The 71,156-nt window shown below is 44.3% G+C and overlaps 2 protein-coding genes and 2 long non-coding RNA genes across 14 annotated transcripts; 3 read left to right on the forward strand and 1 right to left on the reverse strand.

Moving 5' to 3' along the window:
- Window positions 1-2,758: 2,758 nt before the first annotated feature.
- LOC147651087 (uncharacterized) lies at window positions 2,759-5,812 on the forward strand. 3 transcript variants are annotated; one of them, XM_086846321.1, is made up of 3 exons: window positions 2,759-4,767; window positions 4,912-4,968; window positions 5,016-5,812. In XM_086846321.1, exon 1 carries the CDS (start codon window positions 2,845-2,847, stop codon window positions 4,036-4,038), a length of 1,194 nt encoding a protein of 397 aa, XP_086702447.1. In that variant the 5' UTR covers window positions 2,759-2,844; the 3' UTR covers window positions 4,039-4,767; window positions 4,912-4,968; window positions 5,016-5,812. The 3 variants fall into 3 exon arrangements, with proteins under 3 accessions (XP_086702447.1, XP_086702449.1, XP_086702448.1); XM_086846323.1 differs by having other exon boundaries at window positions 3,336-4,767; window positions 4,859-4,968; window positions 5,074-5,812; XM_086846322.1 differs by having other exon boundaries at window positions 3,336-4,968; window positions 5,074-5,812.
- On the reverse strand, window positions 5,775-54,378 carry FAM120A (family with sequence similarity 120 member A). Of its 9 annotated transcripts, none has more exons than XM_086846319.1 (19): window positions 53,396-54,210; window positions 47,956-47,988; window positions 47,742-47,866; window positions 42,999-43,081; window positions 35,216-35,344; window positions 34,638-34,734; window positions 33,431-33,531; window positions 32,860-33,143; window positions 32,099-32,186; window positions 28,589-28,813; window positions 26,072-26,246; window positions 20,192-20,441; window positions 19,368-19,482; window positions 17,613-17,822; window positions 16,572-16,755; window positions 15,564-15,701; window positions 14,018-14,159; window positions 10,186-10,282; window positions 5,775-7,690 (listed from the first exon to the last, which is right to left on the reverse strand). In XM_086846319.1, exons 3-19 carry the CDS (start codon window positions 47,806-47,808, stop codon window positions 7,379-7,381), a joined length of 2,697 nt encoding a protein of 898 aa, XP_086702445.1. In that variant the 5' UTR covers window positions 47,809-47,866; window positions 47,956-47,988; window positions 53,396-54,210; the 3' UTR covers window positions 5,775-7,378. The 9 variants fall into 9 exon arrangements, with proteins under 9 accessions (XP_086702445.1, XP_086702446.1, XP_086702437.1 ...); XM_086846320.1 differs by having other exon boundaries at window positions 33,431-33,528; window positions 53,396-53,559; XM_086846311.1 differs by having other exon boundaries at window positions 47,742-47,988; window positions 53,396-54,378.
- Window positions 54,379-54,700: 322 nt separating this feature from the next.
- On the forward strand, window positions 54,701-56,641 carry LOC147651088 (uncharacterized). The gene is made up of 2 exons (XR_015275059.1): window positions 54,701-54,782; window positions 56,484-56,641. It is a non-coding gene; the product is annotated as an uncharacterized LOC147651088 (long non-coding RNA).
- A 7,499-nt stretch (window positions 56,642-64,140) lies between these two features.
- On the forward strand, window positions 64,141-70,879 carry LOC111935257 (uncharacterized). Its single transcript, XR_015275058.1, has 3 exons — window positions 64,141-64,227; window positions 66,545-66,763; window positions 70,687-70,879. It is a non-coding gene; the product is annotated as an uncharacterized LOC111935257 (long non-coding RNA).
- The last annotated feature ends 277 nt before the right edge of the window (window positions 70,880-71,156 follow it).

A 71,156-nucleotide genomic window follows, 5' to 3' on the forward strand; every position in this document is an offset into this window, starting at 1 on the left:
CGTCTGGGTGTGCGGGTGGGGGCAACACCGCGGCCGGTTCACAGCTAAAGAACCCAAAAGAACGAGCTTCTTTTAATTCAGTAACGTGATCTTAGAGGGGGTTTAACCACCTGAGGGGTTTACTGGGGGTTGGAACTGGATGGTCTTTAAGGTCATCTCCATCTCAAAGCACCCTGTGGTTCTCTATTTGTATGATTTCTGCTTTTAAAGTCACCACCTCTGCTCACAGCAGCCCCTTTCCCTGCTGTGACACCAGGGGGATGGTAATAAATACCGTGTGCCCACCAAGAAGCGGACCACAGCAGCATATGGGGTGTGGGGGGACACTGAGGCACTGACTGACCATGTACCCCAACACTGCACAGCCCCACCGACCTTCTCCCACACGGGGGCCAAAGAGCAGCTGTGGAGTGCGAGCCGGGGCTGAGGAGGCAGAACCTTGCTTCCCTGCCACGCCAAGACTCTGACAGGGCTTAAACAGACGGGCTGGGGGCTTTTGGAATGACCTCTATCCCCAGAGTGTTCAAAGGCCAGTGGCACCTTTCCCTGAGGAACCAGAGCTTCTTACAGAGTGCTCACAAAGGGCCTCCCAACTCAGGTGGGATTTTAATTCTGTTATGATGGATTCAGGATTTTGAATTCATTACATTTGGTGGTGTGGCAGGGAATTTGAGCAAAAAACTAAAACTGACATTTCTCAGATTTTTTTTCACCTGTCTGCAAAAATCCTCAGAATCTCCTGTGGAGGACAAGGGCAATTTATGAAGCCAAAAAAATTAAGTTTCAAGTTCCTCTACACAGAGGCAGCTGTGGCTGAAGAGGAGCTGTCAGGATCATCAGTATCCTGCCTACTGCAGGTATATGCCACAGGCAGGACTGTCAGCTCAGGGCTGTGAGTGACACACTCAGCCCTGCCACAGGTGGCCTCTGACACAGCTGGAAAGTGCAGGGACACAGTGGGAGGCCCCAGGCCTGTGTCCTGAACTGTCACTCGGTGCTTCTGAGTGTCTCAAAGTGTACCAAGGGACCTGTTTCCTTCATCACAATGCACCATGTGAGAATCTGCCCCCTAAAACCAGCCCACTTTAAGTTTAAATCTATTGATCATAGCTTCAGTGGTTCAGAATTTCAGCCAGAAAGTAGAAGAGGAAGTCCTGGGAGTAAGGCAGGATGGGGCAGAACGGCTTGGGAGCCATCACAGAGCTGCATGAGCTGTCTGGATGCTAAGGACATCTCCCAGCACCACTCAGCTCAGGGTTTAAATGGAGACAGGGACGTCCTTTGGTACGGGATACTCACGAGGACACAGGGCTTTGTGCCTCTGCCCACCCCACACACCAGCAGCTGCGACCTCAAGGGCCTCCCTCCCTTCCTGAAACCCGTCTTGTCATGTTATGGAGCATGGAAGCAGCAGCTGGATCTTGGAGGCCTCTTCCAAACAAAATTATTATTCCCTGAATAATCAGCTCCTCCACACCACTTTCTGCGCCCAGGTTCCCTCTCCCAGTTGTTTATGGGCTTTGCTCACCCAGCCCTTATCAGCTGTGAAGAATTTTTCCCATCCCCTTTCCTCAGTCCCATGAGCATCTCCATGCAAACAGATTTATTTCCAAGGCACCACCTGAATTCCAGTGTTCTCATATCCCAGCTGCTGCAGTGGGTGAGCCAACCCTCTGAATGCCCTGGGGGTTTGTGCTCACTCCAAAGGGCAGCAGGGCTGGAATCATGTCCAGCTCTCCCCATCCATCGCTGGCCCTCAGGTGATGCCATACCAAGAGGCAGAGTGGTGAGTCTGTGGTTTTACTGCTGTTTTTACAGTGTCCATGTTTTTATGGATACTGCCAAGTGCCATAGTCAGCTGGGCCGTCTGTAGTTGTGCTGGAGGATGCTGGAGCTGACACTGCATGGAAATGTTGAGGCTCTGTTCTGGCAGCTCAGACATCTCACTTATCATTTCAACAGGGATTAGTGGATTAAGAAATTCACGGGTGAGGTTGTCCCACTGTCCCGAGCTCTCCACGAGCATTTCAATCCAGAAGGTACCTGCTTGCCCTTGGGAGGGGAGGGTGAGCAGTGGATCTGTGCCCAGGCACCTCAGCAAAACATCATTTGAACACAGAGTTCACTGTCTGAAACCTTGAAGTGAGTTTTAATATGTATTTTTAAACTGATTGGAAAAAAGCAGCTCAGGCCCAAACAGAGGCCAGAGCCCCTCACAGTGTTGCTGTGCAGGGGCACGAGTGTTGTCGAGCCCAAAATGCCACAGAAGAGGGAGACACACAAGCCCATTGCTGCCTCCAGCTGATCCCCACTTACTTCATCTCTCACTAGGGATCAGGACACTTCCTGAGACACCAGAATGTTAATTTTTCCCAAATTCAAAGCATCCAGGAATTTCCCAGGTAAAAGGGATTTTCCAAGTGTTTAGAACTTTTTCTATTTGCTGAGAGGTGTTAAGAATCAGAAACTGGAGTAAGATAACAGAGGAATCAGTATTAGAGGAGCCCTCTTCTCCCATCCCATCCCATCCCATCCCATCCCATCCCATCCCATCCCATCCCATCCCATCCCATCCCATCCCATCCCATCCCATCCCATCCCATCCCATCCCATGCAGTCCATTCTTTCAGATTTCTGGAGATGGGTCAGAGGGCTTTGAGGGACATGGGTGTTTTTGATCACCTCCTACAGCCCATGTTCACTCCTCAGCCTCACTCCTGTGCCTGCACTGTGTTGTGTTTATCTCCAGAGCCCGGAACAAGGATGTTTGTCCCAGAAAAGTGCTTCCCTCCCCCTACATGACCCCTTCTCCATCCACATCTTGTTCTTTTCCGGTGGGGTGTTATGACCAGCAATCCTTGGCTGGCTCCACAGCTATCCAGCTATCAGTGTTTGGCACACACATTATTAACCCCTTATCTGCCGGGCTCCTGCACTGTCCCGCTCATCCCATTTCTGTGCTGGGACCTGCCTGTACTCGGCGGCTCAGTGCCAAAGGACTGCGTTCACTTTCCGGGCTCTGGGCGCGATCCGGAGGATCCCCCAGGCTCCCAGCAGCAGCGGCACCATGGGCTGGGTGTCTGCGGGGCCCTCGGTGCTCCCGGGCCTCACTCCGCTCCCGTCCCAGCGCACAGCCACGGCCGCACGCCCCGTTCGTTCCCCACGGCCCTTGTGGCTGCACCAGGCTGCTCACCGAGGGACTCAGCGGCCTCAGCCTCGGGCAGGGCCTCTCACAGCCCGCTGAAACCCACCGGGAGCCCCGGGAGCTGCGGCTCCAACCGGGAACACCGAGCGGCGGCGGCGCCCCCGGCCCGGCCCGGCCCGGCCCCGCCTCCCCGGGCAGGCCCGGCAGGAAGGGGCGGGCCGGGGACGGTGATGGCGGTGGTGATGGCGGTGGTGATGGCGGTGGTGATGGCGGTGGTGATGGCGGTGGTGATGGCGGTGGTGATGGCGGTGGTGGTGCCGGTGGTGATGGCGGTGGTGATGGCGGTGGTGATGGCGGTGGTGATGGCGGTGGTGGTGCCGGTGGTGATGGCGGTGGTGATGGCGGTGGTGATGGCGGTGGTGGTGCCGGTGGTGATGGCGGTGGTGATGGCGGTGGTGATGGCGGTGGTGGTGGCGGTGGTGGTGGCGGTGGTGATGGCGGTGGTGGTGCCGGTGGTGATGGCGGTGGTGATGCCGGTGGTGGTGCCGGTGGTGATGCCGGTGGTGGTGCCGGTGGTGGTGCCGGTGGTGATGGCGGTGGTGGTGCCGGTGGTGGTGCCGGTGGCGAGGCTTTCCTGGCCCGGGGCCGCCCCGCTGCCCGGACACGGCCGAGCAGGCGGCAGCCGAGAACAAAACGGCGCCGGGACTCCTGCACTTGGCTTCTCCCCGGGAGAAAGGGTCCCCGCGGGCTGCCGGGCCCTGCCCCGCGGGGAGCCCAGCACCGCCGCTCCCGGCACAGACAATCGGCGGGGGAGGAGCCCCGGCGCTGCCGCTGAGGGCACAGAACGGACAGCGGCCCCACGGCCGCCCAGAGAGAGCATTCTCCCGGTTTAACTCTTGTCTCGGAGCTGGCTAGTGAATGTTGGGCACACCAGGGCTATCCTTACCGAGAGGGTGGTCAGACCCTGGATCAGAGTCCCGGAGAGTGGAGTCGGTGCCCCAAACTGTCAGTGTTCAAGGGGTATTTGAATAATATCCTTAATAATGAGCTTAAATTTTTGGTCAGCCTTGAAGGGATCAGGCAATTCGACTTACGGGTCACTTCCGACTGAAATATCCCATCCTATCCCATCCTATCCCATCCTATCCCATCCTATCCCATCCCATCCCATCCCATCCCAGTATTCTATTCCTATTCCTAATCCTCTTCCTATTCTATTCATAAATTCAGGTGTCAAAGATGTTCTTCAGGAGCAAGCCTGTCATTCCATAGGATCACCGTTCCCGGAGTCAGTTTAGCTCTGTAAGAGGACTGTGGCAGTGCAGGGAGCCTCTGGCAGCCCAGCCCCAGCGGGACTGGCCCTGCCTCACCGGACCGCTCCCGATGCCTTGGCTTTGGCTGCTTGTTCCGTGCCAGCTCCCAGGCTGGGCTCCAAAAGGAGAACTGCGGAGCGATGGGACGAGGGCTGCCCTGCAGCTGCATGAGAGCAGGGACGGGAACGCTGTCAGAGCAGCCAAGTGCTGGCATGGGGAGCCACAGTGCACGGAGCAGGGACAGAGCAGTGATCACTGTCCAAAACAGCCGGGCTGTGCAGGGATCTCTCTCACCCGGGACAGAGAGCAGTGATCGCTGTCCAAAACAGCCGGGCTGTGCAGGGATCTCTCTCACCCGGGACAGAGAGCAGTGATCGCTGTCCCGGGCTGTGCAAAGCAGTGATGGCTGTCCCAGGCTGTGCAGAGCAGTGATCACTGTCCCGGGCTGTGCAGTGATCGCTGTCCCGGGCTGTGCAGAGCAGTGATGGCTGTCCCGGGCTGTGCAGAGCAGTGATCGCTGTCCCGGGCTGTGCAGGGATCTCTCTCGGGCTGTGCAGGGATCTCTCTCACCCGGGACAGAGAGCAGTGATGGCTGTCCCGGGCTGTGCAGAGCAGGGATCGCTGTCCCGGGCTGTGCAGGGATCTCTCTCACCCGGGACAGAGAGCAGTGATCGCTCACATCCATCACAGAGGAGCCCTGCTCACGGCTCACAGCCAGCGAGGCTGCGGGCAGTGAGCGGACAGGCACGGCAGGGGAGACAGCTCCCCAGTTCACACCAAGGTGTCCATCTGCAGCCCCTCGTGTTCTGTCAGCTGGATCTTGTGTAACACTCATTGCTCGGCAGAGGCACTGCCCACCCCCTTCAATCTCTGTGAGCACACACAGTTGTCTTTTTCTTTGAACAACTGCCCCCGTTATTTCTGCCTTATTTGCATCTCTTCAGCCATCTGACATTTAAAGGTGACATCTAAAAGAGCTACAGGCAAAGCCAGGGCATGGCTCCAGCCAGGTGCGGTGTCCTCCAGCAGTGAGTGAATCCCAGAATGGTTTGGGTTGGAAGAGATCTGAGAGCTGTCACCCCCTGCCATGGCAGGGACACTTTCCACTGTCCCAGGCTGCTCCAAGCCCTGCTCAACCTGGCCCAGGACACTTCCAGGGATCCAGGGGCAGCCACAACCAAAGGCTCTGCTTCCTTACTCTGCCTTTCAGGAGGACACTACAGACCCTGGCAACTCAACCAACTTGACTTGAGCATAGGAAAAACTTTTATTTACATGTAAATTAAAAAAATACTTGACAAAAAAGGCATACAGTATTTTATACTAAAAGAATAAAGATTTTTATTAAGCACTGTAAGTTGCATTCAATAGCCTTCAAAGACACCACACCACAATCCATCTACAACCAGCCAAACCCAACAGTAGTTCATTCTTGCACAATCCATGAGTTGGGGCAGAACTCCCTTCAACTTACATTAAGATACCTACTTAGCTCTGGCGGGCAGGGAATGGGGAATTACACCTCATTTCTGATCACTAATGTGTGATGAAGAGCATCAGGAGAATTATATGAAAACGAATATAAAGAAATGATTCTGATTTTGAAGTACATTAAGTTTGGAAACACTAACAAAAACATCAAAATGATACAGGTATATTTGCTTATACTAAATTCTTGATGGGAAAGTTCTCAAGAACAAGCCATTTGTTTCCTGCTACAGAAGGGGGGTACTTTTTTTTTTTTTGAAGATCAAAGCATTTTTTTTTTGTTTTTCACAGAATTTCATATTTGCTAATATGAAGGCATAAAACAGCAACAGAGAACAATAATGCATACAGCAATGAGTACACCAGGGTAACGTTGATATTCAAAACGGCTAGATAATTTTTTTTTTTTAAAGTTTTAGAATAAATGCAACAGAGGTCAATAATCACAAAATTTTAAGGTTAGAGCAAGATCAGTCAATGACTAAACATAGTTAACATCTTTTATAGGACTATTACTGATTATTAGCTTTTTTTGTTTTGCAAATGGGCACAGTACTTGTAAGAATGGAAGAAAGAGGACAATAACATGCATAATATTAACTACACACTTTAAAAATCATGAACCATGCAGAAGTTTAGCTCAAATAGTAGTACTAATGGTCTACGTCTGATTCAAAACCACATAGTTCATTGATCACGGATGCATGGTATTAGTCACAAAAAGTTTCCCAACACATTGTGTTTGTTTTAAAAGGTCGTTTGCATCTTCTATGATTTCAAGTTTATCTCCGTTTAACTCGCTCGTAACATATGTATGATGTCTATTGAACTCAGCAGAACTGCAGTGTTACTGAGAATTGGTAGTTTCGAGAGTTTGCACATTTTTAACACAAAAGAACCACGGCAACGGTGATGAGATTTCAGAAAGAAAAAACTGTGGTTGTGCCTTTTTCCCCCCATAATCATGAAATCAAAGCCTTAAAGAAAGCTTTATTGTGACACAGTAATGCAAAATCAAATATAATGGCATACATATGGTGCCAAGTACTAAAAATTATAGTTTTAAGCTATATATACTTAAAGACTGCCAAAATTTGTTTTCTTTATATTTCAAAAAACAAAACTACAAGCTTTTGTCATAACCAGTTTAAACTTTATGTATACTTCATTTTAAGTGCGGGAGTCAAATGCTCTTCATTCTCTTTTTTTTTGTTTTTTTTTTGTTTTATTGTAGCATTTTGACTACAACTGGTTAAAACTAAAAAAATGTGTTGTTTAAATCTCTGACATCAAAGAGGGATCCGAATTTCCAAAGTCCTCATTTTTCTCTTACGGAAAGGAAAAAATGTACATAACTGTAGGCTCTCTTTCTTTCCAGATATTCCTAATCCTGACCCTTCCCAACATCCTTCACCCTCTATAAAAAATAAGTTTACTCTTCTTTTTTTAAGACAGTGGCCTCAAGAGCATCATCTTTATGGCAAACACTGTCTGCATTTAGTGCATTTAAGTGAGGATTCGTATTGCACATTTTAGAGTCATTACTCAAGGCACTTTCAGACTGATTGGAAGCCCTGATGTCTCCTGTATTCCCATTCATCTGGGAAGCTGGTTTTTCCTCAGTCACAACTCCATTTTCAGCCAGGGATCCATCTGAAGACACAAGTGAGGATTTAGATTCCTCGGATTTTGACTTAAGTTCTTTGGCTACTTCTTCTGCTGAAGCAGCATAAGGAGGTTTGCCCTAGTTGTTAAAAAAAGAAGAGAATTACTGAAGAACCAGTGCTAAAAATGTATATAAATGTACAGTCTGATATAAGGACACTACAACAGGCAGCATGCAGGGCACAGGGTCGTGAGTGAACACCAAATATTAGGCATTGCTGAAAGAAGTGGCCCACAAGATACACGGAGAGGATTTTCGGTGTTCCCCAGAGCCTTCTGATGCCCCCAGGGCAAATGCTTTAGTTTTAAACTTCGATGTTGCCCTCCTTTCACAACATCAGAGCTACATAAATGTCTGAAACACCAAAAGGGAGAACCAATGTACAGCTGCACTTTGCTCCTTGGTTTGTGTGTGCTGGGATTCACGTTACTCAAACACAAACCCGACTGTTTCCAGCCAGGCTTTGGAGCAGTGCAGAGGCACCATGCACTGTTCCCTGCACCAAGCTATATGCTTCCAAGATTAGGAAAGGCTTGCATAAAAAAGCATATAGTAAAATCTTACAAGACTGAGTACAGCCATAAAAACCAGACTGATGCAGCATACAATTAGTTTTTAAGTATTTATAATTAATCTTAGCCTTCCAGAAACACAATAGGCTTTAATCAAACCAAAATAAGCAGATTAGGCTGCTAAGCAGCACACTGGTCTGTCACACTGTTCACAAAGTCAAGTGCTAAGAAATGGCTTAAGACAGGGACACCTCAGCAGCAAACAGCTCTGCAGTATAAAAACCTCCATTGTTACCCACTAGAACACCTGCAGTAGGATTTTGCTGAAGGGTTTTACAGAAGGACTTTGCAGGTGAGTCAGAACTGCTGTTCTGATCTATCTCATTATCCAGATAATCACAATTCTCAGTCCCATTGCACAGGTATGGGACTGCACATGAGGACACTGATCATTGTCCTCGTGCCTCTTTACCGACATCCTTAAGTTCAGCTTTCAAGACAAGCTTTAGTTTTGTTCCAGAACAAGAATGAAAGGTCTCATCTTGGAACAAAACAGACCAATCTGGTGTGCTGGATAAATCCAAAGAGCTCGTTTTGGTCAGATTCCCAAGCTGAGGGGAGGAAGTGCCCCAGGCTGAGCCTGGCCCCACACTGAGGCAGAGGGGCCACTGGCACCTCCCAGCCTAACCTGGCCCTCACAACCCACTCACTGCGCGGGAACTTTCCCAAGATCTCCCTGCCATGTGCATTCTAAATCACCTTTTTTCTCTTCCTGTACAAGGAACATCCTATATGGCCTTGATGACCACAAAATGCAATGAGCTCAGGTCCATAGAAAATGCCATTTATCGTTCTTCTCCAGGCACAGTTTTACACACAGGACCTTGTGATCACAAGTATTTACCATGTAAATTACATATCATTAATAAAAATGCAAATACCCAACCTTGATGGCACTTGTCAAGACACCTGCACCTACCACCTGAACTACACTCCCATATGTACACCTGTAGTAAGCCTGGAGTATTTGGGAGCTCGTTTTCAGGATTTCCTTAATTTCAAAGCTTAAGGTACTCAAAAATTAGATGCTCTATTATTTACACAGTGGTTTATCTTCTATTTAAAGATGTAAAGTTTCAGATCCACAGGTACATTTGTAGACATATAGTCTGTGTACACAGCAATTTATAAAGAGAAGTATTTGAATTTTCACACCTGTAAAACAATTAAGTTTTACTGGAAGTTAAACTTAATTTACTGGAAGTTAAATGAAGTTGCTTCATTATCTACTGGAGAATATGCTCTCTTTTACTCTCTGACACCTGAAAACACACCCCTACTCTCAGGTCTCCCTGACAAATGGCATGTCCATATGACATATTTATTGTGGAAGTTTTTCCAACTATTCACTACTCATTCATCCAAACTGCATAGCAGCCAGAACCATGGAAAAGGGAGGAAAACAGAACTCTGAAAGCAAGTGGCATGTCATACAGATCAGCAGTCTGCCTTAGTTATATTTGAAGGCTCCATGGAACAGACAGAAGTCATGATCCATGGACGCTTTGCAGAGTGGCACCAGAAAGGAACCTGCATGCTCGGGGGAAAGGCTGCTCTGCTATTCCCAAGAAGTTTAGAGTGACCTCTTGGATCTGGAGCATGGCAGCAGCAAAGATCCTTCACTGCTACAAACTTTCCTTCACGAGGTTGGACCATGGTCCCAGAAAAGAAATTGGGGAAGAGTGGGGGCAGGAAGAGAACTGCTAATTTGTTTCAGCTTTGTATTTCTCCCATTTTCTAAATTTTCTTCTACTCCCATGGCTGGTTAGAGCTGTGTAGGCACAAGATTCATGTCAAAATACATTCTTCCACGTCTGTCTTTAGAAGCAAAGTTTGCTTTAAGTGAGCTGTGGCACCAGCATTTCCTGTCACCGCTGTGCAGCTCACAGCTTCCACGGGTCGCCAGAAACACTTGTAGCTGTTAAAGTGGTGCTGGTCTGGAGTCCAGCCCAGCCCAGCCCATCACAGAGCGTGCTGCAGTCAGGCACATGGCTTCATTACCTGAATTGCTCCCTGGCTTTTATAACCTCGCCCATAGTACCTTCCACCTCTTCCAAAAGTTCTTATCACCGGAGTGGAGATAACTCCTCTAGGACGCCTGCAGGGGTGGGGCAAGGGGAGAAAATAAAACACATATCAGTTTTGTTTACAACTGCTTTACACTTAGTTTTGCTGGAGCATTATTTCCCTAGCTTTACTGTCCAGTACCTATTATCAACACATCCTTAAAGAGGCATGATGCCTAATTCTGAATTGCAGGGTTCTACTGCTTGCAGTTGTATCAAACCCAGCAAACCTTTTGGGTCTGGAGCAATAAAACATCTTTTTCTAGATTTCCCTTCTAAATAAACAATAAATTATACTTTCAAGCTTTGAAGAAACATTTTCCAAGTGTCAAATTATCCTCATGGCACTTAAAAACCAGAGCTCAAAATACTTTCACCTTACAAAAATAGCAATTTGAACTACACAGGAAGCCATTTCCCCTATTAAGTAACAGTTCCCAATGTAAACACATGAGACAGGTTCTGATAAAAGAAAATGAGGCAGAAATTAAAAATTGTGCAGGTACAAAATTATCTAAAAAACTGAGGGAATAAAGGAGTTTCACCTGAATCTGGCATGTGACAATAAGTTGGGATGCTTTCCAATGGAGACTCCCAGCTTAAGACACATCAGGGGCTGTTTTTTGGTGTGATTCAGTACAGAGCACATCAGATGAAACCAAACTTTCTCACCTTGGTCTCAAGTTGTGCCTGGGGAGGTGGTTTAGATTAGATGTATTTGGAAAAAAATTGTTCATAGAAAGGGCTGTCAAGCCCTGGCACAGGCTGCCCAGGGCAGTGCTGGAGTCACCATTCTGGAACTGTTCACAAAACATGTGCATGTGGCACTTGGGGATGAGATTTAGGGGTGAGCATAGTGGTGGGTACTGGGTTGACAGCTGGACTTGATGATCTTAGAGGTCTTTTACGACCTCAGTAATTTCAGGATTCAGCTACAACTGCTTTAATTCCATCAGCTGCAGAGAATGAACTTCCCAGTAATTATGTCAAGAACACCGTTCTCCTAGAAATTCCTTGTTTTCTCTACTAGGAATACTGGATTGCTCTAGAAGCCTGGGAGTGCCCTATTTGCTCTGGATGTGCTGGGGTGACACCTGACCCCACTGGGGCTGGCTGGAGTAGCCAGGTGCTGCTCAGGTCATGGAGCTGAGGGAGGCTGCCCTGCCCAGGGGAACAGCACTGTGCCCCCAGTCTCCTCTCACACGCTCTGAATTCCCACACTGGGCAGTAAGAAATCAATTTCTGGGGTTTAGAAGCAGCAGCAGAGAATGAAGAGAGGAGCTGTGGTTTGCATGGGAGTCCCTCTTGCTGTGTTCCCTCCCTGCCAACCCCACTGGCTCTCCTTTTACAAGGTCAAAGCGTGTCCTTCGAGGAGCTGAGAAAAACTTTTCCCCCTCAGAAAATCACACTAAATACACTGATGGATCCAGGCCAATACAAAGCAGATGGTGGAATTTTACACAATAAGAACAACATCTGAGCTCAGTGTTGCAGAGACATGAGGCAATGGGGTGAACAAGCTTGATTCAATCCCCTCTGCTGAAAGAGATAAAAATGGAATACAAGTGTGCAAAACTGGGCCATGAACTGAGGCAACCTGCTGTGCTGTTTCCTAGTTGTGACCTTTGGTAGGAAATAACCTCTGCCAACATGAACTTGTTGTTAAAGCACTGGAGATCAGGGAAAGGTTCTGCCCCAGAGGGTGCTGGCACTGCCCAGGCTCCCCAGGGAATGGGCACAGCCCCAAGGCTGCCAGAGCTCCAGGAGAGCTCGGACAGCGCTGCCAGGGATGCCCAGGGTGGGGTTGTTGGGGTGTCTGGGCAGGGACAGGGGCTGGACTCCATGATCCTTGTGGCTCCAATTCAAAATATATTCTTATGGTTCTGTGACTGTCTTTAGGCAGAACCCTTAACATCAGCATGTTTTCCTATTGGTTCTACTTAAGTATCAACAAACAGGTTAAGCTGCCTGCAGTCATTTTCCCTCTGGCCTATTCTATTAACATTTCATGTGACTAATGCCTTCTCAGTGCTGATCTGATGGAAGATCTGGCATTGACAGTTTTCCTGTGCCTTTGGGGTGACAATCTGTACCCAAACATTACTGCCTTAAGACAGCATCCCAACTCCAAAAAGAAGCCTCAGGCATTTTATCTCAAATCGTGTTTCTCTGTCATAAAGGTACTGGCAGGAGCAGCAACACCCTTTCAGTGATCTGTTCGCTTCCCAGATAAGGTGGGTTCTCAGTTCCCAGATACTGATGTTCTGTGTGAATTCAGGTATTTTCCACTTCAGGAGATGGAGGAACTGCTGTCCTGTGTGGATGTAACCCAGCTCTGAGCCCCAGGGTGCCCACAGACCTTGCTCAGGGTGCTCTGGCAGGACACCAGCCAGCACCAGCAGCACCTCCCCACACAGAGTGCAGGTGACTGGGAGAAGCAACCTACTTCTGTTCATGTATCCTCATGAAATACAGAACTAATGATCATCCAAGAACCTCACTTCAATGGTGAAAAGGGTTATTTTGTCCCCTGGTACCCAAGCACACCTCATACCTCCCCCACCTTTGTTCACTCCCACTGTCTCCAGATGCTGCTCTGGAGAGCACAGGGCTCCCAAACCTCCCCCCACCACACCTGCACAGGTGTCTGAAACCTAAAACAACACTCAGTGCTTCTGTTTTGGCAGCTGGATCTCATTCTAGAGAATTGGGCAGTCCTAGCTAAATGGGGTCTTCTCAAAGGGTCAGCTCTGCTGCCACTCAACCTGTTCACATTTGTTCCCACTGCTCCTGCCTCTCCCTGGCCTCACAGCAGCTCCCATTCTCCCAGGGTTTCAGATTAACCCAGCTCCTTGCTCAGCCCAACATGACAGGCATTCCAACAGCCCTGGCTGACTCCAGCATGAAGCTTCATAGTGCACACTGGAGTAAATTAACAGATAGATGAAATTCATGCAGTGCAGTCTTTCACACTGCTGCTCCCTAGCTCAAGGTGGCAATAAATCCATCAGCTTTATTCCACTCCTAATACAGACACAATACATAAATCATGTTACTTTAGGATTGTCTCCTGTAATAGAAACAATCTTAATGAAAGATAAAGAGAGCTCTTTCTGTAAGGCAAAGAACCAGCAAGCCTATGGAAAAAATATAATCTTAAAAGTAAAAAACTAGGTATTTTTGTAGCAAAGTACTTGGTTTTCAGACACATTGTGCACCTGTAACTTCAGCTGTAGTTAAATGAAGTGGAAGAGCTGAAGAAATTAACATTCTTTGAAGCACACTTCCATCATGACTTTAACAGAGAACTATTAAACCCAGAAATGTCCTTCAGGTGTTTTCTGCTTCACAGGATTACATAATGTAGTTATTAAAACTGTTACTATGCTTCTTAATAAATGTCCTTCCACAAAAAAAGAAAGGAATTGAATGTAATGTATCTATTGGTTTCATGGAAAAGTCCTGAAGTCAGCTCCTCATGCAAAACCAACCTCTGTGTGTGTATACATATACACCCATATATATCTATATACATACCAGATTGAGTACACGTTTTATTTGCATATAAAAATGCTTTTACCTATACAAATAACTGGTGAAAAGCACCTTAAAAGGAATGCCAACGTTTTTCTTGGATATTCAGTGGGTATAACTGACCCTGTGGGTCCTAATGCGTGTCATATGCAGCATCTATTGTCTCCAACTTTTCCCTGGGTTCCTCAATCATTAAATCCCACATGAGAAGCAATTCCCAGGCTGGCACTTACCCTCTGGCTGGTCCTCCCACGGACACCACCTGCAGAGGAAATGGCCCTCTCCCCCCTCGTCCACGTCTGCTTCCAGCCCAATGGCCGACTACAGTGCCGGCAATTTCAAGTTTCCCTCCCTGAGAAGGAATAGGTTGGACTCCTGCACATAAAAGCAAAACCAAACTTTGATCTTCACAATCATCACAGTAAAGTTTCAAATGATTGGAAAGCTGATCTGCCCAGATTTCACCACATAACCCATTTCCTCTACAGATATTGTGAAGTTATTGCTCATTTTGCAGTATTCCAGAGGTGCTGGAACTCCAAGAGCCTGCTTCCCCCCACCCCTTTTTAAAAATAGATACGAATTATGAAAAGAAAAATGATCTGACATGAGTGCTTCAGTTTCAGTAATTAAAAATATACTTGAGGTAAGCCCCAAGAAACCAGGGGGATTTTACAAGCTGGCTGAAGATTGCTTTTTTCCTGCATTCCTAAAGAAGAAGGAATTCTTGCAGGTTCAAGGCACTTTTTAGCCAACAGCAAGTATCAGCATAGACCATACAAATTATATTGGCAATAAAGAACTTACTAGGCTGGATAAGCTGTACTAACACCAAGTTGCTATAAAAACGTAGCATTCGAACAGATCTGGTTTAAAAGGTGAATTTATCAGCCCCCCTCAAAGAAATTACAGCTTCTAAGATGCAGAATAGCCTCTGTTCAAGTTGCTCATGTCTTTATTTATACTAAATCACCTCTGGTGCACAACATGTATCTCAAGAAATCCAGGTATGTGAACTGAGCAAGATGTTACTGGAAAGACCATCAGCACCAAAAGGGTTACAAACCACAGCGTTTACGCAGCCATAATTAGTCTCCAAATGTTAACAGGCTGGGAACTACACTACTGATTACATACAGAAGGTTCCTACTTCCCTGTGCAAGTCCTTCAGCTCCAAATGCAGATGGTTTGAAGGGCCAGAGTTATTCACACATGAAGCATTAGGAGTATGCTTGCTCTTAGGATAAAAGCTCGGAGGCCAGAAGGAACAGCTAAATATGTGGGAAAAAATTACCCTGAACAAGTTTCCATCATCCCACATCATACAGGAAGTGAGTGATGGGCACACAGGTAGGGAAGTAAATCCCACTCCTGGTTCCACAGCAGCACTGATGCCAGCAAAGGGCTCAGCAGTAAAACTACAGTCAGTTGTTTCTACGCTGGGTCTTTGCAAAAAGCTCAGCTGTCCCCAGAGTTTGGAAAATCCCTGTTAATACAGAGGCAGAGGCCAGTGGGTTACAGATGCCCTCTTTGCCTGTGGGACAGAGGAGACAGCCTGTCCTGCTGGATTTGGGGCTCTCCTGTGTTTGGAGGAGGTTTCTGGCGCTGGGGGCTTGCGGCAGGGACGGGAGCAGAGCAGACAGCAGCCGGGCAGGCTCTAGAGAGGGAAACTGAGACAGTTAGGGAGACAGGGAGTCAGTAGGAAAGCCTCAGACCGACCCGTACAGTGGAGGAAGCTGTTGCCAGAAGCTCTAAGAAAAGGGTTTTGGGTATAATTACCGCCCTGAAACTTGCTAGTCCTGTTGCTGTCATTGCCAGAGAAGGCTCCGGAGTGTCCTGCCGCTGCCGCCACCCGGAAGGCCCGGTAAGCGCCTGTGGCTACTGTTTCCCCATAAGGGCCTCCGAAGCCATAGACTCCTGTTAGACCCAGGGTAAAGAGAGACAGGGGAAAAGCTGTGAGGGGGCCAGGCAACCAGGAAGGCCCCAGCAGAGAGGCTGCTGGCTCCTTCCACCCTTGCAGAGCCAGGCGGGAGGGCTGCGCTCCCACGGGCCGGGCTCCTGTGGGCGATGCTGCAGCACCGCCGAGGGAGCCCTGGCCAAAGGTGTCCTGCTGCCTCAGCCAGCAGGGAGCCCCTGATCCAAAGGGCAGGCCTTGGGGCTTGGAATGGGATCCCAGCTTCTGGGGCATTGCAAAGGCTTGTGACAATTTTCTGGCAGTGAGCTCTGGTGGCTACAGTCACGGCACCCCTGGAATGCCTGTGTCCGGGATCCATACACCTATGGGCTTTGGTACAGAGAGGTTTTGAGGAAGGGAGCAATTCTAGGAAGAGCCTGGAATGGTTATGTCAGTATTTACACTTGAGGGTGCCAATGGTTATATGACTGTAGCAAAACACACAGGAGTGAGGTGGGGGAAAGGTTGTCTTCAGCCCTGACAGTTAAACGGTGTCTGTTGATTTATAAGTGTTTTGAACCAATTTCCAGTGCAAATCAGTAATTCATACCACCCAGTGTCAATCCATTCCTCTTTTTTTCTAATTCTACAATAACAGTAAAAATATTTTGATCTGGCACAATTACTAAAATCCTGATGAAAATACGCAGCGATACGGCACATTCTGTATCACTGGGCTGATAAAAGCAACCCCAAAATAGAGTGACTGGCACATGCCAACACAAGCTGACCACTTCCTTTTCCTGTAATTTCCCTATGAAGTTGACCAGGGTTGGTAGTTTTGGGAATGTGCAAGGTAAGGGAATGTGTGGCACCGCTGTCCCATCACTTACCAGCAAAGCCTCTCCCCCTGCCCTGAGGTGGTGGGACTGGCCCAAAGTGTCGAGGATACATAGAAGCTGGATAGAAAGGCATGGCAGGTGGAGGTGGGAAAGGGAGAGGATGGTTCTGCCTGGAGAAATTTAATCCTTCTAGGATGCTCTGACGCATCTTTTCAACCTTGGCTGCCTGCTCAGCCTAGGAATAAAGAGAAGGTCACAGTGGGACATTAAAATTCTCATTTCAATTGTATAAAGCTACATTTACACAACCAATTCAAAGGAAAATGCAAAAAAATAGAGGAGTAGAGACAGAATCATCATCCTAAACCTGGACTGCAAACCAGAGTCTGTGCCTACAGGCTGAAACATGCCTGGAGGGTTACAGGCCTGAGAGGGACCACAGCCCCATCAGTAGCAAAGCTAGGATCAGCTTCCCTCAAGTCACAAAAATGAAGGGATACAATTTCATACTTTTCAAAAAGTTAAAAACAAAAAAGTTTGGGTTATTCAGTACTCTTTTATCGGTTTCCTGGTTTTACAGGCAGATAGTAACTTTGCATGATTTGGATAACACAAAAAACTCCTTCATTCATATTTTAAGAAGGTTGTAAGAAATGTGAAAAGATTTTGAGCTGAGGACCCCAAGAATGACTTCACAGTCTGTGAAGTCTAACTGTATAATCAGTTAGAAATCACCAATTTCTTTCACTACAAACCCAGTGCAGCTTAGTCCTTTGGACAGTCTGACCCAAAAAGGTGGGACTTGAACAAATGAGCAGTTTCCAACTTGGCTATTCATCATATCAGTGTTTCCATTTCCACAGAGAAAAAAAAAAAATCAAATTCAAGTTGATGCCTCTTCTTTCAAATCTACCCAAATGCCATCCTACTCATCAAGAAATAAGGAACTAAACAGCAAAACCCACCCATTAGTCATTCCCCTCACATTTGCCTTCAAAAGCAGAGGTGCCACATGAGGTGAATGATGACAACCCACGCCACGGATCCCTTGTGGGCACACAGCACTCTCCATCACCCTGCACAGCTACACACCTGACCATCACAGAGGTCAATGAGCGGAACTTTCTCCCGGCTTGCTTTGATGAGCTTGGTCTGGAATAATTTCCCATCAAAATACATCCAGGGACAGCAGTGCTCCCATGGAATCGGCTGTCCGCAGGCGTCGTTGGCAAAAAGAGCCATGTCCACACCGCTCATAAAGAGAGCAGACAGCTGGATTCCGCGGGGATCCAGATTCTCAATCTGTTCAAAAATGGAGCAAATACAGTGAGATTGCAATGACATGTAATTCAAAGTTATTCCAATATACATTCTTTTCAAAACTCCTGCAAAGAGAGGGATTTTAAAGTCTGGATGACTTCCAGAGGTTTGAGCAGAGGAATGCACCAGAACCTCTCACTTGTGCATGCAGAGTTGCCCTTTTCAGAAAAGCTGTGGTCCCATCCACCTGCTCTGGAGACCAGAGATAAACACAAACCCCTGCTTTCTCAACATAAAGCACAACATAAACTACTTCTTCAGGCATTTACAGGAAATTAGCAGCAGAAAACTTCATTACAAATTTTATTCCAAAGAACTATGTGCTTCTGAGATATGTGGCAGAACATCTCAGGAACGAGCTCAATGCAAAATTCCATTTTTCTTTCCATGTAACACATTTTCTTCTGAACTCCTTTATAATGGATTTTCTATTAGCTTGACTCCAGATTTTGCTCTAAGAACACATCTCTTAGTAACAAAGTAGTGTGTATGCATACCACAGCTTTATTTAGGATGCAGGATAGAGACACTAAGGTAGAATTAAACAGTGAATTAATTGCTAGTGGTCAAAGCAAAAAGGATTTGCTTGCAACAAGTGTATTTTTAGCACTGGCATAAGAAAATATCACTACTGGTGTTCTCTGAAATACTTCTCAAAATATCAGCCTTTGCTTGGGAAGATTTTCAAGACCTGGGTATTAAATTTTAACATTAAACTGCATTACCACCTTCCTTACACATAAGCAACCTTTAAGAGCTCAAAGACTCTCCTGCTCATTTTGGAGATACATGGCTGGGTTCAAATTCACCTGCTCTTTCTGTCTGACTTCACAAGCTGCTTCCTGTGAAGACAGTAACAACCCTGAGGGAATTACTGCATCTTCCAGCTAACCAACATATCTTATGGAGGTAATCTGCATTACTTTATGTATGACTGAAAAATAAAACAATTACTATTAAACCAAAATATTATCTGCTATCAGTGGCATTTTGTTTTGTGTTGGAATGGAAAGAATGTTTTCTCTGGGAATTCCTTTCTTAGGTCTCTAAGAACAGTGATTTTCACAGTGGAATTTCTTCCTCTTTGCATCAGATCTTGAGAAGCAAGACTTTGATGACTCTATAATAGATAACTTTGCCAAAATCTCTACTCCAAGATGTCATTTAATCTGTGGGCTCACCATCTCTGGAAGTGTTCCAGGCCAGCTTGGACAGGGCTTGGAGCAACTTGGGATAGCAGAAGATACCCCTGCCCATGGCAGGGAGTGGAATGAGATGGGCTTTCAGGTCCTTCCCAACCCAACCCAACCCAGTCTGTGATTTTGATTTATTGTGTTGAGTTTAGAAAATGGACATGGTAGACCATTGCAGCCATCTCTGCAACACTTTAAGCCACTAAGAGTAATATTTTGGAAAGTATAGGTGATTGTGCAAGGCTTTTAGTGAGACAGATCAGCCACAACAGTTAACTCCCAGATCAGCTGCAAACAAATCTCTTGAATTACATAAGTTCTAGTTAAGAATTACCTTGAGTTCCTGAAGCTGGTCAGGTTCATAGAGCTTTGGAGACAGTGCTTGGGCAAGGAAAGCATCGAGTTCCTGGCGCCGCAGTATGCGCACCCCCGGCCACTGTACCATATACCTGCCAGGGAAGCACAGCCTCGGTCAGGGCTTTTATGGCTGAGTCAGAAATCACCAACACTGACACAGGACATGTGACAGGAGAGAAACATGCTGTGCCAGTGAAAAGAGGAGCTTCAAGATATCACTTTTTTTGCATATTAACTAGCCTATAAGGAGAAACGGTGTTTTAGTGCTCAAAAGGCAAGAAAAAGTTCAATGAGAACAAAGACAAATTTACATTTATCATTCTCAAAAATGGCTTAAATGTATAAGATGTTAACCTTGGCTTCTGAAAGAATTACAAGCTAGTTGTCTTAAATAATCACCCCAAATGTAAGCACCTCTCAATTCCTCTGTCAATTTTCAATCTGAAAATTAAACAGTTCAGGATTTTGACCTTTGTGACTTTTGCTTTGGAAAGCTGAAAACTTTTGCTGTGTAACTTTACCCACAGAAGCCTCTGAGGCCCCAAAAGTTGTTTTTTTACTGAGCTGAAGCCTTGAGTACACTAAGGGAAAACTAATTCAAATGATACAACCTCTTTGCAACACAAGATTTTTTTATTTTCCCATCAACCCTTTAGAGACTGAAGAGAACCACACACACGTTTTTCTACAACCAAACCAAACCCCCTCTCCCAGTGAGGCTGCAAACACGAATGAACACTTTCTACAGACCCCAGAGTAAATTTTTCCCTCGGTTCTGATGTCCCTGGAGGTGATACTAACCTCAGCACACAGCAGAGCACCATAAGATGAGTGGGCACATTAGTTGGGTTGAGCATTGCTGGTGTGTCTGATCGCATACAGGCCAGGAACGCCCTCATCCGTCGGTTCTTGTCTTCCACGGCTTTGCCCAGCCACAGCTTCTTCAGGTTTGGGCAGGTCCACTCCCTGAAGGCAAGGGCTTCCACCAGTTCAGGGGTCTGAGGAGATTTGCCTTTGTAAGCAGCCCACTCCTTAATTATCACCGGTGAAACTGCAGAATGGCGACAGCAGAACATCAGCCTGACTTAGTATTTCATATTCCAGCGCTTATTTCAAATTTCACGTGCAACAGATTTTGATTCAAAAAAGCATCACTTTACTGCAATAGTGTGTTGGATTACATTGCCAAACTGGTAACTCAAACCCTGCATGAAGTATCTTTTAATTGTGATCACTTACAAGTTAGGTGTATACAGACATGCATACACTAGGAATGTCATGCTAATATTTTCAAATGAATATACGACATAGAGGAAATACACATATTTTTCTAAAACAAAAAGCACAACTTCCCCTGGAAGTTTTCAATGCCAGGGTGGACAGGGCTTGGAGGAACCTGGTCTACTGGAATGTGCTCCTGCCCATGGCAGGGGATTGGAAATGCATGGTATTTAAGGTCCCTTCCAATCTAAACCATTCTGTGATTTTAACTTAAAAGTGCAGTTTTCCCCTTAAATATCTGTGTCATATCTGTGTGTGATCATACTGTCATAACTGACAATACTTGTGTGGGATCAGAAACCTGCAGCAATAAATAAAAATAGCACATAAACACAAGCATATTCCATAGGTGGTCTTTTAAGAACAATATGATCCTAGTGATTTTATTTGATTCCCACTTAAACCTGGTATTATTATACTTGTCTTAGCTGTTCAGCTACTGCAATGGAATGAGATCTCAAATACAGGGAGGTGTGGAGTTCTTCTCCCCAAGGATTTTACAAAACATTACTTTACATAAGCCTTCCCATTTATTGCACTGCTTTCTATGAAGAGGTTAGTGGCTTCATGCCTAAGCTCCCTTTTATCCACATCAGCACAAAGACACTTCACTCTACATTGCTGCTAAATCATCTCCCTTCTGTTTGAAGATAACCAGAACAGAACACAAGTTCAAGTCAAGGCTGAGACATGATACCCTTGGCTGTGGAGCAACAACCCCCAGCCTGACACAGTTCACAGCGTGCCTGTACCCTTCTAACTCTGAGCCAGTTATGCAGTGTGGAAAGGTTCAAGGAACTTGTTAGTGCAGGTTCAGGTTACAGCCCAGGGAGATTCCCTGAGGGAGCCCAGACCTGCTCTTTCTGCTGGAAATCCACTGGACACAGCCTGGGGAATGTGTCCCATTGGTGCCAGCACACGCCTGATGGCTACAAAGCCTCCTTCAGCAATGGGGCAGCAGCCTAATGTGTGATCTATAGCCAGGGAAAGGCAAACCACAGCAGAGGTGATGGCCAGGATTAAAGAGAAAAACTCCAGAACAACCCAAAGAGCTCTCCTGCTTTTTGGGAATAAACCCAGCCTAGCATTTCAGTTACTCTTCAGAGGGCTCAGGGCAGTTTTACAAAGATCACATGCAGCAATGCAAATAAACATTCTGATATATTTAGTTGGTCGCCTCACTATAAAATCATGTTCTATTTTGGTTCCTCCCAAAATTTTATACACCACTGTACTCTAAAGATGGGCTCTAACAGCCAGCAGAGCTACCCTGCCCTGGTGCACATCTCTCATCTCTTTGGGTTACTCTGCTTGCTTAGGCCCAGAACAGCAAAATAAATGTATTTTATTTGCGCTTTCAAATCCTTCTGTAAGTGCTTTAGATATCAGAAGCAAAGCTGTACACACCATCAGTGTTTCCCTGATGTTTCTTTCCATTACACTGAACAAATAAAGACCTTAAGCTTAGAAAAAGGGAATGTTTTCTGTCTATGTTTTCTACCTTATGTTTCAACATTCAAATATGGTTCAAAGCTTTTAATCTGTGGATGAGAACTTCCATAGCCCTGTGACATGAAGGCCACAGGAAGAATACCTCAGCCTGTCCTTCAGACACATGCTACAAAGGTCACATTAGGGATAAACACTGCCTTCTATGTTGTGCTAATAGTGATATACAAGACCCCTAGAATGGCTGAAGTGGAAACAGACCTTAAAGCCCATCTTGTTCCATTCCCTGCTGGGCCCTCACCATTCTCACAAGGAAGAATTTCTTCCCAGTATTTCATGCTTGCCCACTGGAAGCAATTCCCCTTGTCCTGCCACTCCAGGCTGCTGCCCAAAATCCATCTACAGCTCTTCTGGAGTCCCTTTAGGTACTGGAAATGGCTCTAATTTGCCCTGAAGCCTTGTCTTCCAAAGGCTAAAGAATCCTTTCTGTGTCTCCACAGAAATGTTCCAGCCCTCAGAACATCTTCAGGGCCTTCTCTGGACTTGCTCCTGCAAGCCCTGTGCTGAGGAGCCACAGCTGGGTGCAGGTAACCACGCTTCTTGTGGAAAGGTTTAACACAAAGGTCAGTCCAGTGGGCTGGAATACAGTTCCTCCTCTGAGGGATGGGGATGAGGAATTGCAGCTGAATCCATTCACAAGCAACTCTAGCACCGTCCACCCAAAATGAGCATTTAACCTGATAGATGAATACAGGACCTGTCCATATCCACTTATTTCTCCAGGGTATTTCTTAAACCTCTGAAAAATCTCTGCTGAGACTGCTGTCAAACTCACTGCATCCTCAGCTGCCAGAATCACAGGACTTAGGGCATTTCCTCCCATGACTTCCACTGAGAAATGAGCAGTGCCTACCCTGAAAACGGCATTGACTCCGACTAGGATCAGCATGTTCAGCCCCATTGCCATGGCGATTATACTGTTTTCATCCCAAACCTCATCCTACTGCTCATCAGCACATTTGAATGCTCACAGAGGCCTGAGGCACCACACAATCTATGGACCTCTGCTTTCAACAGTGCCCTCACCACATGCTAAGGTTAATCCAAGCAAAGAGGGTCAGCATCAACCTGCATGACAGGAACCTCCTTGATGAACACCTGAGTGCTGCTATGGATTCCAAAGGCCCCAGCCTCATCACCCCAGCAGAGCTCTGGTTGCTAAACACAGCTCCAGTGGTTCTGGTCTTACTCATTAACTGTGATTTTTAACCTTAGAATCCTTCCTGACAGCACAGCTTGAACTCAGCACGCTTGATTTTGCACGAGGGCTACTGCCCAAGAGACATGGCTTTCCTCTTGGCAGGGCCAGTGCCGGCTGAGTACATCCGTGATGGGAACAGCACGTCACAAGGTGGCTGAGCTTAAAATAACAAACCTTGGGATCCAACCAGGAGCTCTGACAGCTTGTGCAAGTGTGCCTTTTGCCACGGAGCAGAAAGAGCAGATGGTTTCACTACACACATGTATTTATCAGGACATGGAAATAACTTGACAAGCAGGGCAAGGGAGACCCTTGGTTTCCACCCCCTGCAAGGGAAGGGTAGGAGGGTCAGCACCTTGGCAGCCAAAATGACCAGGCACTGTGTGAGCCAGTGTCTCCTGTCCTCTGGGAGAAGAGATGACGCCATGTACACCAAAGGCATCGCTTAGCAGACACTGATCATTGAAGAACCCCACCGACTGCTGCTGCTGTTGTTCCTCATTGGCTTTTAAACCTCATACAAATAATAATGTTTTAAAAGACAAGAAGTCATCCATTTCATGAAAGATCCATTATCTTGCAGTCTATATATTTAGTAGAAATCCTGATATGTCAGTTTATTATGCATTTTTCCCAGCTTCCCATAACCCTCACATGCAATATCCTTGCCAATTATTCAAGCACTATTATTAAGTTGCCAGTGTTTGGTTTGTACAACAAAGATGGCAGTATTTTAGGTATTAATATTCATTACCTCTCTACATAAATCTTAAGGATCATTTACATTTCTCCAGAAACTAATTTTTTAATTCTCTTAACATATCTTAATTCCTAGATTTTCTCTTAATTGTCTTCTTCACTGCATTTCATAACTTACTCATCTTTGAGAGCAGCAAAATAATTTAGACATTGGAGGAGAATGAGCATCACTAGCTCATTATAGCCTGGTGCTCAGAAAAGTTACAGAAGGCTAATCAGTGCTTCAGACACTGCTCTCTCCTTATGTCTTGCACAGACTGCCCAAGCTTTGCTGCTCTGTAAGAGAGCCAAGCAAAATAATGGCACTCCTGCACCAGAGCCCTTTTCCATCCCACACCTGCACAGCAGCCCAAATCCATCTTTACTGGCACTGCCAGCTTTGCAGCAAAGCAAAGAACTTTTGGGCATATTTTCAAATTGGTTTTTTGCTTTTTTTAAGAGCTTGGTCAGTCCTAAGCTAGAAGTAGGTCAGTAGCTGAATGTGTGCTGCAGCAAGATTTGCCAGAGCTCTCATAACTAAACCAAGTCAGCAGCAGTGTGCTTACCCTCCACTGAGAATAAACTCTGGAAAGCAGGATAAATTAAGAGAAAATAGAGATTACATAGGTTTCCCCAGTAGCCTAAAGAGAACATTCTAGGTTTACAAGATTAACCTGAAGCAGATCTCCAGCACTTAGTCACTTCACCAAAAAAAGGCTGTAGTATGTTTTTCAGGACAGAATTCTCATGAGGAGAAATGAGGACTGCAAATAAAATCACTGTCTTAATCCTGAAATGACCTTATAACCCAAAATACCACTATGTTGTGTGAGTTTTAAGAAGTAAGGAGTTTGTGAGTAGGTGTGCTGAGGTATTATTCAAGCAGGGTAAATACTGATTCCCACAAAGTAACTGGCAAAGATAAACAGCTTTTTAAACACCATTGGGAGATTATCATCTTCACTACAAATGTACAAAAACATTTCACAATCACAAATGAAAAGAGCAAAGGGAATGAATATAAAGATTACAACTGATACTTATTTTTATCCTTTTACACATGAAGCCTGTGAATGATGATTTCATACAATTTCAATATCTGATTCTTAAATTTAGCACAGTGACAGCAGACTCCTACATTTAAATACTTGTGCTGCTGCTGCCGTGCACTGAATGCTTCTGCGTTCCTGGAACCTTTGTAAGATGCTACTGCAAAGTTCAGTCATTTCCCTGCATGCATTCATTATAACCAAAACACTCTAGAGTGAGGGCTGGAATGACACAAATTCCTGGAAACACAAGACTTAAAAAGACAACTTTCAGATTAATGAGAAGATTAACATCCATGTCTCTGAACAAGTCAAAGGATCTTTTGACAAGGCCGTTTGCAAAAGTTTAGTCTGTCCTCACCCAGGTCTACCTTTGGTTATGTTACACCCTGATTTCTGAGGGATTTAAACTAGGTTTTTATATGCCAATACCTGAAGGACACGAGATACTTGCAAATTTCCCCGAGGTACCTTCAGGGACACATTTGGGAAGCCAGGGCAAGTTAACCTGCACACCTCCCATTTTTGAAAAGAGCAGGCAGATTTGTGTGTGTGTGCAGAGAAGTTTCCTAAAATCCAGTTCTGCCATACACACAAATGACATCACAAGCTGACATCACTCACTGCAGATCTGGCAGCAGCTGAAGCAGACGTTCAAAACCAAACCTCAGAGCTTGCTTAGAAATGACAACACTTATAGCTCTTAAACTATGATAGGAAATAAAATCTAAAATTAACAACATCTTTTTCTTTTATCCATGGCATCAAACAGGCCTGTAATTCCTCTGGCATCAGCTACCCTGATGGGATCTTAGCAACAATTCCCATTCACATCACGGTACAAGAGGCTCTGCAACCACAGCAAAGGGAAGAGGAATAAAGCATGGGTTGTGCAGTACGTACATTCTGGTGGAAGTCTGTTCTTTCTAAAAGCAAGCCTTTCAGTTTTCTTTCTGCTTTCTGCCAAACTAAACAGGACTCCGTAAACATACTGACGCACTGGCCTATACAGGAGAGCAGCAGGAGGCAAGTCTTTGTTGGCTTCATCTTCTATAGAAACGGCGATTTTGATTTCACCCTTTGGCATGAAAGAAAGCAGAGAAATATGACATGTTACAGTGAACAAAAAGCATTCAACCCAATCCAACCCCAGTACATGGCAGCTAGTGAAGACAAATGGGATTCAACAGTAAAGTGGATCTCAGCTCAGGGAAGGATTAGCCCAGCCTGCTTCACTTCCTCCAGGTTCTGTTGATTTCTTCTTTCCCTTCTCCATCACACACACATTTGTCTGGACTAGCTACATGTGAGGATTAACTAAATATTGCTCTTTTAATACAGGCACTTGGAAATACAGTACACATGGAAATAGAGCAATGTACTTTTAGACAGCCAAAGCACATTTGAAGCTGATCTAGATTTCAGGCAGTTATTTTAAAAAATATTCATGCTGTCTAAAAACACCAGCCTGACTTTTTGCTGCAGGATTTGAAACAGCATTGGGGACTCACTGTAAAAAACAACGCACGAGCACACCTGGACAAAAACCACCTAACTGGTAATTACTACAGTAAGGTTGGGTTTGAATACATGTATGTAATTTTTTTTTAAAGAAAAAAAGCATAAAAGAACCTTCCAACGTTTTCTATCAAAACAGCAACACTGTTTTCTACAACTGCACATCCAAACATGTTAAGATATTCTTGGAAAACGAATGCCTGCACTGCCTCCAAAAATCAACCTTTATTTTTAACACTGACAAGAAAATACTCCATTGTGCTACTTTCTCTTAAAAAACCACTATTTAAACTACCCCAGTAATGAATGCTGAAGGTGACACCATGAAGTGGTTACATTAGGATACTGTCAGGTTTAACTCAGACAACACTACCTTAAGTGTAAGGTTATGACTCAGAGGTCTCTCAAAAACAGCAACATAACCTGGAACATGTGCCCATTTCTAAAGAATTCCCATCCTTCCACCACAGGGCTCAACAATTCTGCACCAGGATCACAAGAGCCCCTGCAGCTCCCAGCTGAGGCAGAGGGGCTGGAAAGGGCCCGGCAGGAAAGGCCCTGGGGGTGCTGGTGGCAGCAGCTGAACAGGAGCCCAGCTGGGCAAGAAGGACCAGGGCACCTTGGCCTGTTCCAGCCCCGCTGTGGCAGCAGGAGCAGGGCAGTGCCATCCCCTGTGCTGGGCTCTGCTGGGGCACCACCTCCAGTCCTGGGGTCAGTTCTGAGCCCCTCACAACAAGAAAGAGCTCGAGGGGCTGGAGCGTGTCCAGAGAAGGGAACGGAGCTGGGGAGGGGCTGAGGGAGCTGGGAAAGGGGCTCAGCCTGGAGAAAAGGAGGCTCAGGAGGGACCTTCAGGCTCTGCACAACTCCCTGCCAGAAGGGGGAGGCTGGGGGGCCAGGCTCTGCTCCCAGGAATAAAGGACAAGACAAAGGAAACATCTTCAGGTGGCAGTGGTGGAGTCCCCATCCCTGAAGGGATTTAAAAGCCACGTAGATGTGGCACTTGGGAACATGGCTCAGTGGTGGCCTTGGCAGTGCTGGGTTAACAGTTGTACCAAATGATCTTAAAGATATTTTCTAACCTAAATGTTTCTGTGATTAAACATCAAGTAGGATTCAAACATCCTAAGAATATTTGGCTATGCAAAGTGTGAAAAAGAGCTAGCATCAATGGTCTTCACAGACCTTTTGGTTCTTCTTTACTTGTCTTTGATAAAAAAGTCCAAGAACACGGCAGCAACATGAGCTGTGGTACTAAAGAAACAAATGGCAAATAGGAAATCCAAACCTCAACCTCGTTGCAGTAAATTTTAGTTTCATAGAGTTCAGATCTGCCTGTGGTCCTTAGTGTCCTGAAGAGGATTTTAAAGGTGAATAAAGGTTACCAGGCATGGGGACAGTGCCATTTGCTAGCTGCTGGTACAAAACCTATTTCTTAGAGCTGCTGTGTTTCTCTCAGGGCCAGCTATCAGTGATGGGAGGGATCAGACTGGGAAGGAAAACAATCTCAGTACTTCTGAACACTGAAAATAGAAAAGACTTGGCACAGACACCAAAGCACATACGCAGGAATTTTTAGATGGAAATGGGCTCTGCATAAACACATGCATACAGACATATACATCCATGCATACAGATATATACAAATAACTGCAAATGGTTGGGAAAAAAATTAATTTTGTAAATAAACACTTCTAATTACAGTCATCTCACATTTATTAGAACAATGTACCATCTCAGTGGTTAGAAAACGGGGGGGGGGAACTGGTTCAAACAACTAAAAAGGGACCAGAAGTTAGAGCATTAAAAAGCATGTAAAAATCTGATACTCTTTAGCCAGAAATACCACTGCAATTATCTTCACAGAATCATTATCTCACAGTACCTGATTTTAAAATGTCATACCTTGGTTAGGACATGAAAGATGTAGGGATACATTAACCCCTTCTTGTGCCTGTGCTCTGCCACTCGTAATACTTCAGGTGCTACCGGAGGTAATGGAGGGGTGGTAATATCCATGTGGTTTCTGGTGGGCATGGACAACAGGCATGGGATTTGTGGATTACTGGTTTGATTCCCTTTGACATCAGCTGCCTGACTTCCTGAAGAAGCACTAGAGGAACCTTCTGCCTGTAACAGAACATAGAAAATAAAGTGCTTTGGATATGTCCAGAAACATAGCAGGAGATCAGCCAAGAGAAACAGCAAACTTCCTCCCTCACCCCCAATGAAAATAGTAAATCTTCACATCATGCTGTTGCAGCGTGCAGAATACATTATCCAAAGCTGGCTGAACGGTTTTCAGGAAACTTTCAGCCATTGTTTGCCAGTAGCACCACATTACTATGAAAATAAATATTATGATAAAACTTTTAACTTACTAACAGCAACAGAAATTGCTATTTTCTAAAAATTTTAACTGCATAACGCAGAAGTGGACTGATGGCCTTTTAATGACCTTAACCCAGCATTTCCAAGATACTCCCAACTCAATGTGTTAACTGACAGTCACACAGTCTGTAATTTATCTAGACTTCCATAAACATAGCCCTCCTGAGTTTGCAATTCTAGACAAAACAGGGAAAATTACATGGTTCAATTAAATAACATGTAAAATACATAGTGTCCAAACTCAAAAGTCTGGTAAATGTTGTTGGGTTTTTTTGGCTGTTTGGGGTTTTTTTAAAATATAAAAGCTCTTTGTCTGAGAAGACTGTAAGAGAAAATGGTAAAGTTTTCTGGCTGGAAGACTGAAGTGGCATTCTATTCCAGTTCTAGATGCAGTTCATAAACTTATGGGAAAAATACAATGCATAAAAATATACTGTAAACTTCCCAGCCTTTATAAGGATTTTGTTGATTTCCCACAGATACAAAAAAAAATAATTTATAATTAATTCCTTAAAATCCTGGTCTTCAAAACTGAAAGCTGGTTTTAGCTTAAGAGTTTAAGTTAGCTCCATGCCTATAAATTATCAGCAATAGTGAAAACTTTTGAGAGCAAAATTTGATCATCACTTGATGATGCATCATGCAGGAGTACCTTCACAATATGAGAAAAGAAGTTCACATGCTTTGTAAGAACTGAAAAGCAAAGCTGAAATGGAAATGGCCAAAGCATGAAATCCCACAGAACATGTAATGTAAAAAATGGGTCCAAACAAGCTCAGGTGGTTCACTTCAGACCCGTGAGAAATACAAACAACAAAAAACCCCATAAAACTTCTCAAAGTCTTCTACAGAAAGGTGTAGGTAATAAAACAGGCTCAGCAAAATATCAAAGGGCAACCTTCTTTTCAGATGATACTTTAATCACACAATCAGAGGATGTTACACAAAGATTGTGTTTCAGTTGGTAATATACAATTCATTTGAGATATAAAAATGAAACTATATAGACAAAATGGTTAAAACCTGTAAGACAGAACACTTCCAAAACATGCTAACACCAAATGCTTTTATATAACAGCTTTATTAAATATGTGTTATAGTACCAAATATTTCTATATCAGGTTGAAGATTCTTTTCCCCTGTCTTCTACTACCCCAACAACTGTAAGTCAGCAATAGTGAACCACAGCAAGGAGTTAACTATCAATTATTGGGGGCACACAGGGAAGAAGACAAAACCCCCCCATGACAGCGATGCTTTCCCTCACTGCAGTACCCAGGCTCTTCCTGCACCTGCTCCAGCAACATTCCAACACCTAAGCTGAGGAAACACCACCGTTAAAAGGTGACTCTTTTCTTTACAAATATACATCCAGTCTAATGTGAGTAGCTTACCTGTGTCAAGTAGAATCACACTGTCAGATAACTGCAAGGATTTTGACATTTAAGTGAAGTCAAAGGACTGCCAAGGCTGCTGCTACCTGCCTGATCTATGCTGGATTTTCAGCACTTTACTTTAGAAATTCACACAGCTCACTCAGTTGAAATCTTCACAGAATCACAGATTGGAAGGGACCTTTGAGACCATCTCATTCCACCCTTGCCATGGCCAGGGACTCCTTCCACTATCCCAGGTGGCTCCAAGCCCTGTCCAGCCTGGCCTTGGGCACTGCCAGGAATGGAGCAGCTTCTCTGAGCAACTTCTTATTGAATTACTACCTCTTTTCTCAATCATTAATGTTCACCTCTGCAGAAAATGAGTTCATTTACAAAATTAATGAATTCATAATCCTTCCTGTTGTGCTCAAAAGATACTTCTGCCTTCTGCTCCTGAGGGCTGACAAAGTGCTTTGATAATAAAAAACAAACAGGCAAGTAAAGCTCAGGAGCATTACTACATTACTCTAGATACATTTAAGTCAGCCTGTGCATACACCTCCTGGAAAGTTTAGGAAGTGTTCCTACAGTGGGGGCTGTCTCCAGGAAAGGACAGGCTTAGGGCTGGGGGACCCACAGGGCTGCACACAGGGCCCAGCCCAGCAGAGAAGAAAGGAATGTAATAGGTCAAATCAGCATTTGCATACGGTGACTAATCCCCAGGCAGACACAGCTATCCTACAGGCGTAGTCTGCAGAAATAATAACTGCTGATGGATGAAATCATCCACTTGATATTTTAAGCACAAAAGCCCAAGTTTACTGGAATTCCTACACCGAAAGTACAGGGAAAATGTTCTGTTTGCTCATAGTGGTAACTAACTCAAGATCAGGGTTTTTTGACAGAGTTAACAGCTGGCATACAGCTCCACCATCAAGGCACACATATTAAGTGTAAATGATCTGAATGTTCTTTCCAAACACAGATCAAACTTGGAATAGAGGCCATCATGTTTTTGATTTGAACGTGGTTTGAAACCTCAAATTTAATAATGATAAATCTTTCTTAAGGGCTTATATAGCCCATCCTAATCCAGTTAAGCAGCAACATTAACTGGCCCCATGGAGCTACTCTAACAAGTATTATGTGAAATTCCTACCATGCAGTTATAAAGGACTTTTAACTCCTCAGCTCAGCTCCAACACACCTGCAGTGGCCTGTGGCTAACACTGATGGTGTCAGAGCTGTGCTTACTGCACTGTGGATTACAGGACTCCACGGACACTCAGACTGTCACTCCTTCCCAAAAATCCAACATGCACTACTGGAATCCCAGAGAGCGACACCTGAGGGTGAGATTATTGGCTAAGGGCTAAATAAGGTTATTGACTTGTTCCTGGTTTGTATCTAGTGTTTTCTAAAACATCCTATTTCACGTTTGATTTTATGTATATGCCACAACGTCCTTGGAAAGCTTCCTCCTCTACTCTAAAGTTGTTTCGTAATTCACAAAGTGTACTTTGCACTGCACTTTGCAGTGTAGGTTTGCACTAAATACTATGGATCAATATTAAAATCCTCCTCTGAGTTTGCTATAAAGCTTTAACACAAAGTAATAAAATGTGATGCCTGGAATTTAAGGAAATACCTTTGTTTGGTCTCCCAGCTCTCCACGAGTTTGACCTTCTGACTGGGTTCCTGGTTTTTCCCAGCCTATTTTGTTCCCACTGACATGGCTGAAGGACAACAGAAAGGAAAACATCACACTAAAATACAGTTTGAGACAGCGAAGTAAATCCTTGGTATTTGTGACTGGAATTTTGGGCTAGATATTCTGATTTTAAGGGATGCTTTCTATTAAAAATGCCCACTTGCAGGACTCTTGAAAAAAATTTCTGACATTCACATTACATTACACCTAGATTTTGGATGTGTAAACACTACAAGTTCAGTGAAGTTCTGTAGATTTTAGCTTCTGAAATTTTAATGAAGTATACTGTGAAGCAGGAAAATTTTTTATACAAAATAAAGGACTGGAAGGCTTTATGACATTTACCAAAACCTCACTCTCTCAATAAAACATAAGGGCAGAAGAGGAAAAACACCCAGCACTATTTGGTTTTGGATTCCTGCTTAAGGAACAAGGTGATGAGATTGAACTATGCACATGTCTGCAGTCAGAGACCCAAAACTATCTTTTTAAGGTCCATCATATCACTAATTTGCAGATTTCTGCAAAGTCCAACTCTGCCAGGAGTTGGATTTCAGTGATGCTTGTGGGTCCCTTTCAGCTCAGGGTATTCTATGATTCACTCCATGATGTTTACTTTCAGGATACAGGTAAATGATTTTGAAAGCAATTTATTTTAACAGAAGCTGAGTAAGAGAACATCCTCATGAGAAACTTACTTCACTGCACCCCCATTGCCTTCATCATTGTCAGAGGACGAAGATGTAGAAGAGGCAGGAAAATAGGTTGAATCCACATGATTAGGGCTCCCACTCTGGGCTGGATTTATTGGAGAAGACCGTTCATACAATGGTGTGTGTTTTCCTTCGTGAGGAATGTTACTGTAATTGTTCTGCTCAGACAGACTTTTTCCACCTGTTTCCAAGGTGATGGCTGGCTCAGAGAGGCTGTATGGGTATGGACCCTGGCCTTGGGCCCCACCCTGACTGGACATCTGCTGGGCCTGAAATAAAGGGATCTCTCTTGAATGAAGTCAACTAAGGCGTTGCTTTTAAAACAAAATACATTATTGAATCAAGTGGCATTTCCCAAATGCATGCATTAAAACTCAGCCATCTAGAGCATCCACAGAAACTGTTCCACCAGAGTCTGTAGCATTGCTTTAGTTCCAGACTTAAAATTCACTGACTGCCCACACTGGAAAAAGCTGGCTACACCTTTCCCACCTGGATTCCAGTTTGCTGAGCACAGCAGGCCTCTCCCAAGGAGCAGGGCAGAAGCTGTACTTACCGCAGGTTTTGCTTGTAGTGAGGTCTGTGGAATGTTAAGCATCTGAGAAGGAACATATGGTGGCACTATCCCAGGCATACCAAACTGATTTGGTCTGGCTGCTGTATTGCAGGGGAGGAGGGGAAAAGAGAAGGAAAAAAAAGAAAGAAAAAACCCAAGCACTCATGAAAACACTCAGTATTTGACACAAATACTTTTTAATACTTACTTGCTAGTTACCCTGTCTGTCCTTTTGCTTCTATGATTTATTTATTCTTGTTCTGTTAGCATTACTGTTTTCTCCCATGCCTTTAAGTCAGCTTTATTCATTTTTACCTTCCAATAAAAATACTTTGCAGCTTGTGAAGTGCATTACATGTGTCTCACCCGCTTTCAGGTCTTTGTATCTCTCATTGCTGCAAATTCCTATTCTCTCTGGGAATCAAAGGCAGCTTACAAGAAAAAAACCCCAAGAGAGAGATGTCATAACGGAGATACTGCACGTCACACAGATACAGAACTGCTGGCATTTTGTCATTTGAGTATTTGACCTAGAGTAGCCTCTAAACCCTTTAATGCAGGTCTTTGGATGTAAATAAAGACACCCCACACCCTCAAAAAAAGCAGGAAAAATCTGTGTCAGTGTACCAGTATGGTAACTGAAGATCTTTAGAATTTCAGCTAAATGACATTTTAGTGTTAAGATTGGGGCATGAGTAGGAAATCCTGTGATCACACATTTTAATTTTTAAGCCTTGAGAATAATCTGCAACACTGCAACAATGTGTGGCTGCAATTTAAGCAGGTCTGTTATGACACCAAGAAATCAAAGACTTTAAAGGGATTTCTAAAACATGCCAGCAAGGCCAGTGAGAAACACTAAATATGTTTTAATGAGTAGAAATAGCAACTGTCCTCATGAATGGGAGTGGACACCAGACTTCAGTTGTTCACAGCACCATTCTATCAAGAGTCCCAGTGCCAGAATAGATGCTGCAATAGCCAAGAAGTAATCCAGATTGTTTTCTTCTGGGACAAGAACACAACCTCAGCACATACCCTATGAAAACCTTCTTCTGAAACCTCATCTTCACAAGTCAGTGAGAACTGCCAGAAGTTATAAACATGTTTGGAAACCATGCCAAACCATGCCACCCGTATCATTTCTGATTTAGGGTTACCCCAGGTTTTGGTTAAAATGAAAAGCCTGGCTGCTGTCATTACTTACCTAGGTAATGTGGTGGATGAAATGGCATAGGTTTATTCGTTGCCGAGTAATAAGCAACTGCTCTCTTAAACCGAGTAACTTTGTCATCTGTTCTAGACTGAAATAAAAAAAAAAATCTGTCAGAAGCACATCCAGGTTTGTCACCTGTAGGTCAGCACAGGGCTGAACAGTAGTTAATGCACACACCATATCTCAGTATTAATGCCTATAGACCCTCCAGGGCTGCAGCACAGCTCCAGTACAAGAAATGTTATGGTAACCCATGTAAGGGTAAAGTTTAAACATTCAGTCTTCACATACAGCTGATTCTCAAAGGCAGTGCACACAGCTAGGCTACAAGCCCCTCTGGTTATCAAGAGTTTAAAGCACTGAGGGTCAACACTGTATTTTCACCCTCAGAAAGCAAAGAACATGAAATTAGGACAGCTGAGCCACTGCTCAGCTGATCAACGAATTCCTATTATCCTATTATCAACTGATCAAATCACTGTTTTATCAAGTGCAATTCTTCAACATAAACAAACAGCAAAATCGATTAAAAAAAAGAAAACAAGACAATATTTTGCTTTAAACTTTACCTGCGAATGCTGAAAAACATCTTTTGCTATGGCATCCAAATCAGTGGTGTCCTGAATGTTGCGGACGTAATCGGCTACGGCTTTGATCACTACGTCACATGGCGGTAAAACTAACTGGTGAGCACGTACCTGTGAGCAAACACTGCAGGTGAGCAGGGAATGGGCACACAGCACACAGCTCAACCCTGCTGACAGCAAATGCAACTAATTCCCTGCTCCCACACGTGCTATCCGACCACTTCTGGGCCTTCCGCTTTGTTTTTAAGACTTCACCTTAAACAGTGACTCACACAATTACAATGTATTTATATATATGTGAAACCTCACCTCTGTGCAAACCTGCTGGTTAAGTATCAGCTCCAACAAGGTCAACAAAGCTGACCCTTTTACTGCTTTCCAGTTGTACATTTCCTCCAGTACAAAATGTTTAATCTAATTCATCGTACGCCATAATCCTCTTCATACATTCACATATATATGCCAGGAAATATTTTGACAGAGTTTATTTTCAGAGTATAAAGTGATAGCAGAATTGATGAAAAAGACACATTGGAAACCTTGGAGTTCCACCTCAGCATTTAATTGGTTAATCCTGAAAATAAATAATAAAAATCCCAATCCCTGTGATTATGGGAATGGCTGTTCCTATGTGCCCTCTGTAATCCTACGTGGGGAACAGCAGCTTCAGGCCAAGGAACCATCCTGGACCTCTCTCTGTAGAATTCCAGGCAGGGAGCAGTGCTGCCAGCTGGGTCTAAGAACCCCTCAACCATCAGCAGCTTCTGCTCCCATCCCAAGTGCTGCACAGGCTCACAGGGCCAGGAACAAGGTCTCAAAACACATGTCCTACATTCTAGATGAAGCCTGAGCAATTTCTAAAATTTCTGGCTGGAACTTCTGCAAAATTCTGAAACACTCTGCCAGGGCCTACAGGGGCAGCTCTGTTTTTGCTTTTAACATCATTTAATCTGTCTGTTTGCAAAATTCAGTGATTGAGAACCTGAGAGATCACTATTATGATTTAACAGTTCTATTTTTAATATATAAAAAAAATCTGAAAAATCTTTATGCATCCTTACTGTGTTCTACACAGAGGGATCATACTTTACTAGAAAATAGTGCAATTCAGTCTTGTCAGAAACATTTATGCAAAATTCTGACTAATACTTCGCTAGTTTTAGCTTTGCAAATTTAAATCCCATACCATAACTCCTTTTCATTTTACATGGGGTCTACCATATGTGATTATTTTCTGCCTGTCTTGATCTGATCTACCTACAATGTGATTTCTTACACTGCCCTCTTCACATTTAGACCACAGAATTTTTGCCAGGTACCCATTTTTATTAATTTCCTTCTAATATCTACTTTTTACAAATGTCAGGATATTCATTCTATATCTGGTCACTCTCTACCAGAGATGAGCTTTGTATTTTATAAGCCTAAATTAAACGTAGAAACAGAATGGTTAAGGGGCCTTAAGGTCCACCCAGTGCCACTCCCTGCAATGGCCAGGGACCTCCCACTATCCCAGGCTGCTCCAAGCCCTGTCCAGCCTGGCCTTGGGCACTGCCAGGGATCCAGGGGCAGCCCCAGCTGCTCTGGGCACCTGTGCCAGGGCCTGCCCATCCTCACAGGGAATATTTCCTTCTAATAACTAACCTAAAACTGCCCTCCCCTTCAGGTTAAGACCATTCCCCTGTGTTCTGTTAGTCCATGCACTTGTGAAAAGTGAACAGTTAAGAACAGTTTTGTTTAGTGTCAGGTTAATTATTTCTACCTCAGATACTAAAATCTAAGTTTACACTAGTGTGCACTCTGAATATAGACAACAATACTAAATACAGATCACACTCGCATGTAAGCTTAGAGTCACAAATATTGGTGATGAAATTTTGTCCACATTTTGCCAGAAGAAGGAAGAGATTTTCTTCTCCCTGGTAATCCAAGTCAGCTGCTGAACACCTCTCATTTTCCTCGTATGTGTAACAATTACCCGTCCCTGAAACAGCTGAATCATTCCATGGCTGTGTCATGCTGGATGTGCTCTCTGCAGAGGCCTTGCACAAACCCTGCACTGCTCCCTGAGTGTTCTCACAATCTCTGCTTGGAAACACAGTGGATGACAGGAATAAGCAATCTCCCATTAATTTATGTGATCTCCATGATGGCAATATTGAATAAACCATATAAGGCTGGCATCAAGAGAAGACATCACATCACTCTGGCACTAACAGCCAGCTCAGGCCCTAGAAGTTTGAAGCCCAAGTGAGGCCTATCAAGGGCTTCCTTTGCATTTGCTCCCATTCAGCTGCCTGTAAAGAGCCTCAAGTTCTCACTAGAGCATACTCTTAAATCCTGAAGTGAGACCTTCTGGAATGGAAGAATGTTTTACACGTCTAGAGACATCTCACATATTGGGACTTTCTTCTGTTTCAAAGATATCCAGTGCAGGTGGAATACCTAAGAGTCTTAGATAAAGATAGAAACTAAGAGTTTCATAACTAAGAGTATCATGACCTATGCTACACCAAAGTCTGAAATGAAAATGGTGAAATAAAATGTAATTTCCTGATATGAAAGAATAAAATACCTATTCATTTCAAAAGTTTCCAGAAATCCAAAGTTGTAGATTTTGTACTGAATCATAAAGAATGTTTCTAATCCTGTGTGCATTAAAGTATAAGCTAGGTCTTACTGCATGTTAGGGATGGGAAAAATTCAGACTTGCAGTGGAACACAGAGCATGTGTTGGTTGTTCAAACTTACTTTTAGTGTCACACAAAGCATTTTAGAGGAAAAGCAGCAGCATGATTTACCAATTTCTTTTTAGAAATTTTCCTTCATCCTCTAGAGAAAAGTTTCAGACAAGCAACATCACAGAAAATCAATTTTGGAAGGCAAACATGGGGGTGCGTCCCATACTTGCAGGCAATCAGGTTCAAGAGCTTCCAGCTGAGAGGGGCCCAGTTTCTTTGCCAGTTGTAAAAGACTCCTTTAGTTTGTGACAGAGCACTGACAAAAATCGCAAGTCACTCATTTGTGCACTCTGAAAAGACTAAGTGGGGAAAGGCAATGAATTCTAGAGGTGTATTTGTCAAAATGAGACACAGAGAAACATCACAAACAGAGAAGCAACAAGATAAAAATGTGTTTGGTTTGATAAAATAAATTTGCAAAAATGCTTTTTTGGAAAAGAACAGACTCACATAAGCACAACTCCACAGTATGATCAGGATGGCATGGAAGGTACCTAAGCTACACTTGGGAAAAGCTCCCCCAACTCTGGGAACACCCCAACTGCCCCCTGTCTTCAGCAAGCAAAGCCTGCAGAGACTAATCAACACCATATTTACTGCTGTGCCTGCTGGAAACAGATAATTGGTTCAGTTTCATTTTCAAACCACTACAAAAGAGACCTCCAACATTTGGTTGCTGTGAGGCAACACACAGGGAACATCTTTTTTCTGCTGGTATGTGAAAAGGCTGAAGATATGAAAAAGAACACAAATTCTGTCAAAAATGCAAAGGAGAGGGCAGGAGCACAAGCCAGGGATGTGACACAGACTTCACTGAGCCATGGACAGTCCAACACACTCCAAACCTGAGGGCTGAGCTGCAATCCAGAGCTCCCTGACAAGCCAAAGGGAAGAGCCACCAGGAGCCTTCAGAAATTCTATAGCTAGAGAAGTGAAGCCTTGCACCTGGGCAGGAATAACCCCCTGGTTACTCCACAGGCTGCAGATGTGCCAAAAGGGACCTGGGGCTGGAAGATGCAGCAGACTGAAGAGGAGCCAGGGGGTACAGCCTGGGCTGTACAGCAGCAGCACAGCTGGCAGACCCAGGGATCCCACTCCTCAGTGCACAGCAGATCCACTCCAGAGCACTGCACTCTGCCTGGGGCCCCAGCCGTGTGTCAGAACAGTTGAGCTGGTTCTGCTCACAGCCAGATTGTCAAAGAGTCAGGAGCAATTGCTGTGGAAAGAAAGGGCTGAGGGAATGGGTCTTACCCAGCGTGACAAAGACAAGGCTTTGCAAATACAGCCTTCCATTACCCACAGAAAGGTAACTGAGCACAGACAGCCAAACTCTTCACAGCAGTTCAGTGTGCAAGAGCAGAAGACACCAGACACAGCCTGAAACAAGAAGGGCTCAGACCACATACAAGGCAAAGCATCTTCACTGTCGAGACCATCAAACCACAGGGCAAGCTGCCCAGGCAGGCAGTGCAGCCTCCAGCCTTGGAGATTTTCAAGACTAGTCTGGGCTGTGCCCTGATCAATCTGCTCTGACCTCAAGCTGACCATGCTTTTCACAGGAGGCTGCACTGGATTACTTCCTGAGGTCCTTTCTGACCTGCATTATGATGACCCTTAGCATCAAAAAACCCCACAAACAACAAGGCACTTACTTGAAGTATATCTTAATAATGTCACCTTTGTCATCTGAGCCGCAGCAATTACCTAAGCACCTACTTCATGTATTAGTCTCCCTCTGGCAAACACCCTCTGAAGTCAACAAACAGTAAGACAGGAATTTCCTAGAGAGATTCAGAGAAGAGCCTAACCTCCATATTCTGGATTGCTTTCTAGAAGCATCTTTGCCTCCCCACTGAGATGGAACAACCAAGGAGATGGAGTTTCCCTGCATACTCTTCTTACTTATAAAGGGAGACTGCATTAAGCTTTGTTTCTAAGGTTACCTTGTGAATGAAGAGTCAGCACTTCTTCAGTGGTCTGTGCTCCCAAACAGGCACCAATTCCTTCCAGAGGTAAGAAATTGCCCTCCCAAACTCATTCTGACAGTATTACACATTGATCTTGAAGCTCCATACTATAACCAGTTTTTCCAGAATAAGAACCAAATTGTTTTAAAGATAAATCCCAAAAAACACAAATAAAAAGCAGGATAATGCTGGTTTACAAACAAGGTCTAGCAATCAGATGATGTCTCAGGAAATCTATCAATTCTTCTTGTTTCAAACTCCTGATTTGGGTGGTCATTTCAGTGAACTCTGCTCTCAGGTAGGTGACAGACCCAAGTGCAGGTCTGCACTCTCATGAGATTTTTCCACAGGGCCATTTGGACAGAGGAGATCCTGACTCATAACAGGTCACAGAGCTGGTTTTTGATTCTTTCTCTCTGTCGCAGCAAGAGCAATTCGTATCTCTTCATTTAAATTTGGCCATGGAATCTTCCCAGTTCTGCTGAGCTGATGGTAATTATTGGTGTCTCCTGAAAGACTTTTCATGCAGCACACAGAGACGCTGTCCCGACTCTCAGGTTCATTTCCTTCCAGATGTTAAGTACGGATTCTTCAGTCAGGTTTTCCATTTTCCTCCCATCTTCCCATTTCTACTCAGCTGTTCCTGGATGAAGACCCCTCCAATTAAAACAGAGACAGGGGTTCCTCTGGTTTGCTTTTTTCCCCTCTCCATGGTGATTCCAGGGAAGACCCAGCCATTTCCACCAGCAAAGCTGGTAGTTTCTTTTTTAAGTTATACTTTTTCACTGGTGAACTGGCAAAGCTTCTCTTGCAGGAAAAGTATCTATTTTGCTACAGCATAATAAAAGATTGAAAGAGAATGCAGGAAATAAATTGTATTTTATTAACTGTCACAGTTCTCCCTGAAAAGCAACAAATCCGGCCACTGGAACAGAATCTGTCAGCTTTGATGCTCAAGACCATACTGTTCTAAAGACAAAAGATTAAAATCTTTACACAATGAGAAAAAGCTTTCTAAATCCTGAGCTGAATGAGGTGTGGGATTAAAGCCCTTGGTTCCCGAGCATGGAGAACACTCAGTTGTGGCTCTAAATAGACACAACAAAGCAGTTTGTAAGCACAGCCCAGGAAGGACATCCTGGGGAAACACAACAACTTCCCCCCATTTCCAGGTTTCACGAAGGCTTGTGCTTTTTGGGACTGTTCTGAAACTACTCCTTGCTATCAGCCTTATGGTTAATAGAAATGTTTTTTAGGGCTTTTTAAGCAGTCATAAAATTTACAATATTGCTTTGTGCACATGAACACTGAAGAAGTCCCTACAGAGATGTGGTGACATCACTGACATACTAGCACGTCAACGAAATGAAACTCAATCAGTGAGCTCCAGAAACAAGCCATCACTTCAAACCATGGGCACTGCAAAATTAAAGCTGAAACAAACAGGCAGTTGTTCCATTGCCAATAACTAAAGAAGACTGGTTTGCTGCAGATGTGTCCTTCCACCTGACACCGCTGCCAGGCAGGAGACAGAGGTGCTGTGCTCAGTTTGAGGCTGTGCACAGAACAAATGGCCAGCAAGCTGCTGCAGAATTCAACAAATCCTGTGCTGTGCTAGCCTTTCCTCAGTCCAGGCACTCACCTGGGGCTTTGCACTGCTAACAGTGCAGCAGTTTGCACAGAACCTCTAACAACAAATGGGAATTGCTTTTGTATCTAATCACACTGGCCAACAGATAAAATTCATCAGAGAGGACTGCCTGTGGCAGGCCAGGATGCTCTGTGGGTGTATGTTTCACTTCCTTGGGATGCCAGCTACAAAGTCCAGTTGGCCTGTTCCACTGATGGCACATCTAGATGCAAAGATGACAAGTATCTAATTTTCATTCCAGTAATTCAAGTATAAATTTAGAGGGCTTTTCAGGAGGTCTAGGTCTTAAGTCATAACCTGACCTGACGGGCAAACAAGTCTACTCAGGCTAGACCACAGAAAAGAATCACCAGAAATTTTCTCAATCACTTGGCAAGAAGCCCTACATTTTAACCTCTTTAGTAAAAAATGAAAATAGAGGCACACTCACTCATTTTCTCACCTCAAACTTTACAAGGAAGTAGCAAACATGCATGCAGGTTGTTTTGCCACTGGAATGTGCTGACACCTTTCTAAACACCAGAGTGGCAGCAATATAGAGGATGAGTGTAACATCAAATGTCACAGCTGTTCTCTAAGCCTTAAAAATTCTGCTGAAAATCTGGAATCTGGTTTTAAATTCTACCTTTGGCAAAACAAGTTTTCAAGGCTTAATAAACTTTCAGAACAGAAAGGGAAAAACCCACCTATTTTTGCTGTAGAGATAACAAAGTAGTCTGACAGAATTTACAAAAAGCAGATTATTTGCTAGATGGAACACCTTAAGAGAAAGGCAAACAGATGTATCTGCTGTGGCAGAGAGGAAGGTCACCACGATCCCATTCTCTGATGTGTCCAGTTTCCCTTTTATAGCCCTCTACTTGGCAGATGCATGAGGCAAGTGTGATGAAGCACCAGAACACACACACACTGTAAACTAAGAGCATCAGGCAACTTACTTGTCTCAACCCCCCCCAAACCTACCAAAGGCCACTTTAGCTTTCTCGTGCAATCTGTTCTCCAGCATATTTACACTTTAAATACCAAAAACGGATTATTACACACAAACTCAGAGCAGCAGAAAATAAAACAAGATGGTATGAAGATATACAGCTCATTATTTTTGATAGCTGAGGAACATGACTAAACAAAAAAGTCTCCTCTTCAGGAAAGGGGAGAGCAAGAAGCTGCATTCTGCAAGCCTAACTGGAGCTCTGGCTCACGCTCTGAGGGGGATCACACAGGCTAAGTTTAGCCTTGTAAAGCAAATGACCCCAGGTATCCTCTGCAGCCAGGAACTGGGACACCTGAAGGTGACCAAGCACAAGGGCCTCGCAGAGCTGCTCTCAATTAAGCTATCACATTGCTCTTGTTAACCAGTAGCATTGATTTTAGCTTAATTTCTCCTAGTTATATTAAATTTGTACCTTAAGTGAAGCTAGTGGATGTTCTGGACCAAGTAAACTCCAATGAAAGGAAGCCAAATCTTCATCAGGTAGAATATGATTACCTGGAACATAATGCAGAACTCATTTAAGTGAACTGTAAAACATTACACACTGTTTCTACATACAGCCAAACAAATCTGCCATCAGTCCTCAACTCCTGATCAAGAGGATTAACAGATTAAACTTGCAGATAGCTTTCTGTTACTCCAGAAAAACCTAATTAGCACGCTGCTGCTGCAGCAAGAGCCAGTTGGTGTTTGTGAGGAGCACTCTTCCATGAAACCAGCTCCCCTACAGCAGCAATGGAGCCAGGCACAACACGGGGTCCACCTCAAGCCAGTGCGTCCTGTTGGGGAATCCTCAGCACATTTCACAATGCAGGTACAACGGAGTAAGAACCCATTTCATTGCTCCCTGACACATGCTGGTAAGGCCTTTCTGCAGCCCAGCATGTGCCATTACTGATCCACATGGGAGCTGCCTCTGGAATCTGCACTCTGCTCCACTGTGCAGCATGGGTCAAGCAGCAAGGCACCAGCCAGGTTTATCTAACCCTCAGGAACGCCTGCAGCTCCAATGACACTTAGCAGGTTCCCAGTTCCTGAAGTTTCTTTTGCTGATCTGACCAGATCAGATGAGACCTTGGGCTGGCAGCAGGGAATGAATTGGGAAATTATTTTGTTGTTTCCAAGGACAGAATTCCATATTTACCACACTGTTCATATCTAATGGAAGACCACCTATATTTTTTTTTTTTCCCAAAGCACTGCACACTCCAAAAAGAGTTCTTCCTAGGAAACATTTAAAACATTTGTATTAATCAAAGACGTAACTAACCAACCTCTGATGGAGTTCAGTGGCTGTGGACCCAAACTTTACAAAGAGCTAAGCAGAATGAATTAACACAATTCTGTAGAAAACTTCAGGATATATTCAATACCTGGCTTTACAGAGCAGCAGGTTGTTTGTGGATGCACTGTTCATAAAGAATATGAAAAGACTCTCTGAATATTATAACAATTGTTCTCTTTCTTGATATTTTGTTTGCAAAATCTAGCTTGCTCTTAATGCTCTTTAACCCGTGAAAGCCAGGAAAGCTGTCCCCTGCCTGGTGACAAGCCTTCTCAGAGTGGAAAGTCTTCGTGTCCAATCAATACTTCATACACTATTAAGATCTCCAGCAAGGACATGTTATCATTTTTTTTTTCATTAGTAGCTAAACTTTAATCTTATATCAGAAAGATTCAACAAGTTTGCATGTAACAGCCACACTCACTAATCTGGTCAAGATAAGATGAGACAGTCTTTCTAGTACAGGCCTGCAAAAATCTATTGCAGCTAGAGCAGGACAGTTCTGTGATAACTGACAATCACTCCTGCAGATGCTACTTTTTAAAATAGTCAGGGCCTCTCTCCCTTCCACCAAAATCTCAATTTTGTTTGGTGTCCACCTGTCATTGCAATTAATTCACTCCCTAGAACACACAGGGACAGTGTTTGATCAATTCTCACCATGTGAAGTGCAGCAGTGTCTTCTGTAGTCCAATTAACAAGTGATGCCCATACTTACCTTATGTAGCTCTAAAATTTTACTCAGGAGCAGAATAGGATTCCATAACTAAACATGTTACAAAGTGCTGTCACAGTGGGAAAGAGATCAGTGTTACATAAGCAACCTCTATTTCTTGACCTGGCTGAACAACCTCAACATATATTGATTTTTCCCATTTTAATGGCTTATTTTAGTGTATGCCTTAGGTTTTTTTTTAAAGCAATTAGATACTAATTGAAGCCACTGCCCTTTCTAAAGAGTTCACTGAATTAGAGCCCTATATCTCACACTGGGCTTGTTTTTTTACTTGCTGAAGCTTGGGTTGCTTTTCTTTTTTAAAATGATTCTACAGTATTTGAGTCAAAAGTTCAGAATAATCCAAATCAACTCCCTGTTTACATCAGCAGCAATTAGAACAGAAATTTGTAAGAGCATGCTCAGAGGATGCAGTATCCAGGCCGAATTTTAACCACCCATGCCAAGGAAATCCTTTACATTACAATGCTACAACTATAAATCCTTTCCAAATGAGAAGCTATAAAGAAAGAAACCTGTAAACCAAGTCAACCAACCACAGTGCAAACAGAACCTCATCTGAAAGCCATCTTTAGAAGCTTGCCTTGTCAAAAATATTTTGAGGGAATATTTCAACAGAGACTTTATCCCTGAACAGAACTCAATCCCAAATCACTTGCCATTGAGAACAATTTTTTAAATTGCCCAGTTTAGTGTCATTCCTCAGGCTTCTCCAACTGCTCAATGTGACACTGAAACTTTGAGGATGATTTTCCTCTTTCAGCATTCCCCCAAAGTAATTCTTGGAGTTAATGACAAGAAAGAACCTTTAGTTTTCTGGATACAGGGAAATACATCTGCAGCCCTAAAACTGAATACAGATATCACAGGTATAGTGACAGTCTGGGGCTGCTGGAATTGTAAACATTAAGCCAGCAGCTTATTTGTAATTATATCAGAATACATTATTTTATTCCTACACAAAGTACTAGCATGAGAGTTATACTGCTGTACCCAGAAAAAAAATTCACATGCCTTCCCATGTCATCAAATGCTCATTCATTCCTTCCCATTGTGCTTGTCTTTATTCTATTTTACAGGATCAAAAAAGACCCAAAGAGCCCACAGGAACAAGGCCAGAATAACCTGTGAAGCCATACAAGCCCTCAAATATTCAACAAAAACATAAAAATTTAGATTAGAAAACAAGCCACCCTAATTTAAACACATTCCATGCCACACACACCTATAGGCATACAGGCACTTAGAATTCTATTAAAAAAAAAAAAAAAAGTTACCATATTACCAAGGTTGCAAAAGTTAAAACATGTTGCCAGTACTTTAAGCCAAACTGTATCTGTTTGTTGTCAGCTTATATAATCATACTCTATCCCAAATACCTAGGGTTCCTAAAATTCACTCATATAAAAATAACACAAAAGCCCCAAGCACAGGAAGATCTTCGGAGTATCTTCTCTTCTAACCCTGATTTCCATGAACTTTATTCTGCTTACTCATACTGAATACACACACACAAGAAATGCAAAGGAATAGTCAGAACTAAACTTGTAGCTGACCTGGGGGTTTTTAATCTTTGTACCAATTTGACAGGGAGGGGGGAAAGCAACCAAATCTCTCTAGGGTAATCACGTGAAATTACCCCACATTTCTTCTCCTAAGTACATGCTCAAAAATATTTGATCATGAAAGACAAGAGAGAAAAACAACCAAGAGCTTCTTGCATAAAATTGCAAAGCCTTCAGAAACTTTATCAGAACTTTTCTCACCCACTGTTTGATATAAGCAAGCAAAGCCCCAGTAGGCCATGCAGCTGGAATTGTGTGGCAACTTAAAGCCAAACTTCCCATGAAGTCCATAAAGCACATCAGCAACTGGGAAACTGCTTTTCCAGCAGTAATTCTTACTCACTGAACTGGCATGCCCCAACTTATTTATAGACTCCAAAGCCAAGCAATAGTATTCTGTCATGCAATTCCTGCAATGGCAGCTCAGCCAACCCTCTGCCTTCCCTCCCTACACCTGTGCAGGCAGGAAAAACACAAACTGACAAAAAGCAACTCCAACTAATCAAATACTTGTATAGCTGCCTACTGCAAGATCCACTGGTTCTTTCCCTCTTAACAAAGAAGGTGCCTTCCTAGACTAGGAACAATGTTAAAGACAACTAAAATATTAGCATTTAAAACAGTAACACAAAGACTCTCATTCAGAGCTCTCAAAGAAGTTTTATTCCTCTGTCATGTACCCATACTGAAACAGAGTGAGAAACTAAAAAGAAAACCCAGTTTTCTTAATTTGTTTGCATAGCATTGCAAGATCAAGAACATGACTGCTCCCAAAAAGCATTTAGAATGCTATTCTAAATAAATCCTATTCAATGGAGTCAACTTTGTCAGTAATTAATTCACTCTTCTGTCTGAGTATGACAGTTATCCTCTATCACTGCTATGGAAATAGAGTGGGTTAAAACTGTCCCATTTATGCAGAAATGTGCAACTGAAGACATTCCCACCTATGCTGCTGTGTATGAGAAGCTCATGAGCATGAGAAGCAGGAGGGCTAAGGAAGCACACAGCCAAAACCAATGGAATGGTACAATGTTGGTCATTTGTGCTTTCAGAAATGTGGAGTTCCACTCAATTATAGTTCAGTATATTTCTGTTGCACCTGATGTGCTGACATATTTGTCCAGTACTCATTTCTGAGGGGAAAAAAGCCCCAGCAAACCAAGTACCTTCACTCCACAGGTGTTATTTTTAGGTAGAATTCAAGACAAAAGCATACTTCTGGTCTGGCAAGTGTACCACTGAACTCACACACTATACAGGATCCAAACTAGAACCACAGCTGTCCAGATTTCCCCCACCCACAGAGAACATTCTGGCCAGGCAGAGCTCTGCTGAACCCTTGCTTTCAACGCTTCTTTCTAGACAACCACAATTTGCATTGCTCGAAGGTTTCTACAAACTGGGCATGTCTGACCTCAAACACACATCCAGTCCACCTCACACAGCAGGAATGTCTGGAACAAAGGGATGCCTTTCCCCAGGTGTTTGTCAAATTACACACACATTATTTTAAAACAGTTAATAGAAACTGAAATCATAAGGCTGACTAGCAGCATCTTTACTTACCTAAAAGAGCAGCAAAAATAGGAAAGCGATTTGGATTCAGGTCCAGTTGCTTGGCAACTTCATGCATTAGGTATTGGCTTGTTGTGAGGCTTTTCCCATTCCGGCTCAGTTTTAGGGCATGGGCACTGAAATAGTAAGGGATGTTGCACAATGCATAATCGGAGTCATATGCAACCAAACCATGGAAACCTTTTTCTCTGCAGAAAGCAATTACTTCTTGATGATGATCCTCAATGCTCTGTGCAACCTATAGTGGAAGACACAGCAATCAGCTTCAGTGTAAATGGCAGCACTGATTTATCACAACTATTATGATATAGTGGGTCTTTCTGAAACTACACATGTGAATTTAAAACACTTAAGATACTCTTTAAGTAATTAAAAAAATCCATACGGACAGGAAGTAAGGAGCACTGGGAAGCACAGCACACACTTCTGGAAGCCTGCACGCTGTAGTGGCATTGTGTACTAGTGAACTCATCTGAAAAAACTGAGCATTACCAGAAACACTTGAACTCTGAAGACATTTCTGTTCCAGTGTCTGAAACAGCTCATGAGGAAAGCCTTGACGCTGTGGGAACTCCAGCAGCTCAGCAGACCAAGATGTGCCCCCATACCTTTTAAAGTTTTTTGCCCTCTTTTAAACAGGCCAAACATAACCCCAGACGAACACAGATAACTTTGTTGACCTTTCAAACGCAAACTTTGCTGTATTAAGCCAACTTTTTTTCCCTTTCCACCTTCAGCCTATCCCTTCATGCATAGCTGTATCTGATGATGCAAGCTGCTTTGAGGTTTTAGCCCAAACTTTACCTCTCCACTCCTGTTGCCTAGCAAAGCACACATTTTAGGCTACAGAAATCAGATGACTTGAACACACACGCACAGGGAGACATGGCCCAATGCCTCATGTTGAAAATATAAAAAGAACCTTTTCAAATCAAAAAGCTTATACTGAAACTGAAAGTCCCATGAGGACAGGTCAGGACCTACACACCTTCAGGACTGCTACAAGTACAGTGTACATAGGAGCACAATCAACAAAAGCCAGCTAAGGGCTTTGGGTCCCTAATACTTCTACCATCCACAGACATAACACACATTCAGTGATACAGAAATCCCCTTGGAAGCAGGGTGTTGGTATAACCCACCCTCACTGAGTATTCCATTTTAACAACAATGTAGATAGCAAGCTATCCCAAAATAGCCTCGTACAAAACTATTAGCTTCAGTCTCCACAGCACGCATGAATAACTACAGCCTTAGTGCCAGCAAGGCTATTTATTTCCTCTACAGAACAGGAGACAAGGTCCCAAATTCCACAGCCCATGCAGTCACCCACAGCAAGTTTACAGTGACCCTTCCTCTTCTACTCATGTCTTGGAATTGCTGAACCTGATGCTGAAGTACTGTATTCCAGAGAGGTATGTCAAATTTTACTTCTCCCGTGCACTTTTGTGAGATGTTCCCTTTCAAGCCAGATCCTGGCCTGGCAGAACAGCCAGCACCTCACCTGTTCCTGCAAACAAACACCAGTTCACTAAGCTCTCCCAACTCCTAATCCTACCACCCTGTAGTCTTCAGAAAATATTATTTCTTCAGAAACTTCCTTGGTGAACTGTTTTTGAAATTTACTTTGTGAGAGGACACACATACTCATTTTTCTCATAATGATGCTGTCCTGTAGCATAAGGTGTGAAAGAAACCATAAACGTCTTTGGAAAAATTTAAAGACATCAGATTTACATAGTTCCTAACTAAAGGAAGGCAACTTAGGCTTCACCCCACCCCCACCCACCAGTCTTCACAGGTTTTAAATTAGAAAAATCCCTCCAATTTTTTTTTATTAAGGGTAGATAGATTTAAATTATGTCCACCTCTCTAAATCCAACTTCTCTGCATGCACAACAAGCAGCTCTGATCTATAAAAAGCCAAGTGAGAACTCTTTCTGCAGCACTAGGTGTGACATGGGTGTGCAGATAACACAAGAGGAAGCTCAGTGTGCAGCTCCTCTGATTTTCTATGAGCTATTTCCTCTACCTCCCCAGCCTCCAGTTCCCTCCCCATTTTACAGAGCTCTCTAATCCATCACAATGCTGTGTGTTCAGGGAATACCAGAATCCATGTTCAAATAACTGAACCATCACAGGGAAAAGAGCTGTATTTACCAAAGTACAGTTAACCCACAAGGTAAAACTCTAACAAGATGGGAGTCAGAGAAATACCTCATGGCTCTCACAAATGCAGAGGTACTTGGGAACATGCAGGCTTCAAAAGCAACCCAGGGAGAGGAACGTGGTAGAAATCACAGCCAGGAGCTTGGAATCATTTTCAAGTCTAAATCTTGTGTAAACATTAATGGTGCTGGCTCAGAAAGAGAGAATCCTGCCTGAGTAAATACACATGAGCACCTTTAGGTACTGAGAACAAAACAGTCTCCCCAAAGTATTAGAGTTATTAAGAACTCCACTGCCAAAATATTTAAATTTTCGCAAGCCTACTTCACATAAAAGTTTCTTTTAAGAATTATTTCCCCAAACTGAAAAACAGCAGGTCACCATGAAACTAAGAACCCGCAGGACATTTGTTATAACCTGGAGGAACCTGTTATTTTTACATCCTGCTGAAACCATCTGTGAGTGATTTATAATTGTTCTGGATAGAAGACATTACTTTTTCTCCTCTCTAATTACCCAAATGGATTACATTCATGGCCTGTTCCTGGCTTCACACAGAAACCTACTCCAGACTCAAATGTTCCTAAAAATATGAAAATCAAGTTTCATATTTAAAGTCAATCAGTATTCTCAAACCCAACTTCTCAAAACAATGTGAGAAAACACAATTTAACAACTGTCTTATGCATATGTAGACTTTAAAAATCACCTCTACATGTAAATAAAAATCACACTTTCAACATGCATTTGCTCTGTGCCCATCAGGAGGGCTACACCAAAGTGAGAGTGAGAATAAAACTGAAGGAAGATTTAGAGAACAACAGATACATGTAACAAAGCAGATTTAGAAAGATCATGAACCATGTAAGAGAAGAAGAAAAGCAGAGAAAGAAAGTGCTTTAAGCTCAGCAGCATCTTTGATGTGTATTATGCATGTGACCACTATAACCATGAAATATCCTTCCTAACCTGAAAATTAATGCATTACAACTAGATTTATCCACAGAGTTTCTTGACAACTGAAAAAAAAAAATGAGGCATCAAACAGCAATTGCTGATATCTTTTTCATCCCCAGGACAGCTGAGTAGTGCAGAGAACCAGAGCAGTTGGGACATGCATGGTGGTGGCCCAGTGGTGTGGACAGCAACAACCTCTCCCCCCACACCCCTCAGCATCTGGTAATGAGCTGCCAACTCCCAGGGCTAACCCCACAAGGACAAATAAATATACATCTCACAAACCTTCTCCATCACAACTGGAGGGATGTTGTATTTACTGAGATTTTGTAAGTTTGGGTTATTTTTTTAACGACAGAGAAGGGACTCATACTGAGTGTGCTCACACTCCTATAACTGCTTCCAGAGATTAGGCATAAAGCCTGTCACCAGAAACCCTAAAGGAGCTAATGCTGCAGCTGCACTGGAAAGTAAACAAAATGCTACAGGTGATACTGCTGTCAAATGCAGCAGCTTGGTTCAGATGTAATGTACCTGAGTCAGGTCTGAGACAGAAAATGCTTAACAAAATAACAGCCAGTTCAACATACTACAAAACTACTGCAAGCACCAAATTCCCATTGATACCAAAACAGTTGGCTTCCTGTTGGGTACTGTGCAATTTCCATACTACATTAAACCAAGTCTCTTTAAAAGAAAAAAAAATAAATTTCTTATTTTGCCCCATTCATTGCTTTTACTTATGATCTCTAAGTCTCAGTAACAAATGAGAAAGATTTATAATGCACCCACAGAAGGGTCAAGGTAAAGACCTTCACTGCACAGGCCCTAAAACTTTTTGCTGAAAGAACAAAAGTATTTCCTAGCTACAAAAAAGTCCCCAAAAGTTCAAACGATAGGATGTTTTACTTATCATGAGAATTCCCACCATCCAAAAAACCACAGCACCATTTGGCTTCTACGCTGACCAGGAAAACACACGACTGCAGCAGACACAGCCATAACCTCCTCACTTTAAGCAAGGCCAAGCCCAAGGCATCGCGTTTGCCAGAGCCACACATGCCCTGCAAAGGAGCTTCGCCTGCGCTTCCAGTTCCTTCCACACGTGCTGTGCCCGGCTCACGGCCCTGGCCCGGTGACCCAATCCCCACCGCGGCGGGGCCACCGCAGGCTGGGACCTCCACTGCGAGCGGGCCGGACTCGGGATGGCTGTGCTCCAGCTCGGTGTTCCTCCACGGATGGGCCTGGCCCAGCGAGTAACAGAGATTCCCACCCTGTTGGCAGAACCAGGAGAAACTTCACCCAAAGTCACCTGTGATCTCTCTCCAAGGAGAGAGAGGCCTCTGGACCCCAGGGCTGCAGCCCAGCCAGAATGTTTCTAATCCGCCGAAAGGCCACATAACGTTAAGCTGCTGCTAGTAATCGAGCAATTCCGAAGGTTACATAATATTTTTCTACACACAAAAGTAATTTAAGATAATAAAGACTAGGAGTATTGTGATTCCCTTCTGCTGCTTTTCCCTCCCCAGCGGGAAGGTGAGCAGGCAACTCCTAAAACTGCAGCTTCATCCCTGGGCTTGTTTTTCCAGCTTCTTGTGTTTCAATATACACAATCCCTCAGCTGAACAGAAACCATCGTAAATCAGGAGCACCGTGTGGAGAGATGCGACGTGGTCATATCCTGCAACCTTTGAAATCGTGGCCTTCGAGCGCAAGATGGCCATGGAGCCCAGCTCCGACACGAAGGGTCGTTTGTGGGGCCAGAAAACCGAGGCTGCCCCTTAAAAAAAGGAGTTTAAAAGAAGGACCGTCATCTTGGCACCGCTGATCGCACAAACTAGAAGTGTTGCTGTTATGGAGTACAGAGCCAGTTAAGTCTAACTGGTTTTAAAAGCTTGTTGATACTGAGAAAACGCTGAGCAAAACACGAAAACCTCCATAAAGCCAAAAGTGGCACCCCTGTGCTTTTCGCAGCGAGCCATTTCCCCTTCAGCCCAAGTTTAAAACACCTCGCCCCAGCCTGGAACTTGTTGCAGATCCATCCTGCGCGAGAACTAAACTGATTAATAATTTTTTTCTCCCCTCAATAATTAATCACAGAGATGCTTTTCGCCCACCCGCTCTCCCCTGCAGTACCACAGCCCACAAGGCAAGAAGGGACATTTTGAGTCAACGGAGCGAAAGAACATGGAGGCAGAAGCCGCCCTGCTGCCGGGCCGGGCCATGGGCGCTGCCGGTCGCCCCGCCAAGGCCTCCCGGCCTCCGGCCTTGCCGGGGCGGCGGGCAGCGCCGTGTAAATAAGCCAAAATCCCCCGGGGATTGAGGCCGCCCAAAGTTGTGCCGCCCCCGCGGGTCTGGGCGACATTTTGAGGCGCTGAGGTGAGCGGCTGAGGGTGCCCTCCCTCCCCCGCGGGCAGCCCCCGCTGCCATCTTGGAGCCGGGAGGGAGCGGAGGGTGGGAGCGGCGGGGAGGGGGCGCCGGGACCCCCGGGCGGGGGGGGACCCCGGGCTCCTCCTCACCTTGATGTGGAAGCGGATGAGGGCCAGGCGGATGCAGTGCGCCATGCAGACGGGCGGCAGGAACCAGACCTTGGGCGGCGGGGTGCCCTTGTTCTGGACGTGGCTGACGATCTGCTGCGCCGTCTGGCGCTCGTTGCCCTGGCGCTTCACCCACTCGTGCAGCCGGGCCTTCTCCAGGGCGCCGTTGAAGAAGACGAAGAGCTCGATGTTCCCGTTGAAGCAGGCCTTGGCCAGGGCCGCCAGGTAGCCCAGCATGTGGTTCCACTGCCCGCCGCTCACCCAGTCCGTGTAGAAGCCGCCGTAGAGCCGGTGCAGGCAGTTGTCGGCGTCGATAAGGAGGCGCAGCGGGGTCTGGGGGGGCCGCTGGCGGCCCCCACCCACGAGGCTGCCCCGCGCCAGCTTCTGCAGCTCGACAGGCACCACGGCGCTGGGGCAGTGCTTCTCGATGTAGTCCTGGAATCCCTGCACTCCCATGGTGAGGACCGGGCGGCGGCGGCGGGCGGGCGAGCGGGGGCCCGGCGGCAGCGGCAGCAGCGGGGTCTGGGCTCGGGCCGGGCGGCGCGGTGGCGGCGGGCGGGCGGTGGGAGCGGTGGAGCCGGGTGGGAGCGCTGGCTGCCGTCGGTGGCCGATCAGGGGGGAGTTGTATGGATTAGTGGGGGGCTCATGGCTGCCGCGGCCGCCATGTGCTGCGCTCACAGAGCCATGGCTCGGGGATCCGGGCGGCTGCGGCTCCGACTGCCGGGGGGCGGGGGAGCGGCCGGGCGCGCAGGAAGCCAACCCGCCGCCGCCGCCGCCTGCGGCAGCGAGAGCGGAACGGGCGGGACTTGGCGGCGGCGCCGCTGCCACTCACACACCGCGCGGGGCCGCGGCGGGAGCGCAGGGGGAGCGGAGCGCCCTCGGCGCCGCCCGTGCCCGGAGCCCGGAGCCCCTCACGGCCCCCTGGCCTGCCCTGCCCTGCGGCTCTGGCCCGGCCCAGCCCGCCTGCCGCGGCCGTTGCATAACCCGGGCATGCGCGGGAGCGTGGCGGAAGCGAGTGGCGGGGAAGGGGTGGGGGCCGGGGGCGGGGAGCGGCGGCGGGAACCGGGGCAGGGGTGTCCCGGATCGGCCCGGTCCCGGTCCCGGCCCCGGCCCCGGCCCCGGCCCCGTGCTGGCGGGCGGCGGAACTCCATCAGCCCCGCGGCCGCCGTGACGGGCCCAGCTCGGGGAAGCGGCGCCTCGGGCACCTGTTGCTCGGGGGTGTTCGGCCGTGATGGGGCAGCAGAAGTGGCCCCGCAGCGGTTCGGTTCGGGCCGGGCCAGAGCCGCGGGGCTCCCGGCCTGCCCATAGCGCCTCCGGTAAAAGTGACCGGCTGGCCTGGCTTCTATCGCCCGAGCGTTTGCTGCTGCTGGTAAAGCTTGCAGATCGTAGAATACCTCGAGCTGGAAGGGATCTACAGGGACCATCGAGTCCAACTCCTGGCCCGGCACAGACACCCCAACAGTCCCACCCTGTGCATCCCTGAGAGCCTTGTCCAAATGCTCCTGGAGCTCTGGCAGCCTTGGGAACCCTGGGGAGTCTGTTCAGTGCCCAAACACCCTCTGGGGACAGAATCTTTCCCTGATAGCCACCCTAGCCCTCCCCTGGCCAGCTCCAGCCGTTCCCTGGCTGCTGTCCCTGTCCCAGGGAGCAGAGATCGGAGCTGCCCCTCGGGAGGAGCTGCAGCCCCCGGGGAGCTCTGCCCTCAGTCTTCCCTTCTCCAGCTGAGCAAACCAAGTGTCCCCAGCCCCTCTCTGTAGGGCCCCTCCAGACCTTTCACCATCTTCGTAGCACTCCTTTAGTGTCCTAACACTCTCTAATAACTTTACATTTTTCTTGTACTGTGGCACCTGAAACTGCACACGAGACTTGAGGTGAGGCCACACCAGTGCAGAATGGGGATACACAATCACCTCCCTCAATGTTTTTGGCAGCCTTTTCACCTTAGACATGCTTAAAGTGGCAACTGCTTGCATCTTGAGACCTGCCATCCACAGGGCAGCCAAACTGTTGCCATAACTGGTAAATGAACCTAAGTATCAACTATCAGGGAAGAAACCCATAAATGAGCATTAGTATCAACTGCTGGAAGAAACCTACTCTTCACTGCACAGACAGTGAGGAATTACTGTGTCTTCACAGTAGTGTCTTCAGTTTTACCAGATGAAATTAGTTTTTAAAAGGTCGAGGTACCCAACTTGCAAGTTGCCTGCAAGTTTATCTTTGCAGTAATACCACAGCACCTAAGCAGTTCTCTGCTGTTCAGGTGTTTGAAAACTAAAGTGCCAAGCTGCTGATGCTGTATGTCCACATGAATAATTTTTTAATGAGGAAAAGCATATTGTTAATGAGATTTCAGTCAGGCTGGATTGGCACGTGCAGTAAATATTCCCAGCAGGGAATGGGCCAGCTCACTCCCAGGCAGTGAGAGCCATGGGCCTGTGTCTGAGCCCAACCAGTGCAGCAGCAGGATGATGGAGTAAAGAATACTGGAAAAGCTTTGGAAGAAAGCAATGACAAGTGCAACTTCCTTCTTGGAAATCTGTTTTTGCAGTAATCTGAGAGCGTGTTTTCCTAAGTAAATAGTGCGGTCTCTTTCTGAACTACTTTTCCCTTAGAATTCTTAGACTACCCTATAAGAATAGATATGTTATTATAACATTAAATAATAAAGTAATTTAGAACACTTTGAGGAGCACACAAAACATGGTAGCAAGCCTATAGTGCTAATAGAAGGAAAGTCAATCAAGGAGAAAGAACTGCAGAATTTCAAATATTCTAAAAATCACCAAAATTTGGTAAAATAACAAGTACTGCTGTACATGAGGTGCCTAAAAAGCAGATTTTCAGACAGCCCTGCATGTGTCCAATGCTCCAACACTGCAAAGCTTGATCAAAAACAAGCTATTCTCTAAGTAGCCTTGTAAGCAATAACTGGGTCAAGAAGAATTCCCTTCTTGTCATTGTCTCACAGGGTCTTTAGGTTCAATAGCCTTAGGAATGGCAAATCATCTATAAATAAAAGATGATAAATTTGCTTGTGCTTTTTTTCTGCTTTTTTTTTTTTGTTTAGGAAGGAAACTAGTCCAGAGCATATGCCACCAGGAGTCTGGCTGTCAGCACCCTTGGAGTCAGGGAGGCACAGCGGAGCTGAGCACTGCCAGTATGTGCCTAGCCACAAACACAACCCTCCCTCTCCAGAGAGAAGAAAAGAGAGAGGAAAAGCATAAGGTATTTCCAGAATTTATTTAATACAAACTAAAAGTTTGGCCAGAAGAGAAGACCATGGAAAATAAGTTAAATTTATGGAAAACAAAATTACTCTGGAAGGCAGGTAGATTAAGCAAGACTTAAAGAGCAATTAATCAAAGACACAAGGCAAACAAGGTGTTTTTTCATGAACCAGCAGCAGAAAGCCTGCAGGATTCATCAATCTTCTTCCTCAGCACTGAGACACAACGTGTTCCACAGTTCCCAGATGTTGTGTAAAGGAAGGGTTAATAGCAGTTGGTATTAAAGTCAGTGACTCATTATCCAACCTGAACAGAAGAGGAGTGGCTCCCTCAAAGGAAGGAACTGAGCAGTCATTAGGAAGAACTAACGAATAACCATGTCAGAGCAAGAACAGAGATGAATGTTATCAGTTTGGTCTTGGTTCCTCTGTTAACAAAAGTCAGTCCCACAGCAAGAGGGACACAGACACAGGCTGTGGAACAGACTAGCCACCGTGACCTGAAAGCTACATCTGCCTGGGAGGAGTAGAGACATACTTTATCCATGGGAAACACTTGTTTGATGTGATTTCTCTTAATATTTCTCCTTTTTCCTCAATCTGGTGCATCTTGCTGTAGAGCTGCTGCCCCAGAACTTTCCTGTTCTTGCTGCTGTAGAAGATCTCCCAGCCTTCAACTCACTGCCAGGACTGCAAGTGGCAGGTGATACTTTTTTGCATTGATACCTCTGTGTTCACAGTTCTAGGCATGCCTGTCAGTCAAAAAAAAGTTTCAAAAATAAAAGAAATTGAAGAAAAATTGTAGAGGTTTAAAAAAGTATTTGGGATAAAATATGTCATTTGTTGCAATCTTGCTCTGATTTTGTATCATCATGTTTGCACCATGTGCAACATCCCTTTCTTGTCTCTTACATTTCTGCAGTTAAACTATACAAATCAGACAACGTTTATAGAAGGAGGTTTTCCATGTTCAGGTATCTTCACAAAATATCAACAAACACCATCTTGCTTAAGCATACAATAACTATTTTCAAATACTTTACGGTACTTCAGATGGAACATTTTCCTCTTAGGACAAAGATGTGCATGTAAAAGGCACATCACTGAGTTATTTAAAGCACTTAGAGGTCTCTCCATCAGCATCAGCTCTCTAGGGACCAATCCAAAGAAAAGATGATTCAAAAGATAGGATTGTTTACTAGAGCCACTGCTGTGCTCATACTCAACATTTCTGATTGTCCATAGAGGCCAACCCTTGAGGAGTTTGGCCCTGGGCATATGTGGGGTAAATGATGGTGTTGCTCCTTTTAGAAGCAAGAACTTTTAGGGCAAGAAAATGACTGGCAGTGAGTCCTCCAAGCGCCTGGGAGAAGCAGGCTGGAGGAGGGGGCAATGACGCTGGCTGAAAGAATTCCTCCTTTCAGAGAACAAGCAGCACTTTCACAGCAGTGGATGCTCAGCCACAGCACACACTGCACAGATTACATCAGGGCCATTCACTGCCTTTGATTAGTTTGGAGAAACAAAACCATGAAAATTTTAAGTTCTAAACTCGAATTTTCAAGAGAAAAAGCATAAATAATAAGGGCATTATGGAGCAGGCAGCGGGAGCTGGTGGGGAGCAGTAGCACTGCTTCTTCAAAAAGCTGGAACAGTAGTGTGCTGTTCCTGTGGCAGTTGTGTGAGACATACAAAAAGCCAGTATTTAAAGACTATTCTACTGCAGTTTTTGCAGGGGCATCAATAATATTATGAAAAGATACTAATAGAATGCTACAGCTTGATATTAGAACAGATAAGATGCACTTGCCAGTGGTATTGCGAGAGCACAGCTGAGCCAAAATACATCCACTGTGGCCATTTCAGAAGAGCAGCTATTTACACTTCCAACACTTTCAAAACATGTTATTTTTGTTGGCATTTATGCAATTAACACAAGTATCTCAGGCATGGAAGTAACAGATTTAGCTACCTGAATGTGGGGTAGGGCTGCCAGGTTTAGGAACAGCAAAGGCAGACCTTCACTTCCAGTCTGCTACCGCAACTGAATTCTTCATCTTGCCCAAACACACGGCAGCCCCATGTGCCAGTGCTCCACCCATAGATGTGGATCACTCAGTCTTACTGAGTGATCTTGCCATGGTCTGCCCTTATTTCTTCCCTACAGCTCTTGCTGCAGAGGCTAAAATGGAAGTATAAAAAAAATTTAATTGATTTGAATTGCAAAATATAAATGTTCTGGGGCTGTGCCTGCTTGAATCAGCACACAGGATGAAATGAGGTCCGTAAATCCAGACTTTTCAAAGTAGTGGCCTGGGCACAAGGGATACTTTGTGCTGTTGCCTTTCCTGTCGCATAATGGCTCTCCCAATCCCTCCCAGAGGCACGGCTGCCACTCCTGGGACAGGGTGCTCCTTGAGCTGGTGCAGTTGGAGAAGCAGACAATCCTCCTGTTGTCCAGAACTGGCCCACGAGCCACCAATTAGACTGTTCTGAACGACAGCATTCTGTTCAAAGGGCTGCTAATTGTATTTTAATGATGATTTAAATGCTGCTGCTGATCATTTCAGAGACATCCAGATCACTAATTACTCATAGTCTATGTTGAGCTTTAAGCAGGCTCAGGCACAAGACTGTAGAAGCACCAAGTAATGTTATTAATGTTCTCAAGGGCTTTCACTGCCCTTCCACGTGTCAAAAGCATCATCTCCTGTTGCCAGGCCCAAACCCAGCCCTGGCTGCTCACATCTGGAATCCAGCAGACCAGCTGCAGCACAGGTTCTTGCAGCATCCTGGATGTAAGCAAAGAGCAAAATTACTTACATTCATTAAACAAAATTCTACCAATAATAATAATAAAAATTAACTAAAGTTCTTACCACAATGCCTTTAGAACATTTTACCTTTAAGATAAAGGACTAGCTCAGCTGAACTGCATCTCTGAACATGGTATGGTCAGGGTGTTTGAATAAACTCACCTGAAATGCAGATCCTAACAAGCTGCCTGCACAGCCAGGAAGGACATCAGCCTGTTGGAGCAAGTCTAGAGGAGATCACCAAGATGATCAGAAGGATGGAGCAGCTCTGCTGTGAGGAAAGGCTGAGGGCATTGGGGTTGTTCAGCCTGGGGAAGGGAAGCTTCAGGGTGACCCAATTGCCATCTTCCAGTACCTAAAGGGAGCTTACAAGAAAAATGGAAAGAGGCTATTTACAAGGACCTGGAGTGACAGAACAAGGGAGAATGGCTTCAGACTGACAGAGGACAGGTTTAGGTTAGATATTAGAAAGAGATTATTGACTGTGAGGGTGGTGAGGCCCTGGCACAGGCTGCCCCTTTACCCCTGGAAGGTTGGAGGGCCAGGTTGGACGGGGCTTGGAGCATCCTGGGATAGTGGAAAATGTCCCTGCCCATGGCAAGGGTGGCACTGGATGATCTTTGAGGTCCCTTTCAAGAACTCTAGGGTTCTCTGGCTCTCTCCTCACCACTGCAGCAGGAGCAGTGGTGTGGTGGGAACATGGCTGGCCTGCAGAGCTCCCACAGCCAGAGCTGTGCTGTGCAGTGGGGTCAAGGAAGTTCAGCTTCCAAGACTGGCAAATCAGTACCTGCCATAAGCATGAAATTCCTTCCCAAACGTTTACTTGTATTCTGTACAAGATGCTCATAGTGTGTAGAGGAATCCGTTCTCCAGAAAAAATATTTAGAGTGCAAGTCACAGTTTTCCCCTTCAGAAATTCAGCCAAAACACACCAAATCTGCTATCCACTGACAGCGTAGTGCTGGTCAAGATGTTTATACATAAAACACTCTGTCAGTGAAAGTAAAGCACATATCTTGCCTGTGTAATTGATATCTACAAATGGGGAAGCTGGCTGAGCCCTGTTCTAGAATACGTGCTTTTACGAGAATGTAGGTTAGCTGTAGTACAGTGGATCCTACGTGCCAAATCTAAGCAGTCGGAATTTTGAAGAGACTTTTAATGATGCAGGAAAAAAAGGGAGGCTTGTTTTCTCATTGGGAAATAAAATGCATGTAAATAACCCCTAACACCGTTATTTTTTTGGTGAAGATTTACGTGAGATGAATCCCTTTATAGTCCTAGGGTGTATTGGTTTCACTAATCTCCCCTCAGTTTGATGTGAGATTGCTGATCTAGGACAAGAGTGAGGAGCTTGCTGCACTCTGTGACCAGGCACACAGTGAAGAGAGTGGGATCCCCTGTGCACACCTTTCCCCAGTGATGTTGTGCCTGGAGCTGCAGGGACAGCTTTGCCTGAGCAAGCCCCTGGAACAGCCTTTAAGGAGACATTTGCTTGTGCAGCTCAGGTGGCTGGTACAGAGCAATGACATTTGCATGTGGCAAAAATTTTACATGCAATTTTTTTGCAGCCATCTGACCTAAGAGTTTTACTTCCTACATAAATGGTCTATCTTGCTTGTCTGAGGAAGGCTTTAAGTGTGTTTTTTGTGTGTCTCTCCATTTTCTGAGGGCTGTGCCAGACACGGCAGCTTTGGAAATGAAAAATCATGAAAAATTCTTGCACTTTGTTACCAAGTGCTGTTTGTTTTTTTTTTTCCTTTTTACATCGTTGATGATATTTGAAACTGAGTAGATATGAGGGCAAATAATTCCCTCCCTTTTGTGTTTCAGAAAACACCTGCCTCAGCTGCCAGCCTGCTCCTACAAACCCCACAGCTTGCACAGAGTAGCCGAGCTGAGCTGATGCCAGGAACGTGAAGGTCTTGTAAGAGGTGACATTTAAAGTTGTGTATTCCCAGCTTTTGTAATTACAGGTTAGCCATTTGGTTTTCATTCCTTTCAGCAGGGTCTGAGATATTGGTGTCATAGATTTTCTGCCTGATCTACACCGGTTACTTCCTTATCTTCATTTATTCTTTTAAAGATACATCACTTGAACTTTATCCTGTGGCTTTCTTGCCTAACATCAGTCAGGAAAATGCTTAAAAATTAAAGAATTAAATATTTTTGGATAATAGAAAATCTCTTTTGAAGGAGATGAAAAGAGTTAAATCCCACAAACTTGTCACTCGATGACAGAAACCCTGACTTCTGAAAGTTGTACACACGTGCAGCCTGGCCTGCCCCCAATGTCTTGACTGCCATGAAACTAGAAACATTTATTAGCATAAAAAATTTGTAATCTAGTCTGAAAAAGAAAACAAACAAACAAACAAACAAGAAAAAAGGCAAATAGTACACAGCTCTCATTTATGAGAGCATTTTTATTTTCCAGAAGACGTCAGTTTAATTCTCCATTTACTGTCACCATACCCAGCAACTTTTGATCTCCCCCCACAAAATACAGCACAGTAGAGTGTCTCTTTAAATTCATTTATAAAATAATTCAGGACTGTGGGTGTCTTTGATCTGTTCGTCTCTGCTAAAATACAGAAGAGAAGAACATGTCGCTTAGCAACCCCGCTTAGCCGGCACTGGGGGAGGCAGGAGGGATGGATGGTCCAGAGCCACAAAAGGGGAGGATGAAGCCCCTTCACAAAACTAAATTTCGGACAATCTTTCTCAAAAGTGAAGGGAGCGAACACAGCTGTTTGCAGAATTGGGGAATTGGGTGATCTCACTTTTTCTGGTTTTTTTTTTTATATCCACTTATGGTCTGTTAATAGAAATCTTCAATGAAATGGGAAAACCTGGCATGGGATGGACAACGCAGCTTCAGGGCTGGGTTGCAGGTGAAGAGAACCTGAAGTTTAATTTCAAACCATTTCAATAGATTTTAAATAGAATTAGTGTTGTCAAGACTAATGGTAATTAATTTAATACCACAGCTTTAATCTTAACACTTGAAATAAATTTTGTGTGAGTCTCATCCTGTTGTACAATCGGACAGCCCAACTTATTCAGGGTCACTTACCTTGCTGTAAATAATCCCCAGAATTCTCTGAGTGGTTACTAGGCTGTGATTTGCTGGTAACTAGGTAACATCTTAGAGCTGCAAAAAAACACCAGTAAGGAGAGTAACTTTGCACTGAGGCACATGAGCAGCCCCCTGTCCTTCCTGCAGCTGCAGGATGGTGATGTCCCAAGAGCCACAGCAGGAGAGGGCACCAGCTCAAACCCTCCTGCTCATGCCCTTGCTGGCCAGTGCTTGTCTAGAGCAGCCTGGATTGATCTTTCCCCCAAACATCAAATCCTACAGCAATGTATGGCTGAGTTATAGAAGAAAAAATTATGTTAAAAACCTGTGTCAGAGGAAGAATGGCAGAACTACCCATTTCAGCATCTCACACAAAGAATAGTTCAGAATGAAATACAAAAAATTGTTACACCCGGTCTTCTATTAACGATAATAAAATCTTAATCTTTACACCACTTTCATGTACTAATCACCTATAACTTATTAGTGAACAATTAAGAGAATTCCTAAATTCTAATGGTTCAGGTTTCTCCCAGAGCTCAGTGCAGGTAATCCTGTGCTCAAACTCTATAGTAAACCTGCAGATTATTAGACCTCTATCCACAGGCAGGAGGCTTGTCTAAACTGGCATCTGCTGCATATTCCAGCAATTATAAACACACCTGAAAACAGACATTATTGGACTCTGAAGTAACATTGTTTTTATCCAGTAAGGGAAGTGGTAAGAGGTGGTGTGGAGCTCATTCAGAGCTAAGGTTCCTAGAACAGTGTACTGAAGAATTTAATTCATAGGTGACAAGATAGTATTTATTACTCATATAAAGCAAAGACCTGTACAGTAGAATTGTGTCTTCAGTAGGAATTTTACTGGTTACTTAGGGGTGCCTGGATTTTACCCAGGATCTCTGAGTGGTTTTTTTTTTGTATTAGCAAATGCTTGTGTAATGTGATTCTTTGGAGAAATTTAATTAAAGAAAAATGCGTAAGGCACTTGCATTAAGTGGTCTAAGTTTGTTAGCATACAGTATGGAGAATGAAGCCCAAATTAGAAACAAATAGCACTAAATGCTCAACTGTGAGCATTTCCATAAAAACTGCTTTAGTAAAAAACTTCTATTTTTGTAGCTCTTATTTTCTCTATACTTTCACTTTTATGATCCAAGCAAATTGAGAGGTTTTATTTGAGGTGTCACAAGCTGAAGCAAGCCCCATTGACTTGACCTTGTCTTTGCTCTCAGTTACACCACAGTTAACAATTCTTTACTATAACTCAGTACTGAGAAAGTGATTTTGCTGACTGCCTAAACTGAGGAGGAGTCCAGCAATAGTGGAACTTTTCTACTTGCACTTTTTACAGTACCAGTTCATACACACAGTGGTTTTTAGTTTTAGGAAACAGAAATCTGTCTTATCCATAAAGCCAAGATGCTCTTTGTTGGAGATTCTTGTTACAAACACTTTCTGTGATTCCTCTAAGAGATACAGAGCATCTCCAGCTTCTCAAGCAGACTTTGTGAGGCTGATGGTCTTGAGGAATATGTTTTGGACTACACTGACTTCCAAACCTGTACAATTAACATAGCTTTCTGCTTATGGCATTCAGGTTCCCACATCAGGAGGATGCATGGAAAAAGCACACAGATAAGGCATCGTTTGCCCAAACATGTCATCAGAAACTGACTTCCTAAAGGTATGTCTCAAGTTGGAGAATACAAACAGATGTGTGATATTTTTCCGTTTCAGAGCAGTCATTATCATATCACTATGATGCAGATTACCTTCATGACTTCTTAATCCCTGCATTGACAGAGGGAGAGTAATCTAAATTTGCAGATGCATCATGTTGTAGAACTCTCAATCTAGTGCAGCAATTCTTGAAAATATATTGGCCCAGCTGACAGTATTTGGGAAAAGAAGATTATCTCTGGCATGGGACCACACTGCAACAGCCCCTGTTCTCGGGGAAGAAGCTCTAATCTAAAATCTATCTGACTATTTCTTTGTCTTGTAATCTCCTCCTAAATGAAAATATAATTATTCAGCTTTTTGTCTGGAGTATAGAAAAGTGTGAAGTTAAAAATAAGTCTCAGCTCCTCCTCAGTGCAGGGACAATGACTGTCTTTTTAAACTAAAAGCCCACTGGTCCCATTGCCTTCTGATAAACTGTTGGGCATCACAGAAAGGTTTTTTGGTGATTGAGGCTCAGTTTCCCCAGAGATCAATAATTACAGCAAGGAGAGCTGCAGAGAGGTTGGACATCTTTACTGCCTGCAGTGCTACCACCACATGTCTGACTCCAGCACCAGGCATCTGGAATATAAATGGACTGAAAAATTCACTGAAATGCTTTGATGTTGTATAGATGCAGAATTTGAAAGGATTATGAGTGTCTATTTTTAAAAGGAAATTAATAGAAGGCATTATAAGGCTGTGAAAAATACTGTGTGGTATAAAGGAAGATCAGGAAATTCTTGTTTTTCTCACAGTGTAAGGAACACAGGCATTCACAGAGAGAGATACAGTGTACAAAAATTTGCAAACAAACCAAAATAAGCCATTCCCTGCTGAGTTTCTCCATGTTCTGACTGCCTGGTTCAGCTGGGTGAGGACCATGGGCCAGCCTGCCCAAACCAGCCCTGCTCGCTCCTGTCTCTCACTGAAATCAGCAGGAGTATCACCCCCATGGTGCTGCAACTCTGAAAATTTGTGACTGGAAGCAAATGGTTTTGAAGGAGAGAAAAAACAGGTGCAGTGATGTCCTTGTCCTCAGAAAGCCTGCTGAACCATGCCTTTTTCCTTGGAAGAAGTCATATTTACATGACAAATTTACATGTAGCAGTGACAGTGGCAGAATATTTCCAAGAAAGCGGAATTATTAATGTTTTGGCAGTGTGAGATTGTTTTTTTCCCAATTGCAAATGTTGCTCCATCTGCCACAAAACCATTAGTTCCAACAGCCTGGCCTTCTCCATTAAAGGGGCATCACAACACATCCTGTTTGTAGCTGGGAATGAGGAGAGCAAGGTGATCCCAGTGTGGGACACGCTGCAGTGGTGTGCCCTGTTGGGTGAGAAGCCAAGCCAGCTGGGGAGGTGTGTCTTCCTCTTGTCTGCTCTGTGAACTGGTAGTTGTGTTGGACATCATCTACATTAAATTTTAATAACACTGCTGGCTTAAATCTGAGTTATACCATAGAAATACTGGCTGGACGGGGCCTTTAGATCAGCTCCTGCCTTCTGCTCAAAGCATGACTGAACCATCACTGGATTAGGTCTGCTGTGATTTTACCTGGCCAAATGTTTGGTATCTCCCTCTGGGTAACCTCTTCCCTCTGCAGTCTTCAACATTTTCAGAGTTTAAGATCATGACAGGTCTGTCTCTAGAAAACACTCTGTTTTCAGCAAGACATCCCATGTTCACAAAGATATCTTCCTGATTCCTTTTCTGAAATCTGACTTATAATGAGAGTAAAAGGTATGTGATTCCTTAAACCTAAAGGAGACATCCAACATAAAAAAAAAATCTTAATTCCAAAATTACTATTTTAATGATGACTGGTAATCTGTGCAGTTTTATCTACTTGATAATACCCAGCTTAGTGTTAGATCTGAAAAAAAGAATTAAATGAGAAAATGATTCCTTTGATACACATTAAGTTATTCAGTTAGTAAATTAGTGAATCTTATCCTGTTATTAGCTATTAGCATGTTACACTTCTTGATGTTGCTCATGAAGAATGCATATGAAAATGAGGAAAAAAAATTACCTTTTGAAGTTCCTACCACTTGATATGTTGACATTTCTTTTAATTTGTGACTGTCCTCTTGAATGCAGTATTCCACTGTCTGGTTTTATGAGAGAGCCTTCATTTTTAATTTGTTCTCCCATTGATCAGACTTTTTTGAATGGGTAGCTCTCAAGATAATTAGCCTTTCAAGGAAACCATGTTCTCCTAAATAGTTATTAATGAGTATCTCTCCCAATCACTCCTCTTAGCTCTTTTTCAGTAGGGGACTTTCAAGGCCTGGTCAGCCTGTCACTGGTACTACTGAAGACAGCAAGAATCTCGCTGCAGATTTCAGGGAGAGCAAGAGCAGACCCTGGGAGTGAAGAAACATCATTTGCATTCACTTTGGCAGATGGCTGTGTTCTAGGAGAACCTACAAACAGTTCTTGAGGCTCCAGGGTAGACTGAGAAGGGAGTAAAATGAGTGGAAGAAAACAAGGTATGTTTCCTTCTCTTTTATCATCCTCCCTGTAATCCAGGTTTCCATCTTCAGAGGATCTCATCAGCTGCAGCAGCTGTGCTCAGGAGCCTCAATTAAGACTGCCTTGCTCACAGTGCTGGAGACAAAAAGCTCTCTTTTATTTGAAGTCAATGTACATTTCATAAACATAAACCCATTCAAACCAACAGTCATTCTGAAGTTATTTGCTGTTTTCATCTGCAGTTATGCACTGCCAGTTTCAGTGGGGTCTTATTCTGTACTTCAGGTTTCTATAAGCAACAGAAAATAAGGGTTGGCTATTTTGTCTCGGCTTGTCCTGATTCTGCAGTCCCTAAAGACCAACATTTTCCTTTGCAATAGACACTGGACATTTTTTGGAAAAAATAGATCAAGAACTTCAATAGAAAAAAAGGCTCAGAAACGTCAACAACATCTTTCAGGAAGAAAATCAATATGAGATTAATGAAATTGAAAAAAAAATTACAAATAAAACCCAAGGTGATCCAACACAGGTTGTAAAAGTCAGTATAAATGGCTGACCAAACAACCATTGTGGAACCATAATTTAAAGGGAAGCTTCACTTTGGGGAAGAGCAATGTTTATAGAGAGGCTAATTTTATCTTATTGAATACTATTAAAATACCTGTTAAGAGTTACAAGCTGTAGTCCAAAAACCTGCAGTGCAGCTCAGAGGAGAGCTAGCACAGCCTATGAAGTGGCCTCATATGGTAATCTATGTCTGATACCATAAAAAATACACTCTTTAGAGAGCCCAGGCAAGCTGCATGGGTAGAGCCCTGTCCTTGCTGCAACTGATAGTTTTGCTAGTGACATTGGTGAAATGATGTTTTCCTCTGGTTTTAGCCCATGCAAATTTAAACACTGGGCCAGGAAACCCATAGCAGTTCTACTGCATGCAATACCAGTGATTTTAAACATTTGCTTTGGAGGATTACTGAGTTGTGGGAACTGAATTAGCTGGGGTGGGTAACACCTTGGACCAGGTCCCTGACACGGAGGGAATGAAGCCAAGGCTTGGCAGGGGGTGCTGGGGGGATGCTGATGGAGTCATTCCATAACAGGTCATGTCCCTGGGCTGTGCTCACCCCTGGACCCCTGCCCTCAGGCACCCCTTTAGACTGTGAAGTTAACCATGCCCCAGGTGTTTGGATGCAGCCCCTCAGACCATGCAGTCCCTGTGAACATTAAAATCTCTCTCTGGGCACTGTCACACCCAGCCTGATTCATTCTGCCACGCTCGACCCGGCCAAAGCGGACAAGAGGTCTCAGAACCACACTGAGACACTAAATGGAATTTGAAAAGTGATTTATTATTGGAAATTATTTTTGTTTGTTTATTCACCCAGTTTTCCTAATTGTGCCATGTTATTTTGTATGGCAGTGTGCCTCTGCTGTACCAGGACAAAATACACACTTAAGTCTTTGGGCATATGAGGTAACTCATTTCCCTTCCCCATTCCACTGGAAAATCAACAAAAACAAACCTCCAATAGCATGAATTCCATTATGACCCACCTAAGCAGGCACCTAAATCCTGCAATGATAATTTATCCTTGAACTCATTAGTAGCAGTGCATAATTAATTGGTGAGCTGCAGGAACATGTAGTTACTCTGTATTTTCACGGTATTTGCCATGCAATTGTGGTGTAATTACAGAGATTATACCTGCTCTCTGGAATAGAGTACATGGTGTACCTCATTTTGTGCTGTTTCACACCAGCAGAGCTGTCCAGAGCAGCGCCACAGCTCAGAGCTGCCTGCTGCAGCTCGGATTTGGGACTGCCGCCCTTTCAGCGCTGTAGTCAACTTGAATATGCAGATTCAAACTCAGGCAGGCAGACTTCGGGGTTTGTTAGCACAGAAACTTTCCTCTCTGATATATACTATTGTAGGTTTTTGGAAATAATAATTACATATTTACATTATTATTTATTTAGTAATAATTACAGGAAATGCATGGAAAGAATCTATCTTCTTACAGAGCTGTAATTTTTTTAAGTTTGATGCTAGCCCATCCCCACTGCTTTGCCTTAAAACTCCATTGGTATCACAATACCAAATGGGAAGTTGCAGCACGTAGGTGCTGGAAAAAAAAACAGCAGCAAGTGGTGAAAAGTGCAAAGAAATAATGCTGTGGTCTCTGAGGTGATCACATTTTGTGTGATTCAGCATAAACTATAAGTGAAACTAAATTTATAGTTTCTATTATGTTTGAGATGCACATCTACCAGGAAGGAGACTCCTGTACACATCTCTTGGTGCACATATTGCTGTGCCACTGCTCCAGAGCAGACTTTCTACTCCTGCATGCAGTATTGCCTCCTCCAAGGAGAATGCACAGGCCTTTCTAGAGCAAGAATACAGCACCACACTAATTAAGCAACTCAGCAGAAGAAACATGGATTTATTTGCTGTTGCCAAAGAGTAAAATTTCACTTCAGCAGACAATAAAACCACCTAAGAGTTCCCTGTTCTGCTCCAGGTGGAAGGAAAAGTAGGGAGGTTTTGTAAGTGTAAATTATTGTTGTGCAGCTTCAATAATTGTCCTGTTTTGAGGGATTTCTGAGTGCAGAGTTAAAGCATCTCACTCTGAAGGGCCAGCAGTGTGACAAGACAGGGCATGAGCTGTGCTGTATTGATTTCCAGCGCTGTGTTGGCAGTGTACAACCACATCACCAAATGAGATGCAAATTACCACAATATGATGATCTCATTTGAATGTCTCACGGTGATTTCTCCCTGTGCCACAGCCAGGGCTCTCATGGTTTGTATGGGTTCCACTGACCTTGGCAAGGCAAATGGGGCTTCCCCATCCCTGTGGCTGGGCTGCATCTGGCACCCAGCTTGGTGGACAAGCCTGAAACTGATTGTTTGAACCTTGGGTTCAGGGAACTTGGATGCTTAACATCAACAACTTATTTCTGTCACAAACTACATTATCTGAGGAGTTGTTCATGAGCAGTGAGGGTTAACATTTCAGTCCGTCTCAGACATGAACACAGTGCACTAAGTCTTTTCTGCTTGGACAGATTCAAAAATCATTTCAGAAGAAGTTAGAGAGCAAAAGTAAAATAAAACTTCTTTTCCAAAATTCATATTTGAAAAAATGGTAATTGGTTTCTCACTAGCAGCATTTCTATGTGGATTTTTTTTTATTTTTTACTGTTTTTTGAGGTCTTCCTGTTTTCATAGTGGACAGTAAGGAACAAAGGAAGAGATGCCTGTCCATGTCCCATTTACAATCACAATCATCATCATCCTTGAATTCCATGACTTTTTCATTTCCATTTTTCCTGCTTAACATCACAGAGTGCTGGGGTGGCAGTGGCAGCAGCTGTTTACTGTAGCTGGAATACCAGCAAGGCATTTCCCTGCTGCACCAGCCAGTGCCAAACCTGTATTTTACAGGCACCTTCAAAGCAAACATTTTAGGCCAACCGCGAAACTTGGATTTGAAACTCCAAAGCTCCTTAGCTCTGCTGTGCCATAGCACTCAGGGTTTGACTTTTACCCCTTTTCCATACTGTCAGAGTCACTCCAATGCTTTTCTTTGTAAGAGGACACAAGGTATCCCAGCCAGATCCCATTGAAAAGTGCAATCGTTCCTTTGAACTTTTCTCTTAAGAGACAGTGATTTAAAGTCTGAAAAGGGCAGTTTCCTCCATCTGGAAAAAATGGAGAAAGAAGAGTTTTGCACTGAGTCCAGCATGGTCCTGGTCAGACTCTACAGCTGGGATTCCAATACAGCCTTGTTTTCATTCAAGTGTTACAATAACCAGGAGAATCCTGCCATTATTTCTAGGAATTAAGTAATTTTTAAATGGTGAAGTTGTGCATAATTTCAATTATTCTCAGAGAGAATACTCAAGACAGGCTTTTTTGATGTTTTGTTCACAGAAATAGACACGTGATGCAAGTTCATATATACAATGAATGGACTTGGGACTAATGCCTGAAGACTTCTTACAACAAATTGCTCACAAATGCAAGAGTTACTTCCAGAATGGTTACTGCACATGTGTTTGGAAAAAATATATTGGAACAAATCAATCTGCTTGTGGACAAATAATGAAAAGAGAAAAAGGAAAAATTCCTCTAACAAACATGAAACTGCAAATTATTCACTCAGCTCAGTTGGCAACAACCAATTTTTGTGGTAGTAGGAGCTCATGGAGTAGGAGGTAACTGTGTGAAGAATGATTGATTTGGGATCTTATATTGCAGTTCTGGAAGGGCTTCAATTTCTAATTTAAAAGCCATCTTCCTCCTTTTACCCAGTAAATAAAACACAATGATAGTTGATTTCTGTGAGCTGTTTTGGGCAGATAGGATCTATTTTCTGTCCTCTGGACACTGAAAACAGCTAG

Source organism: Cyanistes caeruleus, chromosome 11, assembly GCF_971803275.1.
Source record: "Cyanistes caeruleus chromosome 11, bCyaCae1.hap1.1, whole genome shotgun sequence".
In the NCBI taxonomy this organism is placed as follows: domain Eukaryota; kingdom Metazoa; phylum Chordata; class Aves; order Passeriformes; family Paridae; genus Cyanistes; species Cyanistes caeruleus.

What these genes read in the sequence shown, in the direction of transcription:
- LOC147651087 (XM_086846321.1), top strand. Translation starts at nt 2,845, where the DNA reads ATGACCAGCAATCCTTGGCTGGCTCCACAGCTATCCAGCTATCAGTGT.
- FAM120A (XM_086846311.1), bottom strand. Translation starts at nt 53,869, where the DNA reads ATGGGAGTGCAGGGATTCCAGGACTACATCGAGAAGCACTGCCCCAGC. An exon ending in ATGTTTTTCAGCATTCGCAG is followed by an intron (nt 34,735 to 35,215) that starts GTAAAGTTTAAA and finishes TTTTTATTTCAG; the next exon opens with TCTAGAACAGATGACAAAGT. An exon ending in CAGGGGGAGAGGCTTTGCTG is followed by an intron (nt 15,702 to 16,571) that starts GTAAGTGATGGG and finishes TGGGTCTAACAG; the next exon opens with GAGTCTATGGCTTCGGAGGC.